Source organism: Macrosteles quadrilineatus, unplaced genomic scaffold (assembly GCF_028750875.1).
Source record: "Macrosteles quadrilineatus isolate MER2022 unplaced genomic scaffold, UCM_ALF_1.0 Scaffold_2__2_contigs__length_208266976, whole genome shotgun sequence".
NCBI classification, from domain to species: Eukaryota; Metazoa; Arthropoda; class Insecta; order Hemiptera; family Cicadellidae; genus Macrosteles; species Macrosteles quadrilineatus.
In genome coordinates, this window is record NW_026542595.1 from 63,058,963 (window position 1) to 63,131,051 (window position 72,089).

Genomic DNA, 72,089 nt, shown 5'->3' on the forward strand with positions numbered 1-72,089 from the left:
ACGAGAAGAATTTGTTAAGAATTGGAGGATGGGTTGCACCCCATGAAGACACAATCACCCCTGATTCTGCAGGGAACTTTGATTTCTACATACCATTGAAATTATTTCTAGGCTTTGCTGAAGATTACAGAAGAGTAATAATAAATGTGAAACAGGAATTAGTATTATTAAGATCATCAAATGATAAGGATACTATTTGTGCAGCAGCTGGAACCACTGATGCAAATTTAGACTGGAATTTAACTTTGGACAAAATCGTTTGGAGAGTACCACATGTGCGATTAAATGATGAACATAGAATAACACTGTTGAGACAACTGAAACCAGATAGAGATATTGTAATACCATTCAGAAGTTGGGAATTTCATGAATATCCAGTTTTACCTAAAACACAAAGACATACATGGACTGTAAAAACATCTACTCATTTGGAAAAAGCAAGATATGTAATATTTGCACTACAAACAAAAAAAAGGAATAATATACTAGCTAATGCCAGTCATTTCGATCATTGCAAACTAACAAATTGTAAAGTGTTTCTTAATTCACAGTTTTTCCCTTACGACAACTTTAATATTTCTTTCACTAAGAAGAGGTACACTGTTTTGTATGATATGTACGCTAGATTCCAAAGTTCATACTACGGGAAAACAAACACCCCGATACTGTCTCCCGAGCAGTACGAATCAAAAGCTCCAATAATTGTAATAGATTGTTCAAAACAAAACGAATCTGTAAAGTCATCAAGTGTGGATATAAAAATAGAAATGGAGTTTGAAGAGAACGTTCCTGATGCAACATCTGCATATTGTTTAATTTTGCATGATAAAATTGTAACGTACACACCATTGACGGGATTAGTCAAAACAGTGTTGTAAATGAGTTTCACCACAACCACCAGTCGGCTATAAAAGGAGGAGCTTCGCACACCACCAATCAGTCTTTGCTCGTTCGTTGAATGGGTAACATCCTACACTACATCATGAGTAAAATGAGTTCTCCATCAGTCGTACAAAAGGATGCAGAGGAAGCAGCATTATTGGATCAAGAAAACCATCAAGAAATCGTCAATGAAATAGAAAAGTTTTTAAAGTTTCGAAAACAAGAAGACAAAGAAAACAAGGAGGACAAGGAAGAAAAAGAAGAAAAAACTAAAAAAATGGCACTAAAAGGAAGCGGAAAGATAAAGATACAATCCCAATTAATATTTTGAAAGAAGTTTTCCTACGCATTTACTATCCTATCTCACTATGTTTGGGTAAAAGTGTAACAGCTGGACTAATGAAATCTTCGGAATATACACCTACAGTAATCTTGCAGCATGGTACAAAAATGGTTATATTTTCTGAAACGGCATGGGAATCTTTTCTAAAACATTTAAATCTAATTGAATGTTACTTAAATACTAATGTTTGCGGAAGGAAAACTAATATTCGACTTTTGGATTCTGACAATGAAATTGACATAGTAAAGAATCGTGGAACACTACAAGTACGATTTAGAGATTTAACTCAACATGAAAGTAAAATTTTACTCTCACGTGAAGAATTCTACATTTTAATGCATGCAACGTCTCCTATCTCTAGATATATGAAACAACTTGTATTCTCAAGTTCAATCATCAAGGAGTATTTAATTGATACACTGGAAAAACAACCGGAAAGCACCATATTATACGGACACGTGGATACATCTATTTTTAATAGATTGCCTCATGAAGTTGGTATGTGGAGACAGTTAAGGAACTTCGAATCAATTGATGAAGAAGCGATAGAAGCTGTTGAAGAATATGAAACTATAAACCAAGAAGAACCAGCAACCCAAGAAGTGTAATTAAAGAAAAACAGTATAAAAGAGTGACCAAGGCGCGGTGTGAATTCAGTTGAACACTATACGTGGTGGTGTGTAGATAGGGTTAAACATTATGGATATAAAACCCTGTGTAATAGAATTTCAAGCATTTCGTGATAACAAAGATGAATTTGTGATAAAAGAATTAGTGATTTTAGATTTGATTACACATGTCGTATACCCGTTTATATTTGAAGCTCCATTTTCAGTAAACCAATTGAATGACAAAGCAAGAAGAACAAACAAATGGATAACCAAACATTTTCACCATATTCAGTGGAACGAAGGATTGATAAGCTATAAGCACTTGAACAATATCATGTATCATTTTTCTAACAAGTTTTCCCATATTTATACAAGAGGATCGGAAAAAAGACAATGGATACAACAATACACATATCACGATGTTTTCGACATAAGAATGGACAAGGATCATCAAATTAATTATGGACCTATTTGTACTTTAACAGATCACTCTTATCGCACAGTAACACAATGTGCACTAAAAAACGCATACCGATTAGCTAATTTTCTAGTTCTTCACTATTGGGACAAAAATAAATTCAAACAGCAACAGTGGAAGTATTACGAAGGAAATAGCAGTGGAGGGGGGAACGTGTGCTATAAATACAGTGGACAGTCTCAGGATCCTCATCAGTATTACTCCAGACATCGCAGAGGCAACATCTCACAGGGTAGTCCTAATCAAGAAAATGGCTTCACAACAGTTTCTCCAGTCTTTGGTGGATCAGTTCAACACCCAGTCCAAATCCAGCATTCTAAGTACTAAGAAATGTCACGAATTGAAGGAACACAAACACTACATCGTTCACGAGCTGAAGAAGACAGAAACTTCACATGGAGACGCAATTTTAGCATCACTGAGCGAGGCACCGTTTTCACCAGGTGATGAACCGAAATTTCAAGTTTATCTTCCAAGACGATTTGTGCAGCAACTACAAAACGAAGACCTGCGAGGTATTCAACCAGGATCCCTCTATTTGGTATCACACGGAGTTTGCGGAAACAATTCCACTGAACTATCTCTACACATCACCCATCAATGTTAGTTTTAAGTTTTTTTCTGTAAATAACCATCTATGTACATATGTTTGTTACATGTTTTTGTCATTAAAAAAAATAAATAAAAAAATTAAAAGAGGAAACAACATATCAGCATATAATTGATTCTATATGCTGATATGTTGTTTCTTTTTTTAAAATTCAAACAAATGACCTTGAACTTTTTACTATAAATAACAGGTCTTACACGCAGTTGCTCTCAGTCTTGTTTCAACAATTCACCGAGCATCATGTCACAGCGTAAATACAATTTACCTTTTGTTTACAAATCCAAATACGATTTGGATAACTATTGTTGTAATTTAAAATGTTTTAGAAAGCCTGAAAGTAAAGTTGATGGAAAAGCTTGTAAAAAATGTGAGTCTGTTGGCTATTGCAAATGTAGGTGTAAAACATATCAAGACAAGCATCAAAATTACATACACGATCTAACACAAATGGTTAACCTACTATGGAAAAATGTAGACTAACTTGTGGCAGATGCATGAGAGCTGCTGACTCTTGCACTATAAATAGCAGCTCACAACACATTGCTTTTCATTCTTGTTTTAGAATTCAGTCGAGCAACATGTCACAGTGTAATTCCAATTCATCTTTTGATCACAAATCGGAATACGATTTAAAATACTATTGTTGTAATTTTAAGTGTTTCAAAACACCTGAATGTCAAGTAGATGGAATGGCTTGTAAAAAATGTGAATCTTTCTCCTATTGTCAATGTAATTGTAAAACCTATCAAGAAAAACTGAAACATCACTCACAAGACAAGGGACGTAGAATCAAAATACTTTTAAAACGGAAGGAATGATGCCCTCATGATGCTCTCCCCCACCTCTACTACTTTCCCCCACCCCTACTGCTTTAGCTCCGCCCACTTCGTCAGGGACCTGCACTTCTTTACACGCAACAGTCACTTCGCATCCAGCTCTTCACCAGTCAACTCAACCTTTCTCGTTTACTTTGCACAAGATGGCCAACCTACAACAACAACAACAGTGGACAAGCGATATTGAAGACTCTGACCTACACCAAGCATGCATCGAAGCAGAAGAGCAAGAGCGAAAACGAAAGGAAGAAAAACTACTTCAACTGCTAGAGGAGGAGAAAGAGATTCGCCGCAAATTTGATCGTGTTTGGTGCGCTCAGCCTCGAGACAACATCGAATGGGCCGAGCACAATGCAGACATGGCAAGATGGAAAGAGCTCCATAATACAATAGAGGAGTTGAAGAAGTAAACTTCCAAGTACACAAGCGTCGCCGAACTACACAAAACGGCCTTTATAAAGGCCACCAATAAACTCATTCGTTTTACACTTTAGCAGACGCTCACTCTAGATACGTACGTTCGCACATGTTTTCCTTATTAATTGTAATAGTATGTAAGTTATTGTCATCCCTCATGTTTTATACAAATAAACAATAAACAAAACAAGGAAGCTATCCTACACTACAAGTGTAGAATAGCTTCCTTTTTTTAAAACACAAACCTATGACCTTGAAAACCATATGATCGCCCTCATACACCCCCCCCCCCAATTACACATCACCTATGACGTCACAAAGTGACGTAGCACCGGAAGCAACCATTTCCGCCTGATGGGCTTTAAACTCAATTAATTCACCCCATCTGCCCTGACAGGTGGTGTGATAGGAGTGACCTTAGGCTACTACTCTCTAAACGTTGTTAATAAACAACACTGATAGTAGTATAATGGTAGTGTTGTAATATAATTAATGTCTTTATCAATTGTGCAGTTTTTAGTATGAAATTTGCAACAGTTAATTAAATATGAAATTCAATGTTTTTCTTCATTATAATGTTATTATTTTTCCACAAATGGGAAACATTTCTTTTGTGAAGTCTTGTCATTAAGCGGACTATAATTGTTTGTAAAATGTTCGTATTTCTTCTAGAAAACCCTATCGTTAAGGGAATTCTCAAAAGTTTAACTTGTTAGAAAGACTATGTTTTGACATTTCAATGGGTTAGCGTTCTTTGTATTGATACACATGTCTTAAAAATATAATCTTTAATCCGGTGTAAACACGTCTTTAGAACTAATTGCCCTAGTTCAGTACAAAATATTATATTATTTTATGTGATTAAATTACTGTCAATAATTATGAAGGTAAGGCTATTATTTACTGAACCTTTTTACTTTGAAATGTCAAAGCCAATCTAAAAATTGATAATTTCCTCAATCTTATCGTTGAGACAAAAATAAATTTACTTATGGAAACCCAATTTACTTAATATTATAATTAAAGGCATAAAAACACAGTCCTAGGTTAATATCGCAACTTCTATAACATAGATATACAGTGTTTTACATTTCAAGCTTAGCTTGTGTAACAGTGTTTATGTGTTTAACGAGCAGGATTAGACGCCATTACATTTTTTATGCTATAGAAAAGTTATAGAACTGAAAATGGTAACAAATTGGTATACTTACTTAGCAAAAATGGAACCAACAACCATGAAGAGTGGCTCCAATAAATGTATTTCTGGCAGCGTTTATCAAGCCTTGCTCGAAATCAGTCATGATGGAGTTAATGTGCCAGGTTATCAAATTTTGACGGACGTACTGAAGCACTCTCGTATATACATCTTCAGTCTGGGATACCATCAAGAAGTAAACAACGGGGAATACCTAAAAACAAGTACATAAAAGAAATATGATAATATTACATCATTTACAAAATACTAACTATTTGTCGTGACAAATATAACTTTTGTTCATATAAAAAATATCATACTTCTTAACACTTTTACAATTTACAAAATCCAACTATTTATTGTTGTTTTGGTAATGGATGTATGAGTCTCAACGTGTATTAGCTATTGGCAAACGTGTTGACAATATTAACACATATTCCCTTATATTTTACATTTTTTTATAAACAATTTCTTGAACTTACTGCTTTCCCCCCGAGGTTTAAACGATTCGATTTATATTCAGAGGAGGTAGTTACATATTAATATCAAATACTGGTTTTACCTAAAAATACTGCCGCGGCAGCAAATCTGCTGACTGAGCGAACTTTCGTTTTACTTTTTGATTTTTACTTAAATATGCCTATATAACCATAGGTTTACGAGTAGTTAGGGTTGCTTCGCTACAGGGAGGGCTATACGTAAGTTTTTTTAGTAATAGCTTAATAGCTTATAAAATAAACGGTATCAGCAATCTGACAAATACTTTCTCCCATAAGCTTGTCAACAACCTTCATCAGGTGTAAGCGGTGAGAGTAAATATGATATTTTATAGTTATAAATCACAAAAATAGTAATAACTTTTGAACCACAATTGTTACAGCAATGGGGTGTTGTACTATGTTTTTAGAATTATAAGGACCATAACATATTAATTTTGACGAAAACCAGCATTTCTCCAAAAATTAAATTTTATGGTAATTTTATGGTTGCTTATGGGAAAGTTATATAAGTTAAAAATTTTTAATCAACAATATTTTTAACCCCTTTAACAGGGTAGGGGATGGGGGTGATTAATTTTTCTAATAACAAACCCTATTGAGTGACCCCTCATTTTTAAAGGGTTTGTCAAAAGAAATACATTGACGCAAACCCGAGGTAGATATTTCATCCATAGCCTAAATGGCTGGTATTTTTTGATGTATGTGAAAAACCACCCATTTTGGAATACCCACCATTTTGGCTAGGGGTGAGATATTCACCTTGAGTTTGCGTTATTGTGTTTCTTTTGACAAACCCTTTAAAATGAGGCGTCACTCAATAGGGGTTGCTATTTGAAAAAAAATAAGTTACCCCCTACCACATATCCTGTTAGGGGGTTTATACACTTTTTGTAAAAATAGCGGAACCTTTGTTAAGAATCAATGCTACAAACAGAATATTTCTATCTATTTCGGTTTTAAAAATACAGATTTGTTTCAAGACTTAATTCACACACTGTATAAGCAAATTACAACAGTTTACTTACTGTTATAATTTGATTTTTTTATTCTCTTCGTAAAAAAACTTTAAAATAATTAATATTCTTATTAGGGTCTTCAATCTGGTTTAGAAATAATGGAAAATTTCATTGTTTGTGGGCAAAAAAAGAAAAAATTAATATATTTTTATTTAATCTTTAATTCTGTATTAGTTCAATGCCTTCATGATTTTTTTGAACTCAGCCTGAAAATGTATTTTGAATATACAAATGCAATACGAGTACCTTATTATGAGCGGGTTTTATTATAAAAGATGTTATATTTATTATTTATTTTTCAAAAATTAAAATATTATCAATTTTATTTTAATTAACTCCAGCAGGTCAATGTAAAATGGTTATTAAAATGTAAAATAAAATGTAAAATTTCGATTAATAAAGCTATTTGTTTGGGGGCCATTGCAAAAAAGACAGACTAAATAGTTGATTTCTTTAATTGGTATTTGTATCAGCAAGTGATCTTTACTTACAACATTCATGTACAAGATGTGAATGCTGAAAAATTGCCGAAGGCCGTTTGGTCCCATTCATATACAAGTCCGTTGCTTCCTTAGGGTGGTTTTGAATTTCTTGTAATATTACCGGCTTCCGAAGCCGGTTGCCACAACCTCCCCATTTTCTTCAATCTCTGGGAGGAAAATACTTCCTCTTCCGTCTTCAATTCTTTGGAGATTTAAAAACGTGGGTCACGCAGGCTTTCGCCCAATTCTTGTAGAGTTTGGGGAATTGGTGGCTCGGATTTCAGTTTTTCCCGTGCCATTGCTCTTACAGCATTCAGCCTTGATACTGATGCTGCAGTATCAGGATCCCTTCCGTCTTCAGTTCTTTGGGGATTTAAAAAACGTGGGTCACGCAGGCTTTCGCCCAATTCTTGTAGAGTTTGGGGAATTGGTGGCTCGGATTTCCGTGTTTCCCGTGCCATTGCTCTTACAGCATTCAGCCTTGATACTGATGCTGCAGTATCAGGATCCCTTCCGTCTTCAGTTCTTTGGAGATTTAAAAAACGTAGGTCACGCAGGCTTTCGCCCAATTCTTGTGGAGTTTGGGGAATTGGTGGCTCGGATTTCCGTTTTTCCCGTGCCATTGCTCTTACAGCATTCAGCCTTGATACTGATGCTGCAGTATCAGGATCCCTTCCGTCTTCAGTTCTTTGGAGATTTAAAAAACGTGGGTCACGCAGGCTTTCGCCCAATTCTTGTAGAGTTTGGGGAATTGGTGTCTCGGATTTCCGTTTTTCCCGTGCCATTGCTCTTACAGCATTCAGCCTTGATACTGATGCTGCAGTATCAGGATCTCTTCCGTCTTCAGTTCTTTGGAGATTTAAAAAACGTGGGTCACGCAGGCTTTCGCCCAATTCTTGTGGAGTTTGGGAAATTGGTGGCTCGGATTTCCGTTTTTCCCGTGCCATTGCTCTTACAGCATTCAGCCTTGATACTGATGCTGCAGTATCAGGATCCCTTCCGTCTTCAGTTCTTTGGAGATTGAAAAAACATGGGTCACGCAGGCTTTCGCCCAATTCTTGTAGAGTTTGGGGAATTGGTGGCTCGGATTTCCGTTTTCCCGTGCCATTGCTCTTACAGCATTCAGCCTTGATACTGATGCTGCAGTATCAGGATCCCTGTAAAAAGTATTTCTTTAAATAGATATAAAAGTGAATAAATAGATATTTAAGTGTAACTTTCACATGTTACACATTTATTTTTCAACTTCATTACAGATTCGTGTGATGGTTGGTGATAATACATTACATACAAGGTATCCACAAGGTTTACTTAATCACCTCGTTACAACAAAGTTGTATTTTTGTACAAAAAACACTCTGAAACTGCTTAAAAGGTATATGTTTTACATTATAGTGAAAAATGCATTTTGAGGTTTGGAAGTTTTTCAGGCACGGCCTTCTTGATCTACTGATCTGACGCTGATGTCATAACTTAATGTTGGTTTATTGGCAGTTTTACGTCCATCTTTTTGAAAATCCATTTTGTTTGTCCTTTAACTTGTGAACAGTAAGCAAGCACATTCATGCACTTTTATTCATGTGATATCATGTTGCTATTCTCTAGAAAACCATGTTAATTAAGCTAGTCTACACTAGAGCAGCTTTTGTAAAAATGTGGTCGCTGACTGCAGGTAAAGAGAATGTTTTACGCCCTTATGATTTATTCAGGCCTAGTGCAAACTAAATAAATGGACTCTGGGACATGTTAGTCTTAATTAGGCCAGGTCACCATGGTCATTCTCCCGAAGTAATGGGACTGCGCCGTACTACTGCCTGTGCACCACCAGCTGATGGCGATGCCTACACAGCTAGGCCTATGTGTACTCCGGCCTAATACGGTGCTGCAGTGTCTGGGTAGCGGCCACCATGCCCTCGGCCCAACTTCTACCTCCTGCTACCTGGACGTCAGCAAGGTTTTTACAGTCAGGTCAGTCCAGTCCATTTGGAGAGTCTCGTCCATTGTGAAGAAATGTTACTCAACATCAACGTTTTCATTTAACTTATATAAAAAAAACCCTGTAATCTTTTTACCTGCAATTTAATTAATTAGGCTTTCATCTCTAAATTTAACTTTAATATTTTATTCTAATTTTAATTCCATTTTTTTTAAATGTTTTATATTTTTTCCACTTTCAATTTATTTTATTTCTTTAATTCTGCTTCACACCCTTTGATTGAGGGTAAAAACATGTTTTCCCTTGACGGTTATTTTACCGCATGGTATATATTTTATAGGCTTTGCGAGGCGACCACATTTGTTAACATTTGTAAATGTAATTCATGTTTGTAAATGTAATTTAAATTTGTTTGAAATAGTCCATTAAATGTTTTTACTAAATGGCAAACTTAGGCCTACCTTGAATGCGAATTTATATTTTTAAATTGAATTTTTTTTTAGATATTTTTAATACTTTAAAAGCTTGGGTTATTATCTTGGCTAGGGCAATGTGTTATTTATTATTGTTGCTTATATATATATGTACACACACACACAATATATTGAATGAATAAATTTATATTTGTGCCCAGCCAGCTCTTGTGTTGTTATTGTTGGTCCTCCACCTCAGCAATATTGTGCCGGAATCCCACCATTGATTTTGCGCTTCCAAGGGCTTCACGATTTTGATCAATGGAGTTGGGAGTTCGGTTACAGTACAACATCCAGTAAACTGGTTTAGTAACCTAGAAAAAGTAGAAAACCCTAAAAAAAAACTCTTAGGTTGTGTCTAGATCTACAGGAACTAAACAAGGCTCCAGAACACACCCAGAACTTTTTTTAATCCCTACTTTAGAGGAGATTAAATTAAAACCAAGCGGGAAAAGCTACTTTTCCGTGCTCGATCTAAAAGACGGATTTTGGCATGTCAAACTAGACCAGGAGTGTAGGTTGTGACAGCATAATAAAACTTGTTGTGTACAAATTTCACAAAAAACATAAGGGAAAACAGTTTTTTTTGTGTGCACCAAAGGTACCCTACATGATTGAAACAAATTTTTTATGTTGTTCTCCTACTTAATATCTTAGTTTTGAAGTATTAAAAAGTCAATTATATTTTTATTTCAATATTTTATGAACTTTCTCACATAGTGGACGGGAGTGACAAGTATGGACAGGCGTGACAAAAAAGTAATGCAAACTGGACGGGATTGAGGTTTCACTACTGTAATGGTGGAATTCAATACAAATAATACAATTACTGTGAAAATCTAACTTTTATTAATTGATTAAGGTTAACATAGTCTTGGGTAGACTAATAATAAGACTGGAGTCAAATGAATATTGGAAAAAACAAAGAAAATACTTATACTATTTAAAGTAAAAAAAGTATGAAAATTGGTACTTAAAATAGTTTAAAAAAGCTCATAATGAACACTACACTGATGTGATACTAATCAACATAAATTAAACACAATTGATCGATTTCTTCACTGTTTTCAACTTCAAACAGCCTCGAGGAAACTTTTATGGGCGGATTTAAGGTGCTCAAAATTCCATTTAGGGGGACACTTTGTCGAGCTTGATTGGCCAGACGAAAAAAGTTCCGGAACGTTTCATAAAGTTGATTGTCATGTCTTGGTCCGTGACTCCACAACTCCAGGGTACCAGGTGTTGTCGTAAATCACTGAAACCAGTCTCCAGGCTGGACATTTCCGCTGTGTCGGGCGCAGTAGTAGCTAAAGATGAAGTAAAGGATATTTAAAATGTAATTATGACAAGGATATCTCACGATATGAATCATAATAATAGTTGTATTAAGAAGTTATTTACTAATAATATGCAATAAACTATCTTGGTGCATTTTTAATTGTAAAAGGATACATTCCATATCATTAGTTTCCTGGAACACTGACAATAAGGTAGGAGACGCCGTCACATCATTGGTAAGGATATTGTTCGGAAGGGAAGTCTTTCCTGTATGGTCTGTTAAGGAAATATGTGAAGGCATTTTTAGTTTAAAATTGATATCAATTAATTAATTTAATTAATCAATTCAATTTTTGAATAATTGATTATTTGAAATTTATTGACTTTTAAGTTATTCAACTAAAATTTAATTTCATTTAAATTTAACTTGATGACATTTTTAATTATTTTAATTATTGATTCATTATTTAATCATTACTCGATTTTAATAAAATATGATTAAACAACTTTTTAAGTAAATAGTACAAATATACTGGTGAACTTATGCACAAAATAATCATTGAAAAGGATACGTTCAGCAATAATGCTGTTTGGCAATTCAAATTTCCCTGAGTCAATTGAGAAGTGGGAACAGATTATGTTTCCAGTACAATCTTTGCATGATAACAGCCTTACTCCAAGTGTTAAAGGATTTGTCCTAGCCCATGTAATCTGATGTATCTTCATTGTCTTTGGTATGGCTGTAAGAGATCTCGGTAAGCAGGAATAGACACAGGTGTAATTTGTACATTAGGTACCGGTATCAGCTATATAGCTTTGCTATTACCAGCATCTTTACTTTGAAGTATGCTTGTTTTACATGTGGGACGTTTCCTGTTACACGGAGTAGACTCTCTAACTACAGGAGAGAAATGTGTCAGTCTGTAATAATTTAATCTAATTTCTGTCGGAGAAATTACACTAACTGTAAGTATCCATTGGCCTAGGACTAAGATGTACCCTGTTACGCTGGACTACTCGATTTGTTCGGAACAATTTTACAATATACGAACTTGGTTTCGAGGCTACACCTGCCTGTTTCCCAGACCTTTTTGTGAACATTATACACATAGACATGATCCTACGTTTTGTGTTTCTATTATAGTAATTACAAGCTTTCTTTTGATTCTGGTTCAATTGTTTACCTATTTTGCTCCTATCATTACAATGAGGAACTTACAATTGACTTGACACAGGTATCTTACCCCTTAATCTACGACACATCAGTAACTGTAATTATAGACGTACTACGTAACTCTAGCAAGGCAGGATTTAAATCATTAAGGATAAAAATCTTTTCCATCCTCACAACCCTTAAATTTCTTGAAACTCCAAGAACTGAAAGATCCAAAAGGATTATTGTCAACAATAATCTTAGATGGTATATCATGAATTGAAAAGATTTTCTGTAACACAACTACAACATCTGTAGACGTTTTTGATCGTAACGTTACACATTCTACCCAATTAGAGTAGTAATCTACAAGTAACAGGAATATTGTATCACCATACTGTGACGGGTAGTCACCAAAAATTATTTTCTAAATTTTGGGATTATATTTTCAAAAGTAAAATACCTGGTAAGTGGATTTCACAATTCATACACCAGTGTCAGAACATTGGCATTTAGTAGACAGAATTCTTGATGACACGTAGCTTGCTCAATCGACCGACCAACAAAAACCGTAGACTTAGCAATTGTACTTTGGAGAGACAGAGGTTGGAGTTGACCGAAAGGAAGACACTTGGCCCCAGTCTGTTCACGGGGACGCTTCGCCGGTCACCGGGTTTTTTGGTAAGGTGATTCTTATATATTTAAACTTAAACTTTTTAAAGTCAGTGATTGATTTATGTTAATCGTTATCATTTTTATGATAATTGATTTCATTTATAATTTGTGTGAATAAATATAGTTACTATTAAATTCCTGTTTAAATATAATAACGTGTCAAAAAGAATTATAATTATTAGAGTTTTATATATAAATTTCATTTGCTTAGGCCTACTTATGTAAAAGGAGCCTGTAATTATTTTTATTTTATCATACATTTTTATTATTGTCTTTATTATTATCTTTATCATATTGTCCATCCACTTTATTTGAATAATGATTAAACATTCGTTTACCTCTCACTAAAGTATTCTTATTATTTAAATCGATCCCGGTTACGCCCCCGGTCACAATTCTAATCGTGGCAATACTCTGCTATGTCTATGCCTACTTTACTAAACGGAAGTTCAGGAACATCATGTGACTTCAGGCACATGCTCTTTAGCATTTGCATTCTTATCTTCTTCTTTTCTAGTTTGCTTGTAAAGTTGGCTTGGTTTAACTAACCATGTAGCCACACTACTTAATCAGTACAATACTCCCGGAGTTTTTTTATTTAATGTTAGCAGGATGCTAGTTAGGAAATTTTTTAATTGAATGTCTTGTTGAATTTTTAAAGTTTAGGTTTCATTATATTTCAAAGTTGGATTTCTGTTTCTTAAAAAAAAAGCTTCAGTAATGGTGGCCATAGTTTGCAATTCTTTTCCATTAGGAGCGTTTGGACAGTTGGTGGTGAATTTAATGTGCTGTTTTTGTTTTTGCACGAAGGCATTTTCTTATTGTAGGCTGGGCATTCTGTAAGTATGTGCTCTATTGTTTAAAACTGTCCTAGTTCACACTTGGTGCAATACGGAGATTCCCTCTTCTTCATTCGGAAAAGCCTTGTAGTCTTATATGGATGACAAAATCTTGGTTTACATATTAGAGAAGTGTCAGTACGGCATAGTTTGTAGTTACAAAACCATTGCTTTTGCGGTGTTTTAGGTTGTGTAAGGGTCATTTCATGCCAAATCAACCAATTTGACCATTATGTTAAACCTTGACCTCTCAGGTTTGCTTAATTTTTTGTATGCATGTCATACTAACCAAAACTAATAAAAATATAAATTTTTAGATTTTTATGACTTGGTTTTTGAGTTACAAAGCTTTAAAAATCCAAAAATCGACGTTTTTGAGCCGCGTTTTGAAATCTTTAAAATTGTATAACTCAAAAACAATTCCACTTACATAGTTCAAATTTGTGGCATTCTTTTTCATTTGAAATGCCCTTTATTGTGATATGTCACATGCCTATGTTTAAAAAATGTCAAAAATTTTGAAAAAAATTCAAAAACTTTTTTTTTTATTTCCAAAATGCGTCTCCTTGAATTTTTTTCATAATAAAGTATGTGATTTGTACCATATCTGACTACATGTACTGAAAATTTCAGAATGGGATACAAATGGGTTCTTATTGAAAAAAATATTTTGTCACAGTGCGCACCCTCTACACATGACAATGGGGTCATGTTATGTTATAGAGACTGGTATGGTAAATATGCACGGTTGTGTTAGTATCCTAAACAGATGAGATTCTGTACATAGTTGTTTTACATCTATTGTTTTTTTAAAGTTACTTAATTTATAAGGCTAGTTAAAATCTAATCCATCAGAATTTTTTAATAATTGATGGATCACCTTGTTACAAATGAGATCTCTTACCTTCTGGTGTTCGGTGTTGAAATTGCATCCGTTGTTAGTGTAAACCCAGTTTAAATTAGGATAGTAGTAAATTCATAAGTTAGTAAGTAGGGGTACCGTGGATCTAGGCCAAGTAGGCTACCCCCAGATCGAGGCCAAAACCACCCCTAGTGTTGTAGTTTAATCTTCAGAGGTAGTGAATACATATATGTTGAATGTTAGGGGTTGTTAGGGGTAGTTTTGTGGTATTTTTAATTGTTCTGGTTGGGGTTAGTGTGAGGTTCATGGGTTTGATCCTAACCCTGTAGGGGATGAGCTAGAGGTTTGCGGGTTTGATTCTAACCTGGTAGGGGATAAGTTAAAGGTTCATGGGTTTGATTCTAACCCAGTAGGGGTTAGTGTGAGGTTCATGGGTTTGATCTTTACCTAGTAGGGGATAGCCTGAGCTAGAGGTTTATGGTTTTGATTTTTTGTAAAAAAAAAACATTTTATTTTATTTTATTCTATATATATATGCTGTAGTGTATAATAAATGTTAAACAAATGATAATTCATGTATCCAATGTTAAAAACAGCTGAAAGAAGGGTTAAGTAGAACTTTACTGTTGAGTATAAAAAACGGCCTTTGTAAAGGCCACCAAATGTTGAATGTTAAATTTATATTTTATAGATGCCATGTGTTTTTGGGATGATGGGTAATCTGAATAATGCTTCTTTTTGTGGTTGGTTGTGTGTGGAGCTGTGTATGAGTTAGAGGTTCATGGGTTCAATCCTTTCTAATCACTAAACATTTTATTATTGGTTGGGGTGATATGTTGATTTTTGGTATGGTGTTGTATTGTAGTGGGAGTAGTGTAAGCTCTTGATCTTAGAGGTTTGTGGGTTTAATCCTTATCAATCACCAAATGTTTTATTTTTGGTTGGGGTGATATGTTGAGTTTTGGTATGGTATTGTATTGTAGTGGGAGTAGTGTGAGTCCTTGATCTCAGAGGTTTGTGGGTTCAATCCCGACCAATCACCAAATGTTTTACTTCTGGTTAGGGTGATATTTTGAGCTTTAGTATTGAAGTAGGAGTAGTTAACTTGTCTAGAATGTGGATCTATAATCCTATGGGATTGAGGGTATGATCTTTACCAACCACTGTCTGTATCATATACGGTTGGAGTGATTTTAGTGTTGTATTGTAGTTAACTGTCTGTGTATGCCTTTAGAGGTTTATGGGTTTGATCTTAACCAATCTATAAATGTTTTATTTTTAATTGGGGTGATATGTTGATTTTTGGTATGGTGTTGTATTGTAGTGGGAGTAGTGTGAGTCCTTGATCTTGGAGGTTTGAGGGTTTGATTCTTATAAATCACTAAATGTGTTATTTTTGGTTGGTATGATATGTTGATTTTTGATATGGTATTGTATTGTAGTGGGAGTAGTGTGAGTCCTCGATCTGGTTTGTGGGTTTGATCCTTATCAATCACTAAATGTTTAATTTTTGGTTGGGGTGTTTTTTTTGTTTTTATGGTATTGTATTATAGTTAACTGTTTGTATATGAATCTATGATTCCAAAGGTTTATGGGTTTGATCCTAACCAATCAGTAAATGTTTTATTTCTGATTGGGGTGTTATGTTGATTTTTGGTATGGTGTTGTATTGTAGTGGGAGTAGTGTGAGTCCTTGATCTCAGAGGTTTGAGGGTTTGATTCTTATTAGCTACTGCTTGTATTATATTTGATTGGGGTAATTTTTAATGTTGTATTGTAGTTAACTGTTTGTGTATGCCTCCAGAGGTTGTTGGTTTAATTCATATCATTCATCAATTGTTTTATTTTCTCTTACTATGGGTTTAGTATGGTATAGGGAATTAACTGTTTGAACCTAGGGTTATGGGTTCAACTCTTATCAACCACTGATTATTTCATTTTTGGTTATTATGATTTTGTATGGTGTTGTGTTCTAGTTAACTGTTTGTGTATGAGTCTAGGGTTGTGGGTTTGAATCTTATCAGTGAGAGTAATATTTTTTATGGTTGTGTAATATGTTTCTGCCAAATTAATTAGCTGTGATTTTCCCTTCTAAGATTGTATCTTTAACATAACCTTACTTGTATATGTATTCTGTATGCTTTTTTGCCAATGGTTCCTGCTAATGAATTAACCTTACTTGTGTTTGTAGGAGCTATTATTGGCTTTTCTGCCAACTTTTCCCTCCAAATAATATAACCTAACTTTATGTATTGCATATGTATCTGTAACATAACCTTATTTGTGTATGTAGGAACTGTCATCTGGTTTTCTGTTATTTGCTTTTCTGTTAACTGTTTCTGCCAAGTAACATAGCCTCACTTTATGTACTGAATATGTAGGTTTATTAAATAAATATTTTAGATATTCTGCTGAAAAAATAAGGAAAACAACTGTGAAAGCTAAAATGGTTTATTTATAATATCTATATCCTGTGGGGTGGTATTGCATCATCTGAAACAAAAATTATAATTAGTACACCACATCTGGTGTAGTAAATAGGTTATAACTTGAAAAAATTCCTGCATGCTGATTGGCTATAATAAGCTCTCTTCTGATTGGCCATAAGTAGGTGATCTGTGTAGTCATTGGTTACCCCCACCCCTCCCCTATTGTATATATATTGCTCTGTGTCACTATTGCATCACTTTGTTCTTAGTGATTGGCGAAGATGGATGTAAGTAATGTAGCTGCTCAAGTAGTTGATCCTGTAAACGTTGCAGAAGATTCTGTTGAAGTAGCTGTCCCTGTAAATATCTTAGATAAACATGAGAATTATGTAAAGAAATTTAGAATTCATGGAATTAATACTGTTTTTAAGTTTTCTAATCCTCCTGCTGAAACTAGTGAGATTGATTGGCTAAGACAAGGGTTTGGTCAAATTGTAAATGAGATGAAAGAAGTTTGTGAGGAGGGTGATCAATTGGGCTTTACTTTGCGATCTCTTAACCTAAAAAGTAAAGAGGGGTTTGTTGCTTTTCGCCCTGCAAATGAAGTTAATGAGGATGTTTTGTGGCAAATCTTTGGGGGAATTTTACAATCAAATTCTGAATCAATCAAGTCCACAGATACATTTCAAGTTGAATGTACCCGAGTTAATCTTCCTGTAGGTTTGGGTGGCCGTAAAAGATCAGGCTTGTATAACACCTTTGATGACGAATGTAAAGCTAGGACGGGGATTGTTGTAATTAATAATAAAGATAATTTGTGTCTTCCCCGTGCTATTGTAGTGGCTATAGCCAATGTAACTAAAGATCCTGAATATAGTGCAGTTAGAAAAGATAGAGCAAAAAGACAGACTGTTAGGGCTCAAGAACTTGTATGTAGAGCTAGAGTTGAGATGCCTGAGGGTGGTGCAGGTATTTATGAACTTGAAAAATTCCAGGACTTGCTTAAAGACTATAAAATCACTGTGTACAACTACAATGCTAAAGGTAGGGATGTGTACTTTGAGGGAAATGTAGAGAACCCCAAGTTTAAAATTAACTTGTTGTTTCATAACCAACACTATAATGTAATTACTAGCCTGACAGCTGCTTTTGCTTGTGTGTACTTTTGTGAAGCTTGTCATATTCCATATGATCACAAAGGTGAGCACCGTTGCTCAAACATTTGCTCACAATGTCAGACTATCTCACCCCCTTGTGTAGAGGAGTATGGGGGAATAACTTGTCTAAAATGTAACATGACTTACAAAAACCAAAGCTGTTTTATTGCACATCTAGCTGATAGATGTAAAAATGTAAAGAAATGTCTAGATTGTGGGAAACTAGTTTGGCTTAGAGAGAGGTCCAAGCCTCACAAGTGTGGGGAGGTATTTTGTAATCCCTGTAGAGCATTTAAAGATTCAAACCATAAATGTTATATGAAACCCAACAAGGGTAAACCTAAATCTAAAGATTATGTTTTTATTTTCTTTGACTTGGAAACCCGCCAGGATGAGTTCCTGCCCTCTGACCCTGAAAGTAAAGTACATAAAGTTAACCTGTGTGTCTCTCAGCAATTTTGTTACCAGTGTATTGAGGGAAAATTCTGTATAGCGTGTAAAAACCGTACACGAGTGTTTGATTCCAGCCCTATTAACCAATTTATGAACTATGTAATGTATGTGAGAAAGCAGTTTAAACATGTCTGTGTAATTGCACATAATGGGCAGGGTTTTGATTTTCAATTCTTGCTAAAGTACCTGTTGGAAGAAACAAAATTCACACCAGAACTTGTAATGAGGGGAACCAAAATTATCTTGATGAAAATTGACAATGTGAGGTTTGTGGACTCACTAAGCTACTTCCCCATGGCTCTGTCTGCTCTGCCTAAAGCCTTTGATCTACCTCCAGAGAAAAAGAAAGGCTTCTTTCCCCATCTCTTCAACACATTGGCAAACCAAAACTATGTGGGTCCTATGCCAGCTAAAGAGTACTATTGTCCTGAATCTATGTTTGAGAAATCCCATATTGACTTTGATAAATGGTACAGTGAGCAGGTTGCAAACAAGTATGAATTTAATATTAAAAAGGAGTTGCAGGAATACTGTATGTCAGATGTTGATATCTTGGCTCAAGCCTGTCTAAAGTTCCGCTCAATCTTTCTAAAAGAGTGTAATGTTGACCCGTTTCTTGAGACTGTTACCATTGCAAGTGCCTGCAATCTAGCCTTCAGACAAAACTTCTTAAAACCCAACACTATTGGCATCATCCCTAAGAACGGCTATCGATTAGTAGATAATCAATCAGCAATTGCACTCCAATGGCTTTCTTGGGTCGAGGAAACCAACGGGATTAGAATTGATCATGCCGGACGAGGCAAAGAAGTCAAAGTTAATGGGATGAAGGTAGATGGGTTTGATGGTAGAAACATCTATGAGTTCCACGGGTGTTACTGGCATGGATGCCCTAAATGTTTTAATTATAACCGACACACCCCGTTGAAGGAGGATCCCTCTGATTTATTTCATCTCCGTTATGAGAGAACCATGGCTAAAAATGCCAAGTTTACAGAACATGTGTTGGTAGAGATGTGGGAATGTGAATTCCGTAAGCTTAAAAAGGATCAAAAACTTAATCATCTAGACAGTCTGCCTATCTTGAACAATCTCCCACTAGACCCACGACAGTCTTTTTTTGGAGGTAGGACAGGCAATGTGAAATCCTATCATAAATGTGTTGAGGGGGAAACTATTCAATATGTTGATGTTTGCTCTCTCTATCCGTATGTTTGTAAGTATGGGAAGTATCCTGTAGGCCACCCAACTATTTATGTAGGGGATAGGGAGTGTCGTGAGAGAGGTATGGAAGTAGAGGGTTTGTTAAAATGTAAAGTTTTGCCACCTCATGATCTATATCACCCTGTACTCCCTATAAAAATGATCGATAAATTGATGTTTGTGTTGTGTAGGACTTGTGGGGAGATGATGAATCAGGGAGAGTGTAACCATGATACCGATAATAGGGCACTAGTAGGGACTTGGACTATGGATGAGATTAGGAAAGCTGTAGAGAAAGGGTATATTGTATTGGACATGTATGAGTTATGGGAGTACCAGGTAGCGACTTATGAAAATGGGGGTTTGTTCACCGACTTTATTAATAAATTTCTTAAGATGAAACAGGAAGCTTCGGGCTATCCAGAGTGGTGTAAGACTGAGGAAGACAAAAACAAGTATATTGCAGACTATTTGGGACATGAGGGAATTAAGCTGGAAAAAGAAAAGATTGTTAAGAATGGGGGGTTAAGATCATTGGCAAAATTGATGTTAAACAGTTTCTGGGGAAAATTTGGACAGAGGGAGAATCAGACTAAAGCTACAATTGTTAGGGACTCCAAAACACTTTTCCAAATGCTCTCATCCTCTGAAATTAAAGTTAATAGGCTCCAAACCGTCAATGAGGAGGTTGTAGTTGTTTCTTGGGAGTATTTAGAAGAGGTAGGAGAGCCTCTAAGCAACGTAAACGTTTGTATCGCGGCCTACACCACTGCACAGGCTAGACTCAAGCTCTATGAATATCTTGATGCCCTAGGAGCTCAAGTATTGTATTATGATACAGACAGTGTTTTATTCTATCACCGTCAGGGCCTGTATAGAGTCCCTACAGGAGATTACCTCGGTGAAATGACAGATGAATTAGTAGATTATGGACCCGGTTCTTATATCACTGAACTTGTCTCTGGGGGGCCTAAAACCTATGCATACCTTGTCTGGTCAACCAATCAACAGAAATTGATCCCAGTCTGTAAAATCAAGGGCCTCACCTTCAACTTTAAAACATCAAAGGTTGTAAACTTTGAAAAACTGAGAGAAATGATCCTAAGTGAAGTAAAACAGTCAATTGAAATTGAAGAAAACAGAATCAGAAGAACTAGAGATAGAGATATTGTTACCATCACTGAGAGCAAAGTGTTTAAAATCACGGGGCCTAAGAGAAGGTATGAAGGTCAGTATGACACTCTACCTTTTGGCTACAGAAAAGTCCAAAGAGACTTGTAAATAACTTTGTAACTTTTCATTGTAAATAACCTTGTAAATTTCTTTGTATATAACTCTCCTAATAAAAAAAAAACAAGTCTATAGATAAATACTTATGTATTATTGTAAGACCAAAGTGTAAATGTCTGTGTACTGTCACCAAGGCTGGGCTTAGCTGTTTTAAGACCTAGAGCAGACGCATAGGTTGGCCTAATAAGCCATAGAACACTGGTTTCCTACGATAGGCACAGACCAAAAACCTAGTGAATTGAGGAGCTCAGATTGGAAAGAACCTGTGCTACTCCTTGGAACGGTTTGGTGTATGTGTACTGTCACCTGCTTAAAGGCTGGGCTAAGCCGATGTAAGTCCTGGAGTGGATGATGGGTTGGCCTAAAACCCATAAAACGCTGGTTTCCTATGATAGGCACAGACTATGAATGTTAACCTTGGACTAACTTTGGCTGGATTACATAACTAAATCTATAGACTTGACAAAAAAAAGCTTTGTTCAAGTAAGGGAGAGGGTGTTTATAGCGACTACCAGGTAATCTGGACTGGCTATAAACGCTTAACCTGGCCTCACTTAATGAGGGGATAGTCTCAAACCCTATCCAATACAAAGCTACATCATATGTAACAGGTGTTAAGACACATAATTTCCATTATGGAAGGCATAGCGGAAGAACTATACCAAATGTTAATGTAACTCTTAGAGGATCAAACGACCTGTATAAAGATGATATAGAAGAGATGAAACCTAGTGGAAAGCTTGTAAACTACAACAAAAAGTATAATGGACAACTGAAATCGTTATTACAGATGGTTAAACCCAACAACTTTGCATCTTGATAGGGTGGTTCATTCAAAAACGTATGAGGAGAGAAGGTTAAACTCCTACTTAAATAAATCCCCATAAGAGCCTCTAGTTATGGAGGATGATTATAGCACTAATCTGTAAATAATACAAGTTTACCATATTGGTTTTACACTTGAGGTGTTAAAGACTCAAAAACAAGAAACTAGTGTTGTATTGAGTGAGAAATCAAATTATAGCCCATATTTAATACTTAATAAACATTCCAAGGTGCAAAGGTAACGTTATCACTGCTACCCGCAGTGTTATCCTGTGATAGTAAATAGTACATTTATTAGTGACAACACCCTACCTGTGATTTATGAGTGTAAGTGTCCGTGTGTGTGTATAAAGCCCTCTGATTGGCCCTCAAATGACTGACTTCTGTTCTGACCCTTTCTTCTTTTTAGGTGGTAAGTTAAAAGCTTTTGGTAAGGTAGATGAAGACAAAGCTAAGTAGCTAAGGGAGTCAATAAATCTAACGTTAGCAACCTCCATCAAAATAATTTTAGTTCCTCTTGGAACGATGTTTGGTGTGAATTCAGTCTCTTCGAGGATATACCTAAGTATAAACTGAAAGTCAAACCCTTGTCCGTTGTGTGCAATTACAGAGACATTTTTTGAAATGTTTGCAGGTTTCCATTACATAGTTCATGAACTGCTGAACGGGATTGCTATCAAATATTTTATAACGTTCTGAACAAGATTCATATTCACTCCTATTGATGCATTTAAAACAGAACCATTGTGAAACACATAAATTTACTTTATGTAACTTAGTCTCAGGATCTGAGGGTATGGAACCATCCTGGCGTGTTTCCAGATCAAAGAAAATAAATAGGTAGTCACGGTCTTTAGGGGTTTTCTTGTCCATCTAAATGTAGCATTTATGATTAGGATCTTTAAATGTACCACAAGGGTGACAATATACCTCTCCACACACATGAGTTGATTTACGTTTAGTTGGGAATATCATTTTTTTCACACCCTCGGCAGAACTTAATTGTTTTACAAATTTGTCTTTGATGGGCAATAAAGCACCGTTCATTTTTTAAAAAAAGCGGTTACAATAGCGACAAGATATGCCACCATTTTCCTCTACACAAGGAGGAGAGAAGGTGTGACAAGATGGACAGATGTTTGAACATCTGTGGGCTCCTTTGTGATCATATGGGACATGGCAAGCATCACAAAAGTACACATGCAAAAGCGGCGGCTAAGTTGGTAATAACATTATAGTGGTTATCATGGTAAAATAAGTTAATTTTAAATTTTGCATCACTATTCCCACCAAAGAAATATACATCCCGACCCTTGCTATCGTAATTATACACGGTTGTTCTATATTTGTTTAAGTGTGCCTGGAACTTTTCAAGTTCAGAGAAACCTGATCCTTCTTCAGGCATTCCTACACATGCTTTAGCTATAAGTTTCTTTACCCTAATTATTTGTCTCATGCTCTTGTCTTCATAAATACCTCGAATTTGTGGATCCATTTTTTGCATAGGCTTTACCTACCACTATTGCTCTAGCTAGACATAAGTTGTCAGTGTTGTTTATAACAACTATTCCCTGTCTTGTTTTGCATTCGTCGTTGAATGAATTGTACATTCCTCGGTCATTAGAGTATACGTTGAATATCGATGGGTTTTGTGTTTTAAAAGAGGTTTTTTATTTATTCAGAGTACGGTAGAACCTCGAAAACAGTAAAAGGGGCATTACTTAGAACTTCAAGTGTATCTATGTTATGTCAATCTAAGAGACATCTCCATTAAAACTATTGCTTAACATTAAATATTTTTCAAAACAGTGACAACTTAAAAGAGGTATAGACAATAGGTGTCGCATTACATTCATAGCTGAGAGTCATATGGAACATTCGGGTACAAATGCAATAAGATAATGTGTTTACAATAGTCTTCAAAACACCGATGATAAATAGGACGAAAGTAATAGAAACCCCTCTATTAATCAATAAACATGGATTACATTACCAGCCGTAGCTTAGAAAAGGTACATAAATAAATAGACTTGGGTATTTAATTTTTCAGGTTCATAAGGGGTTCTTGGCCAAAACAAGCATATTTTTACCAATACTAACTCATATATTATTATCCACATATAAGGTTCCATAGCCTGTGATTACAGGATTTTTAGGATATCTACAAGGTTTAGCTATCATAGGGGGCTCTTGATGTTCATGTCTTGATGGTGTATTTGTGTCTTGGAGGAACAATTGCTACCAAAACATGTATAAACATTTCCTAGAGTTTCCTATAAAGTTTTTACATACTCCCACACCTTTCTCAGTCTAGCTATCGTAAACATGTAGTCTAACAACAGGTTTTATTTAATATTTTCTCAGAATTAAAATATACTTGCCTTTTAGTGGTTGTTAATATTTGTATCGCTGTTGTGGCTTGCCTATGATAATGGGTTAATTTGCCTTTCCCCGGTCCGAATTAGCTGTTATTTACTACAACCAAGGTTTCAAAGTCTGTTACATCAATATGTACCATTGTCAAGAATATTTGTTTTTCAACAGAAGTCAGTCATTTGAGGGCCAATCAGAGGGCTTTATACACACACACGGACACGTTACACTCATAAATCACAGGTAGGGTGTTGTCACGAATAAATGTACTATTTACTATCACAGGATAACACTGCGGGTAGCAGTGATAACGTTACCTTTGCACCTTGGAATGTTTATTAAGTATTAAATATGGGCTATAATTTGATTTCTCACTCAATACGACACTAGTTTCTTGTTTTTGAGTCTTTAACACCTCAAGTGTAAAACCAATATGGTAAACTTGTATTATTTACAGATTAGTGCTATAATCATCCTCCATAACTAGAGGCTCTTATGGGGATTTATTTAAGTAGGAGTTTAACCTTCTCTCCTCATACGTTTTTGAATGAACCACCCTATCAAGATGCAAAGTTGTTGGGTTTAACCATCTGTAATAACGATTTCAGTTGTCCATTATACTTTTTGTTGTAGTTTACAAGCTTTCCACTAGGTTTCATCTCTTCTATATCATCTTTATACAGGTCGTTTGATCCTCTAAGAGTTACATTAACATTTGGTATAGTTCTTCCGCTATGCCTTCCATAATGGAAATTATGTGTCTTAACACCTGTTACATATGATGTAGCTTTGTATTGGATAGGGTTTGAGACTATCCCCTCATTAAGTGAGGCCAGGTTAAGCGTTTATAGCCAGTCCAGATTACCTGGTAGTCGCTATAAACACCCTCTCCCTTACTTGAACAAAGCTTTTTTTTTTGTCAAGTCTATAGATTTAGTTATGTAATCCAGCCAAAGTTAGTTCAAGGTTAACATTCATAGTCTGTGCCTATCATAGGAAACCAGCGTTTTATGGTTTTTAGGCCAACCCATCATCCACTCCAGGACTTACATCGGCTTAGCCCAGCCTTTAAGCAGGTGACAGTACACATACACCAAACCGTTCCAAGGAGTAGCACAGGTTCTTTCCAATCTGAGCTCCTCAATTCACTAGGTTTTTGGTCTGTGCCTATCGTAGGAAACCAGTGTTCTATGGCTTATTAGGCCAACCTATGCGTCTGCTCTAGGTCTTACAACAGCTAAGCCCAGCCTTGGTGACAGTACACAGACATTTACACTTTGGTCTTACAATAATACATAAGTATTTATCTATAGACTTGTTTTTTTTTATTAGGAGAGTTATATACAAAGAAATTTACAAGGTTATTTACAATGAAAAGTTACAAAGTTATTTACAAGTCTCTTTGGACTTTTCTGTAGCCAAAAGGTAGAGTGTCATACTGACCTTCATACCTTCTCTTAGGCCCCGTGATTTTAAACACTTTGCTCTCAGTGATGGTAACAATATCTCTATCTCTAGTTCTTCTGATTCTGTTTTCTTCAATTTCAATTGACTGTTTTACTTCACTTAGGATCATTTCTCTCAGTTTTTCAAAGTTTACAACCTTTGATGTTTTAAAGTTGAAGGTGAGGCCCTTGATTTTACAGACTGGGATCAATTTCTGTTGATTGGTTGACCAGACAAGGTATGCATAGGTTTTAGGCCCCCCAGAGACAAGTTCAGTGATATAAGAACCGGGTCCATAATCTACTAATTCATCTGTCATTTCACCGAGGTAATCTCCTGTAGGGACTCTATACAGGCCCTGACGGTGATAGAATAAAACACTGTCTGTATCATAATACAATACTTGAGCTCCTAGGGCATCAAGATATTCATAGAGCTTGAGTCTAGCCTGTGCAGTGGTGTAGGCCGCGATACAAACGTTTACGTTGCTTAGAGGCTCTCCTACCTCTTCTAAATACTCCCAAGAAACAACTACAACCTCCTCATTGACGGTTTGGAGCCTATTAACTTTAATTTCAGAGGATGAGAGCATTTGGAAAAGTGTTTTGGAGTCCCTAACAATTGTAGCTTTAGTCTGATTCTCCCTCTGTCCAAATTTTCCCCAGAAACTGTTTAACATCAATTTTGCCAATGATCTTAACCCCCCATTCTTAACAATCTTTTCTTTTTCCAGCTTAATTCCCTCATGTCCCAAATAGTCTGCAATATACTTGTTTTTGTCTTCCTCAGTCTTACACCACTCTGGATAGCCCGAAGCTTCCTGTTTCATCTTAAGAAATTTATTAATAAAGTCGGTGAACAAACCCCCATTTTCATAAGTCGCTACCTGGTACTCCCATAACTCATACATGTCCAATACAATATACCCTTTCTCTACAGCTTTCCTAATCTCATCCATAGTCCAAGTCCCTACTAGTGCCCTATTATCGGTATCATGGTTACACTCTCCCTGATTCATCATCTCCCCACAAGTCCTACACAACACAAACATCAATTTATCGATCATTTTTATAGGGAGTACAGGGTGATATAGATCATGAGGTGGCAAAACTTTACATTTTAACAAACCCTCTACTTCCATACCTCTCTCACGACACTCCCTATCCCCTACATAAATAGTTGGGTGGCCTACAGGATACTTCCCATACTTACAAACATACGGATAGAGAGAGCAAACATCAACATATTGAATAGTTTCCCCCTCAACACATTTATGATAGGATTTCACATTGCCTGTCCTACCTCCAAAAAAAGACTGTCGTGGGTCTAGTGGGAGATTGTTCAAGATAGGCAGACTGTCTAGATGATTAAGTTTTTGATCCTTTTTAAGCTTACGGAATTCACATTCCCACATCTCTACCAACACATGTTCTGTAAACTTGGCATTTTTAGCCATGGTTCTCTCATAACGGAGATGAAATAAATCAGAGGGATCCTCCTTCAACGGGGTGTGTCGGTTATAATTAAAACATTTAGGGCATCCATGCCAGTAACACCCGTGGAACTCATAGATGTTTCTACCATCAAACCCATCTACCTTCATCCCATTAACTTTGACTTCTTTGCCTCGTCCGGCATGATCAATTCTAATCCCGTTGGTTTCCTCGACCCAAGAAAGCCATTGGAGTGCAATTGCTGATTGATTATCTACTAATCGATAGCCGTTCTTAGGGATGATGCCAATAGTGTTGGGTTTTAAGAAGTTTCGTCTGAAGGCTAGATTGCAGGCACTTGCAATGGTAACAGTCTCAAGAAACGGGTCAACATTACACTCTTTTAGAAAGATTGAGCGGAACTTTAGACAGGCTTGAGCCAAGATATCAACATCTGACATACAGTATTCCTGCAACTCCTTTTTAAAATTAAATTCATACTTGTTTGCAACCTGCTCACTGTACCATTTATCAAAGTCAATATGGGATTTCTCAAACATAGATTCAGGACAATAGTACTCTTTAGCTGGCATAGGACCCACATAGTTTTGGTTTGCCAATGTGTTGAAGAGATGGGGAAAGAAGCCTTTCTTTTTCTCTGGAGGTAGATCAAAGGCTTTAGGCAGAGCAGACAGAGCCATGGGGAAGTAGCTTAGTGAGTCCACAAACCTCACATTGTCAATTTTCATCAAGATAATTTTGGTTCCCCTCATTACAAGTTCTGGTGTGAATTTTGTTTCTTCCAACAGGTACTTTAGCAAGAATTGAAAATCAAAACCCTGCCCATTATGTGCAATTACACAGACATGTTTAAACTGCTTTCTCACATACATTACATAGTTCATAAATTGGTTAATAGGGCTGGAATCAAACACTCGTGTACGGTTTTTACACGCTATACAGAATTTTCCCTCAATACACTGGTAACAAAATTGCTGAGAGACACACAGGTTAACTTTATGTACTTTACTTTCAGGGTCAGAGGGCAGGAACTCATCCTGGCGGGTTTCCAAGTCAAAGAAAATAAAAACATAATCTTTAGATTTAGGTTTACCCTTGTTGGGTTTCATATAACATTTATGGTTTGAATCTTTAAATGCTCTACAGGGATTACAAAATACCTCCCCACACTTGTGAGGCTTGGACCTCTCTCTAAGCCAAACTAGTTTCCCACAATCTAGACATTTCTTTACATTTTTACATCTATCAGCTAGATGTGCAATAAAACAGCTTTGGTTTTTGTAAGTCATGTTACATTTTAGACAAGTTATTCCCCCATACTCCTCTACACAAGGGGGTGAGATAGTCTGACATTGTGAGCAAATGTTTGAGCAACGGTGCTCACCTTTGTGATCATATGGAATATGACAAGCTTCACAAAAGTACACACAAGCAAAAGCAGCTGTCAGGCTAGTAATTACATTATAGTGTCGGTTATGAAACAACAAGTTAATTTTAAACTTGGGGTTCTCTACATTTCCCTCAAAGTACACATCCCTACCTTTAGCATTGTAGTTGTACACAGTGATTTTATAGTCTTTAAGCAAGTCCTGGAATTTTTCAAGTTCATAAATACCTGCACCACCCTCAGGCATCTCAACTCTAGCTCTACATACAAGTTCTTGAGCCCTAACAGTCTGTCTTTTTGCTCTATCTTTTCTAACTGCACTATATTCAGGATCTTTAGTTACATTGGCTATAGCCACTACAATAGCACGGGGAAGACACAAATTATCTTTATTATTAATTACAACAATCCCCGTCCTAGCTTTACATTCGTCATCAAAGGTGTTATACAAGCCTGATCTTTTACGGCCAACCAAACCTACAGGAAGATTAACTCGGGTACATTCAACTTGAAATGTATCTGTGGACTTGATTGATTCAGAATTTGATTGTAAAATTCCCCCAAAGATTTGCCACAAAACATCCTCATTAACTTCATTTGCAGGGCGAAAAGCAACAAACCCCTCTTTACTTTTTAGGTTAAGAGATCGCAAAGTAAAGCCCAATTGATCACCCTCCTCACAAACTTCTTTCATCTCATTTACAATTTGACCAAACCCTTGTCTTAGCCAATCAATCTCACTAGTTTCAGCAGGAGGATTAGAAAACTTAAAAACAGTATTAATTCCATGAATTCTAAATTTCTTTACATAATTCTCATGTTTATCTAAGATATTTACAGGGACAGCTACTTCAACAGAATCTTCTACAACGTTTACAGGATCAACTACTTGAGCAGCTACATTACTTACATCCATCTTCGCCAATCACTAAGAACAAAGTGATGCAATAGTGACACAGAGCAATATATATACAATAGGGGAGGGGTGGGGGTAACCAATGACTACACAGATCACCTACTTATGGCCAATCAGAAGAGAGCTTATTATAGCCAATCAGCATGCAGGAATTTTTTCAAGTTATAACCTATTTACTACACCAGATGTGGTGTACTAATTATAATTTTTGTTTCAGATGATGCAATACCACCCCACAGGATATAGATATTATAAATAAACCATTTTAGCTTTCACAGTTGTTTTCCTTATTTTTTCAGCAGAATATCTAAAATATTTATTTAATAAACCTACATATTCAGTACATAAAGTGAGGCTATGTTACTTGGCAGAAACAGTTAACAGAAAAGCAAATAACAGAAAACCAGATGACAGTTCCTACATACACAAATAAGGTTATGTTACAGATACATATGCAATACATAAAGTTAGGTTATATTATTTGGAGGGAAAAGTTGGCAGAAAAGCCAATAATAGCTCCTACAAACACAAGTAAGGTTAATTCATTAGCAGGAACCATTGGCAAAAAAGCATACAGAATACATATACAAGTAAGGTTATGTTAAAGATACAATCTTAGAAGGGAAAATCACAGCTAATTAATTTGGCAGAAACATATTACACAACCATAAAAAATATTACTCTCACTGATAAGATTCAAACCCACAACCCTAGACTCATACACAAACAGTTAACTAGAACACAACACCATACAAAATCATAATAACCAAAAATGAAATAATCAGTGGTTGATAAGAGTTGAACCCATAACCCTAGGTTCAAACAGTTAATTCCCTATACCATACTAAACCCATAGTAAGAGAAAATAAAACAATTGATGAATGATATGAATTAAACCAACAACCTCTGGAGGCATACACAAACAGTTAACTACAATACAACATTAAAAATTACCCCAATCAAATATAATACAAGCAGTAGCTAATAAGAATCAAACCCTCAAACCTCTGAGATCAAGGACTCACACTACTCCCACTACAATACAACACCATACCAAAAATCAACATAACACCCCAATCAGAAATAAAACATTTACTGATTGGTTAGGATCAAACCCATAAACCTTTGGAATCATAGATTCATATACAAACAGTTAACTATAATACAATACCATAAAAACAAAAAAAACACCCCAACCAAAAATTAAACATTTAGTGATTGATAAGGATCAAACCCACAAACCAGATCGAGGACTCACACTACTCCCACTACAATACAATACCATATCAAAAATCAACATATCATACCAACCAAAAATAACACATTTAGTGATTTATAAGAATCAAACCCTCAAACCTCCAAGATCAAGGACTCACACTACTCCCACTACAATACAACACCATACCAAAAATCAACATATCACCCCAATTAAAAATAAAACATTTATAGATTGGTTAAGATCAAACCCATAAACCTCTAAAGGCATACACAGACAGTTAACTACAATACAACACTAAAATCACTCCAACCGTATATGATACAGACAGTGGTTGGTAAAGATCATACCCTCAATCCCATAGGATTATAGATCCACATTCTAGACAAGTTAACTACTCCTACTTCAATACTAAAGCTCAAAATATCACCCTAACCAGAAGTAAAACATTTGGTGATTGGTCGGGATTGAACCCACAAACCTCTGAGATCAAGGACTCACACTACTCCCACTACAATACAATACCATACCAAAACTCAACATATCACCCCAACCAAAAATAAAACATTTGGTGATTGATAAGGATTAAACCCACAAACCTCTAAGATCAAGAGCTTACACTACTCCCACTACAATACAACACCATACCAAAAATCAACATATCACCCCAACCAATAATAAAATGTTTAGTGATTAGAAAGGATTGAACCCATGAACCTCTAACTCATACACAGCTCCACACACAACCAACCACAAAAAGAAGCATTATTCAGATTACCCATCATCCCAAAAACACATGGCATCTATAAAATATAAATTTAACATTCAACATTTGGTGGCCTTTACAAAGGCCGTTTTTTATACTCAACAGTAAAGTTCTACTTAACCCTTCTTTCAGCTGTTTTTAACATTGGATACATGAATTATCATTTGTTTAACATTTATTATACACTACAGCATATATATATAGAATAAAATAAAATAAAATGTTTTTTTTTTACAAAAAATCAAAACCATAAACCTCTAGCTCAGGCTATCCCCTACTAGGTAAAGATCAAACCCATGAACCTCACACTAACCCCTACTGGGTTAGAATCAAACCCATGACCCTTTAACTTATCCCCTACCAGGTTAGAATCAAACCCGCAAACCTCTAGCTCATCCCCTACAGGGTTAGGATCAAACCCATGAACCTCACACTAACCCCAACCAGAACAATTAAAAATACCACAAAACTACCCCTAACAACCCCTAACATTCAACATATATGTATTCACTACCTCTGAAGATTAAACTACAACACTAGGGGTGGTTTTGGCCTCGATCTGGGGGTAGCCTACTTGGCCTAGATCCACGGTACCCCTACTTTGGTATGTTTTATTAGTTTATTTCTGTTTTTATTAGTTTAGTCATTGAACAGTAGAAGTAACTGCCTAAATATTCATTTCAATCTTCTTATATATTTCTCCAAAGCGAGAGAGGACAGTTTCATTTCTTCAGCACTTAAGGCATATGTTCGTCCTGTTTCTGTCGTTGGATCGACTTTTTGAAGTAGGGCATCTCCAACACATCCCTTGGTACAAGGGCTACGTGCTGTCCTTTGGGGTGTAAAAAGTTGATTCTGTATATATCAGGCTGGCTCTAGCTGCTAAGAGCTTAACAGTTCCACCAAGACCATCGCAGGCACTCTTACCATGAGATGTGGCAAAGAACTGCTACTCGGCATCGATTCCAAAATCTTGTTTGTGCAAACACAAATTGCAAAAAAAATTCTGTTTTTATATTGTGCAGCACTACCATCGGAAAAGTAAGTGATCTTTTTCAAATCAAAAGGTAATGTTTGTTTCAAGATTTCAACTAGTTTATTTTCGAAAACATAAAATGCAGCAGTGTTATGTTCCAAACAATCTGAAATAAAGACATACTGAAGATTTTTTAACTTTCCGTCCCATTTGTAATAAATAATAAATGGGTGAATTGTCGCTTGGTTGGTGGTCCAGTGAAACGATTGAATTTCATCCTGTACTACAAAAGAATAATTTTCAGCAAAATCACAGTTAGCTACAACATGGCCTTCAGTTAGGGTCTCCTTAATTTCATTGTAGTATTCTTTTTGCTGATTTGCTAAAAATGGATGAGTTTTAAGTTTTAACAAAGTTTCCAAAAAATCATCTGTGTGTTTTACAGTTTCCATCAAGCATCTATCAACAGTAACCCACCTCTTGTATGTCACTTGGTCAATCATCTCCTCATTAAATTTAGCAGTCAGCTTGTCTTTAAGTGGTGTAGCACCTGGGCAGTCTTTACAGTTATTCATATAACAGTGCTGAAAAGGTGGGTTGCACATACAGGTGTTAGCCAGGCAACATAAGACTTCAAAGAGGAGTCATCATCAAAGACAAGCATATTCATTTTTGTTCCATTCATCATTAACTTCGTGTTTTGATGCAATGTACATACACAAACAGTGTGTGTTCCACTTTTACCAGCTAATATACAGTTTTTGGGCCGAAGCTCACAACATTTTGAAAAACTAATTTGACTTGTAGGGAACTTTTCTTTAAACAACTGAAATATTTCTTTTAAATTAGCTAAAACCAATCGTTTTTGAACATGGTTAGAGTTTCCTTAATCATCTTTCATGGAGACACAGTCTTTTTTTCCAGGCATCATTCTACTAACATCATCCGAATTGTAAAAGTCTTTCACTTGGCTGACAATATTATCATTTAATGTTCTTCGAGGTTTGAACTATTTGAACTCTCTAAGTGGAATAGTTTTTGAGTTATACAATTTTAACGATTTCAAAACGCTGCTCAAAAACGTCGATTTTTGGATTTTTAAAGCTTTGTAACTCAAAAACAAAAAGCCATAAAAATCTAAAAATTCATATTTTTATTAGTCTTGGTTAGTAGAACCTGCATACAAAAAATCAAGGAAATCTAAGAGGTCAAGGTCCAGACCATTGGTTGATTTGGCATGGAATGACCCGTAATTTTGTACCATCGTTTTTTGTTACTATTATCCAATTCATGTATAGCACTTTTATAGGTACCTATACAAAGAAGTGCATCAAAAAATGATTACTCATCAACCTAATATATGTAATAATGTGTAATCTCATATAAAAAAATTATGTGCTTCAGCTGAACTTTTGCTGCCATTTGAACGCCAAATAAGATACAATGAATATTTCTGTTTGTGTCATAAATTGCAAATTATAATAAATTTGAGAATCTCCGCCTGAGGTGATGTTTAGAATTGCCTCTAGGTCAAACGTAATAGCCCCTTTTGCGATTTCTGTTTCAGCATCTTTTTTGGCTTCCTCTTTCATTGCCATCACGTCTTGTTTTTCATGAGTTTGTTGTTTCCATTCATTTTCAATATCTGCTTTTCCCTAGGGTTGTAAAACTTAATAGATTTTGAATACTGATCTTTTTTACTTGAAAAATGACAATTTAACTACAGTTTTCATATTTATTGAATATACTTCTATACACTCCAATTGAAACAGGTTTTAAAATGTTTTGTTCAAGGCAATATTTTTCTTTATAGAGCTTTTACATTTTAGTTAATATTAAATCACTTGACAGATATCACCTTTTTGATTCATTGCGACAATGTGACTCCATAGTAGTATAGGGAAACTATCTATATGGTGCTTAACATGCTCCTAGCAACCGGAGTTAAATTTGGTGCTGATTTCGCGTTCCTGCAATCTTGCCCCATCCAGGCACTAAACTAGTATTTTTACAATCTATATAAATAAAATTAGAGTTTTGTCTGTACTATGCTCAGAATTATATACTTTTAGATTATTTTTACGTTTTATACATTAAAGAAGCAGAAACGAGTCTTATCTCTATTTCTGTCTGTCTGTCTGTCTGTCTGTCTTTCCCTTTGTCTGTAACACTCAAGATGGCATTTTACGCAATCTTCTCCGTGAAAACCAGAGTACCTATCAAGATCCAAGTCATTTTAATGTATTCACTGGATTGGCGAGAGTGTCTTTAGTGATTTAAATATAGCCTCACTACTTTGTAAATAAAATTACGGACGTTCAAAAATGCAGTTTTGTGCGATTTTTGTTAAATTTTCGTTCAATTTTTATCACATAATCGTATATGAAATAACGAACAGCTGTTCGGATCAAGATTATTTTTTCTAGCTGTCAATGATATGTTTACAAATGTGGTTTACAAATACCGCAACCATTTCGAATCACGTTTTGAAAGCAAATCCCAACCAAGTGAGAATAAAAAAGTTTTTCTTACATAACGGATTTAATTAATCGCAAGTGCAATAATATAGTCTAATAGTGTAACCGTAAATGAAATTAAATAACTAGACATCGTCCAAATCGGAACTAAAAATTCTCTGAGTATAAAATGTTTCTTGAGTTTTGACAACCAGAAAGAAGACCTTGAATCAGTGTTGTATAGGGCTGGACACTGAAATGATCGTCGCCAATAGCTTACAAAAAAGGTTTCCACTCATTGACGGCGCTTCAATGGCGGTTTTGTAAAGTGTAAAGTAAAAAATCACAACTGCAGTGGGTGATTGTAACAGAGGTTTAACAGAGGAAGTGCTGAACTCGCTTTTCCAATGTGTCACTTTCTGTTTCTACTCACCGTGTGATGCAATCGCTGGACCATACAGCCAATAGGCCCATAGCTCATATCTTGGGTACGTAAGCCTACATATTTATTCATAACAACCTTTTTGACGACGATCCTTGATACCGGTACTTTTCCATAGAATACATGGCCTACCTACTTAAGAAATATAATTACAAATGACCAAAACCCCAACATTGTGTGATTTTCGTCACATTTCCTTCTAATGTTAATAGATATACTAATCATTGTTTAGAGAATGCGTAATCTATTAAATAACAAAAAGTTGTTTGGGTAAGGTTGTTTTTTTTTTCAAACTGACACCGATAAGTTTACGCTATAACTTTTTACGAGAAAATCCAAAAGCAAGAGATCAATAACCTCGGGACTAGATATTAATGTATTTAATTGGTCGGATGTACTCATGTACTGTAGTTCTTAGGTAGGTTCTTACGTAGGTACTGGTTCTTTTCCTTAGAACCGTTGGTAGCTGCTAGAATCATTTTTACGGAGGTACCAAAACACATCACTGTAGTTTACAAATTAGTTATCGTTGGTGTTGCACCTTATTTATTAGAGCCGTCCGTATTCAATTTAAGTGATGTCTTAACTCTGTATAAGTTTTGCATTTTCTGTCTGGATTCCAAATCTTAGCTTACCCGGTATGCTAAGAATATGATAACCTATTTTTTGAGTAAAACATTTGTTGGGCAAACCATCATGAATTGTTTACGCCTTTATATTGTTTATGTATCAATAGTTCGTGGCCTTTTTTGGATTGTTGTGTGTATGTCTGTTGGTAACGCATTAATGTCCTTATTTCTCAGTGTTTCACGGAAAGGACAAGAGCACCTTTGATACTGAAAATGTCAACCGGAATAAAGTGTTAAATGGTGAGGTTGTGGTAGTACTTTAAATACGTTTAAGTTAACCGATGTGGAAAGTAACTTTCAATTATAGGCCTACTTTAGGGCTACGCTTCATGGATCTATAAAACATTTTTTAGTTTAATCATTTGACATATGGACCATAACGATCCGGGTGACATTTAATTGCGAAGCGTTTATTTTGGCTTGTACTGTATTTGCGAAGGTTTATATATAATAGTTTTGCCAGCATATCTGCAAATATGCAAACTAACTGCTGTTCTTAATCTTAATATAAGAAGGTTTCAACTGACTACTATAAGATACCCGTGCGTAGAACGGGCACACAGCTAGTAGAGATTAATATCAATTACTCTAAATCATAAGCTGAGTGCTGAACAGAAGAACTTGTAACAGCCTTAACCGCTAAACTTTTGAAAGGACAACAGATTTAATTTAATGTTGGAACACATTTAATTTGAATTTAAATAATACATTTATTAGGCTATTATGATCTAAATAGACAAAATTAAATAACTGGACATACAACATGTGAAATAAAATACAAATTGATGAACCTAGATTGCTATAAATTATGTTTAGTACTTTTCAAGCAAATTGAAATTTCACAGTAAACACACTTAACTTAAAACATGTGTGCATTAGATAACAAACACTTCATTTGTGAACTAAACGGCTAGACCGGACATACAACATTCAAAATAAGTTTTTAGAGAGCTTAATGAATTTCTTTGACATACTACGTTTGTGCAGAACGAAAGAGTATCACCCAAGGATTCAGGAAATACCAAAACCCCAAAATAAAAATTACAAAAATACTTACATTATGTGTGAACTAAACCATCGATATGTGGTAAACGTTTCAAGGCTTTATCTCGTTTAGTTCTTGAGAAAAGTGTGCAAACCCCCCCAAAAATGGGAACTTTCTGGAAATCGCGATATAAGTGAGGCTGGTAAAGATTTAATAATGCTAGATAATCCTACCTTAAAACAGTCCAGCATCATAACCTGGGTCATCAGGGGCTTCCTAATCTTCAAGCTCCTTTTTCTTTGTTCTGGCTTGGCGTACTTGCTTAGTGGCCGCTTGTACTTTTTTTTTCAGAGCCTTGTCGGCTCTTTTCATTGCCTGGACCATCACCATGTGGAATCCAACCTTCACTTGTAATTGTTTGATAATTTGACTATATAACCGTCATTAAAAGAAGCAATTGCTTCATTGACACCAATGTGGAGAGTCTTTAAACCTACAAACACTGTTTTAGGAGTTGGGCCCAAATTACGTTGTTTACACTCTCATTTGTGTTTTCGGTCTTTTCAACAGTTTTGCAGCTGACAGATCCTCATTAACTGGCTTTATGACCTGCATTACAGCCTGAGGCACTGCTTTCTTATGGGAATAAGATGTTCCCTCAACAAGCGATTTGTACGTGTACCATGAGTGCTTCCCTTTCGGACAGAGTCCGTGTTTGGAACACTGCGTATGCCAGTATAAAACCCATATGGCCTCTTTAATTTTTTAACATTATTTTAGCTACGCCTAATGGCAAGGCCATAATGTGTTTGCATTTTGTCAACAATGTCATCTGTCAACAGGGTTTTGCCTACGAGCGATTTACCGTCAGACAGCTTTTCTCCTTTCATATTAATTAATATTGCTTTTTAATATTGCGTGTCAGGGTTCTCAATCGGGTCCCCATACGCTTCTGAACATGCCCAATGCACTCAAGCTTGCTTATCGTTGCATCATCATAGATGTGGAGGGCCTCAACAGCATAGAATCCCTTAGAATCCCCATCACCGAGGTATTGTGTATATCTAACATTCCTGTCAAGAGACCGTCGAAATATTTGAAACGCCCCGTCAACCTCCATACTACCGCTAGACCTCTTATAGTTAGCTGTACAATTGGTGGAATAACGAGATTTGTTAGAGCATCTAAAAAACTTAGAAAACTCAGCAACTTTAATGATTGCACCTGTGTCAAAACTTGTAGCGGTGATTACGCCTTTCAAAGAGGTTTGGCCTCGTCTTTGCCATGTGCCGTCAATTGCGACCGCTAAATCTTGACTGCCTTCATTGGCTGCTACAGCCTCTTCCACTGCTCTATCCATTAATGCAAAACAAACATCTTCAACTACAGTACCAAGAAGCTTAGCGTATCTTTAAAATTTTATCGGTGGAGGTGGAAAATCCATTATACCGTAGACAATTTTTGCGGCTCTCCGGCCTTTGCCTATCGCCCTCAGCCAATAAACTAGCCTAAGATTGATGTCATGGTGGTCCTTGTGTTCACTTAGGCCTACTTGTGGTGTTGTGTTGAAACTGTGACTGAAGCTACAAGTGCATTGTACACTTGACGGCAAAACTTAGTGCACTGGACAAGATTTGCATATTTACAACTATATTTACATTTTCCTCTTATTATTAAAATTTTTTTTACTAATTAACTTCAGCAACCATAGATTAAAAACATAAGGGCTTGTCGTTTGAACAAACATTACAGATGAGTTGTCATCTTGCTTTGCTTAAGAAATAAGATGCACCACGAATTTTTCAGAAGTTAGAACTGTAATGTAGATATTATTATGAATAACTTGGTCTGTGTGCTGACATTAACACAATAACAAGTTTTGTAAAATTCTAAAATTTTCTGCTTAAAATAAACCTTACCATTTGTATAGTTTTTAAATGTTATTGATGATTTGTCATATTCAACAAAAAGTATGAATGGCCTAAATAATAACTAAACCTTATAGTATGAAAGTTAGTCTGCTTCCAAAACTTTTGTTTTGTGGTAAAACAAAAAATAACTTTTAAGAATGTTGTAGAAAAAAAATAATGTCAGACTTATTGTTTACTTCTTTTTCCATCTTGCTTAATTTAGCCAGAATTTCAGGCTGAACAGAGTCCACGAATTTTTCAGAAGTTAAAACCGTAATGTAGATATTAATATGAATAACTTGGTCTGTGTGCTGACATTAACACAATAAGTTTTGTAAAATTTTAAAATTTTCCGCTTAAAATAAACCTTACCATTTGTATAGTTTTTAAATGTTATTGATGATTTGTCATATTCAACAAAAAATATGAATAGCCTAAATAATAAATAAACCTTATAGTATGAAAGTTAGTCGGCTACTAAAACTTTTTTTTGGTGGCCAAACAAAAAATAACTTTTAAGAATGTTGTAGAAAAAAATAATGTCAGACTTATGGTTTGCTTCTTTTTCCATCTTGCTTAATTTAGCCAGAATTTCAGGCTGAACAGAGTGGCAAGACCATTAAACAAGTCTAAACTAAATGTTTGTACTTGATTCATTTGGTAAATCCCAGTGTACATCCCCGAAAACACACACTGACCAATTAATTCTATTCTGTACTTTACTACAGAAGTGAGATTGACCATCCGTCAACCCTATAGTTGGTTAAATACAAATACATGGCATATTGGCTCTGATTGTTTGTTGTTGTTGTTTGTTTGTTGGCTGATTGTGAATAAAATTTCTAGTTCAAGTCCAAAAAAATTTCGGGTATTCCCTATTGATTTGGTTAGGCTTGCCTATTACACATTATTAAGATGAGCAAAATTCTAAGCTGGTACGTCCAAGAGATAGGATTGAGCTAAGCTAAACCGGTACGGTCTAGTTATGGGCCGATACAACACCAGAGTGTCCCGGCCATGGTCGGTCTTCACCGCCAACGAAATAAACAAATCGACGACTCACAAAGTACTCTAACAAAACCCAGTTACCATACTAACAGTGTAACAGAAAACTGTCAAAGCTGTATCAAGGTTTCAACTGATTAATTATTTTAATTTAATCCAAGGTTCAGAGCCTTAGAAGCGCTCAAAAGATCCCATAGACGCCCAATGAGGAGCTACCCAGATAGCAAAAAAAAAGGTTGCAGCAGATTTTTGAAAAGTTGCCATGTTAAATTTTAAGTTTTGCAACAAAGTTTTCATGGCAACAATGCTCAAAGTTGTCAAGACAACAATGCAACAAAGTTATCATGGGGCAATTTTGCAACAAAGTTGTTATGGTTAATTTTGTGGCAACTTTTCCAAACTGAGTTTCGAAATAGATGTAAATAATTAATTCTATATTAAGTTTGTGACGAAATAATACTGAGTAAAACACGGTCTATAAAATGTTTTTATGAGCCAGAGAAAGACATTTTCTAATGTGACCGTAAACTACTTATGATATGTGAATGAAAACCCTAAGTGAATAAATAGTCAGGTCAGTTATCAAACACATTTACTATATCAACACCATTTTTAGTTTTTACAAAAATTACTAATGAATTATTAAACCTCACTACGCAGTTTAGTAACATTAATATAATTGTATACAATATAAGGATTCAAGACTGCAAGATCTTTAATACTTTGAGGTACTTTATTCAATTCACTATGCAATACAGAAACAGAAAATATGCGGTTTTTCTTATATATGAGTAGAAAACAAACTTGTCAATTGAGTCCTAAAACATGTCATCTTCTTGTTGGACAGCTTCAGTGGGGCTTCCTTATTTTTCAGCAGATTTCTCCTTTCTGCCCTAAAATAAAGAATAATATTAAATAAAGATAACATCCTCTTAACGTTTTCCAAAGACAAATATTTATTAATTATTGTCTATTGATTTTATACCTTATTAAGTACTAAGGCCATATTTTTGTGGTTAATTTAACCTGATTATATTATAAGTTTGGAGAGTGCGAGTGAGCTTGAATTTATGAATCATATACTCACTATTCCTTGCTTCTCAATTGGCAGAGAATGTAAAAGTGAACTATGTTTCTTTAAATCTGTCATATATGTATAAACCCAAAATTATTGATTTTTTTATATAAAACTTTTACAAAAATGTACTTTAAGTTTGTGCTTAGAGCCTTTTAATTGTATATAGTATATTATACTTACATAAAGCTTAAGGATAACAAACTTTTGTGAAAACTGTATGCTAAAAAACCGCATGCTTGAAACCCGCATTGAATGGAAGCCTAGATATGAAACGCCTATGGTTTGTTTAATTTTTCCCTGAGTTAATCTTTTGCTTCTCATTATAGATGTTAAGATTACGATAAAATTATTAGTTTTGATTCTAACACACAGTTTAGTACAAATGTACAAAAGCTTTTGTTAAATAAGTAATACGTATGATTTGAGATTTTCCTGTATAATTTTTATGGGGGTATATCAAAACGTACAACTACGTTACATAAATAAAGGTTGCATCAATACATCATTCACAAGGGTTTTCCTCTTGGTGGTGAGCATTGGTGTTGACTTCAGGGTTTTCAACCTGATTTTTCCTTTCTGCCCTAAAATAAATAAGAATTAAGATTTAAATCTCTTAATGTTTTCTGAAGACAAGTATTTTTAATTTATTTTTATTGACTTTATACCTTATTAAAGACCAAGACCATATTGTTGTGGTTGATTTAACCCGAATATGCATGGAGAGTAAGTTAGCTTGAATTTGGCCAACTAGTCACTCACTATTCCTGTGATTCTAAATTAGCAGAGAACGTGATGAAACAGATAAAAGCTGTTTCTTTAAATGTGCTGTATGTGTATATATTTATTTTAAAAACAAAACTTTTACCAAGGTACTTTTATAAGTTTCTAAGTTTTTGTTTTGAGCTGTTAAACTAGTTCAATTAAAATGACATGCGTGTTTAACTGATTCGAATATTATTGCACTTATTATAAAAATAGTTACCTTCGTGTTGATCGGGTCTTGGCTTGGTCCAGCCACATTGTTGAATGTTTTTTTTTTTTTTAGAATAGCGTCGCAAAAACCATCCTTGGAAACCCTTCTAGTAGCAACTGGAATTATAGAAAGTTAAAGTTTTGTTTGACTTGGTAATCGGATCAGTTGTAGGCATCGCGAGACATTTGCATATATAAGACTTTGCTGAGAGTGTTTAGAGGTTGAAAGTGAATTGTGAGTGTTTGTTTATTATTTATTACTTTGGGGTAGCTGTGTTACTGTGTGGTTAGGGTTGGGAGACAACCCAACACATGGTTAATCAACTGAGGGCTAACAATTGATAGGTCAACAATATGATAGATTTAATGCTGAAATAGATTTATGTTGTGAAAGGAGTATCGAGTCTGTCTTCGGTTTATTTTATTAAAGAAGAAATAACTTCTACTAGTGAGGATGGTACAATTAAAGGGAGTGCAGAACCATTGCTAGATAGGCTGTTTAATTTGTTGGGGTGTGTGGAGCATGATAGCATAATTAATTATTGATATAACTGCCTTATTTGTTAGTAAAGAATTTTCATTTTATTGTTTTAGCGTTTGGAGCTATTAAATGTATCTTAGAGGCAAATAGAGCAAGTAAAACAACACAGTGTCTAGCTAAAGTAGAGAGAATTTAACATTTGTTATAATAGAAGACTAAATACAAATTTGATTAACATACTCTTCACACCCAATACATCTCTAAGGGCAAAATTTCCATTAACTTTTGTTTTCATAGCCTAAGCTACTGACTCTGAATGAGATTATATAGTTCGGTAGTAGCGAAGGCCATCTTCTTCTCTTCTTTGTACCTTTTTTTCCATTGAAGGAGAACAACTGCCCCAGGTTGTCGGTTAATGCTCTTCTCATGACACTAATTGAAAATGTTTTAATGTCTGCTCCTCCAACTGACATAAATAGCTTGATCTGTAGAAAAATTATCGAAATCAAAGACTTTTAATAACAATTAATTTTAAATACAACACATTATCCCATCATTGTATAGTTTGTAAAATATGACCGCTGCAGCTGACCTGCTAAGTGAATTTCAATTTGTCTGGAACAAGACGTATTTATTCCCCATGTAAATAACATTTTAGATTTAACGTTTTAGTTAGTATTAAAGTTTTAATGTGTGCTGCAATGGGGGAAGTAAAAAGTCTTTATTTTACCAAATGTTATTAGTAGAGGATGAATAAAACAAATTTGCTAAATTATATCAAAATTTATATATATTATTATATCAAACATAAACAAGATTAACTGCAACCGTTTTCTTTTTCTTCATAAGAATAAAACAGGAATTTTAAATGTACAAATTTTTAAATTGTCTCAATAAACATCGGCTACATTGAAAAATTGGTCGCTATCATGTTTTAAGGGTGGAAATTTGAAATAAAAACAATTTTCAAAATTTTAAAATCCCATAACACTCCCTTCCCACAACCTGATCTTACTGTTTTGCAAACTACTTCTAGTTTAACTCGCCCAAAACCTTCAAGCCAAACTTAATCAAATTCGGGTCAAAATTACTTGAGTTATAGCTTTAATGGACTTGTATACAGGGTGTTCCGGAACACTCTCCTAATATTTTAGGACATTGCTCCTGGGTAGGAAACATACCTAAATATCATATTTAAATTGCCCGGAAGTCCTTAGTTACTCACACAGCCGCCATTTTTTTTAGTTATTATTTTATCTAAAGAATAGTTAAATATACGAAAATTTGCAAAAACATTTATGACAACTAGACAAAGCTACCAAAAAATTATGACGATTTTTCAAATTCATAAAACAAAATGGCGGCCGTTTAAATTTTTGTTTCTTAACACATTGAGTGCTACGGTATAATTTAAATATTCACCCAAAATCTGAAATTTTTTTATATAATAAAAACTTACATTTTTATGGTAGAAATACATAATAATAGTTATAAATTTGATTACAACATTTACCTTGAAATTATGGCTTCAAAGTTAGGTATCCATATGGTACCCATCGCCACCAGGTAGTGATGCCTGCCGCGTGCGCTGTAGTGTTGCCGGCCGCGCGCGCTGTATTGATGCCGGCCGCGCGTGTTTTTTCGGGTCGACGAGCTGTCATCTTATTTCCACATACATATCTGATTGTCCCACAAAAATTTACTAAAGTCTCCATTGAAAAAGACTAATAAAAAATATATAACTACGAGTGATTTGTCCCTCACATGAATTCACTAAAGTCTATAACACATGTAACAGTAAAGTTTTTCTTAGTTCTAAACACAAAAGCTAAGGTTATAAAATGTATTTACAACTTATCCTCTTCTTCTTATTTTCTTCTCCTTACTTGTGAAACTCATCAAAGCATTTACCCATGCATAGTCCAGGTTTGTCTGGGCAGGTCTTGCAATAATAGTGTGTCAAACGTTGGGTCTTGTTCTTGTGGCACACCCTGCATTTCTTTCTTCCCCTCCTTCCCGGGCCCTCTTTTTCAATTTTGGCAATGACATGAACATTTTCCCTAAGCCTTTTCTGAGCGGGACTTTCAACTGGAGCGTCAACAAGTTGAGGCAATAGTGCACTAATGACTTTCAATCGAAAATCGTAGAACGACATCTTCCGCATATATTTATTGTGGAGATTGTGGGAATTCAGCAGTAGCATCTGCAGAACATGAATAAAAATCTTCTTGTACCAGAAGAGAGTCTTACGATCACATGGATAATATGATAGTAGCTGATCTGCCCGATCAACTCCACTCATATAAGAGTTATATTGAACAATCAGCAATGGCTTTTTCTTTATGGTCCTCCTTTTCGTCAAGAAATCTACCATTTCATTTTCATACTGAGAACTTATATATGTAACCACCCTCTTGTCTTTCCACTTCCCTATCATTATACCCTCGCCATATCTCGCTATTGTTTCCCCTTTCTTCAAAACTGTTGATTTTACATCCTCGGGTACGTGTTTTCTATTCAACCGCAACGTACCAGTTGAGTAAGTCATTTTAGACAGGAGTTTGGCCGAGAGAGAATAACTATTATAAAAATTGTCCATGAACAAAGAATGTCCGTTTCCTAATTTTTCCTTCATGAGATACATCACCACTTTTTCTGTGTGGTTTTTGCCTCCTACCAAAGGATCTGAAGATCCGACATAAACATGAAATTTTAAAATTAGACCGGAATGTTCACAGAGAGAATAGAGTTTCACGCCATATTTGTGACGTTTCCCCTTTATATATTGGCGGAAATACAATCGCCCCCGCCAGAGCACCATCGCCTCATCTAATGACAATGTTCTTTCAGGATAGTAAATGTGAAACATTTTGTCATTGAAGTAATTTACTACCGATGTAAGTTTATCCATGCTAGATTTTTCTTGACTGTTAGTGCTTTGAAAATACAGACAGCGCAAAACATTTTGAAATCTATCTCTAGACATAACATTTCTGAAAGCAAAAAGTCTGAAGAGTTTGTCCGTTTTCCAGTAATCTGCAAGCCTATTCAGCCGAATAGTGCCTGTATGCAATAAGAGGCCAAGAAATGTCAAAAGCTCAGGCACAGTCAAGTCCTTCCACGCATTGATTCGAGAATGAGGATTTAGATCAGGCTTTGTAAAAAATATGTCGCGAGCTTTTTCATTGGTTCTCTTTACAATGTCCTCAAGAAAAACATAATCTACAAGAAATCGAAAAAAATTTAATGGATTTCCATCTCCAGGAATTGGTACAAGCAAAATTTCTTCTTTTACAAAAGTAATTGGTCCCAAACCTGCAGTAGATATTGACCACTGAGGGGCTTCGGTACCGATGTCTGGATCGTCCTCACTAAGGTAGGAGACATCAGAGTCATCAGAATCGTCATCAACAACGCGTTGAAAATGGTCGCGTGCTTCAGGGTCGTCTTCGTCTGTGTCATAATTTACAGCGACGTTAGGGGCCGTGGAAGGTCCAGGTCGACTTGGATCCATTGTACACAAATAGCTATTTTCACTATAATAATAAAATATTCACTACGACAGTAAAGCCCCCCATACACGGGCGAGCATGCTCGTGACGGTGTTGGCGACGAACATGCTCGCCCGTGTGTGGGATCCGTCACGGCGAGCATGTTGGGCTCGGCGCCCGGCTCGTCGGACCCGGCGAGCCTGAACACGAACATGCTCGCGAACATGCTCGCCCGTCTGTGGGGACGACCAATATGTTCGAGAGCATGTTCGTCGCTCCAACTAGGGTAGAGATATGATAAATGATTCCATCGATGTAGCCGCTACTATGATTCCAGTTACACTCGTGGACAAGTAACCGTTCCGATTCCAAACGATTACTTCGTTACCGCCATTACAAAGTAGCCGCAATAGACAGATTGCACTTGTAATCATCATGGTGTTGATACTCTGATGTATTCCAGTTACAGTAATACATTTAGAATAAATGTTTACAGAAGCCAAATAAATATTTATTTGTGTCAATAACACAATAAATACAAATTTAAATGATTTTCCAAAATAGTGGCACAGAAAATGTACTACTAAACCGTAATAGTACTATATTTTCTGTGATAGACGGTTCATAAAATAAAATTTGTATATTATTACACAAATGTGTAGGCCTACAATCAATTCTGTAGTAATTTGTCACAATTAAATAATTCTAAGAAAGGCTAGAATAAGCAAAACTATGAGATATGTTTTTGCACAGCGATGGAATTTTTACCAACATTATTTTCAAACCATAGCGGATGAATTTAATCCGATAACTTAAGGCCTGGCACACACGGTCGATTTTTAGATCGGCCAATTACAAAATCGACAAAAACAATATCGGCCCGGATTTATGTCTATAAAATAATTCGTATGTTGCAAAAAAACTAAATGCTGTAATTGCAGCAAAAAAGCAGGCACACACGTGGTCATTTTTTAGTCGAAAAACAATTTTTTTAGTGTGCTATGGAGCTATCTTAAAAAGTACTTTGTCGAATTAAATGTTGGAATGGGGTTATCTCTCTTGTCAATGTCAAGCTGCGAAGCTGGACTAATTTACGCAATCAAAACGGCGTGGAATCATCTTCTCTAAACGATTCCAGGAACATTTTGCTACTATAACGAAGTAATCGGAATCGGTACTCTGATGCTTGAGTAACGATTCAAGATTCAAATAGTCTTTATTCAATATATAACATATATAAAAACGATCACTTTAGCACCAACCATGTAATGGTTACAAAGTAAAATTCCAGTGGCCCATTTCATAATAAAGTACAAACTAATATTATTAGTAAATCAGCTGATCGCCCAATGCAAATCTAATGGAAATTACAAGTTACAAGTTGTAACTTGCAACTTGTAGTTTATTATGAGATGGGCCCCAGTACTTTGCTATCACCTGTAACGGTGGGTATTTTTATCTTGTGCTGCTAATAAGTGGGGGTTTTTAAGATTTGGGTTGGCAATACTGCTCAGATTTTGATTGTTGTTGTTGAAAACTAGTGCGCACATGTTTCTTGTTGTTGGTAAACAAAAGTAAAATGTCGTCAAGCGATAACAAACCGTTCTGGACAGAATTTATAGAACTTTATCGGGAACAACGGTGTTTGTGGGACGTGAAAAGTCGAAACTATTCGAATAAACATCTAAGAAAGGAAAGTTTTGACCTGTTGATAACAAAATGTAAGGAAATCTTTCCAAATGCTGATGAGAAGTTTGTCAAAGCAAAAATTGACAGTATGCGTGCATCTTTTCGAAGAGAATTGAAAAAAAAAATACTTCCTCGAAAAGCACGGGAAAGGGACATGACGAAGTGTACGAACCAACGCTGTGGTATTTCGATTTGCTCAGGTTTACCACAGACCAAGAAACAGCCAGGAAAGGGGCCTCTTCGCTGCAAAACTTTAACCTCCCCGATGAACCAGAAGATAACACAGACTACGACAATGTAAGTTGTGATTTTATCTACAGATTATAACGTTTTTTTCACGCATTCTATGTAAAGTACTGATTAGAACTGTGCATACTTATTTAGTAATACCCTTTACAAGTAATTGAATCAAATTCATAAAACTTGCTTATTGCTAACCAACTGTTTAGTCTTAAGGGGTTATTGAAGAAGCATGTTGCATGAATAATTCGTTGTTAAACGGGTTTATAGCTTATCTAAAAAACGTAGGAATTGTTAGACAACAACTACATTAAACTATCAAGTGATAAAATCAAATAGGGAATAATAAAACGTAAAAACGCAAATGATTTCTAAACGTATCACTCAAATGTTACCTGTCTCGTCGTACATGTATTTTATTGTACATGTAAAAATGTACATTTTATTGTACAACATGTTAAAAGTAGGCTACTTGTTCAGAAAAGGTAAAATGTATGAAAAAGCGCAAAATGACGGAACACTTTCAAAAGGCTTGTATTTTAAGGTATTTATTATAACAATATAAAATTTGTTTTCGTATCTTGCTTTATCAATTCTAGTTTAGCAAGGATTAACTACGTAAGTAAGCCTATTTTATATTGTCATAAGTTAATCCTGGAGGCCATGCTGAATAAAGTAGTTATTGCATTTTTTTTTTAAAACAAAACTATAATATTTCACAATATAAAAACTATTGAAACAATTTGAACAAAATGAAAATAACAAAAATACAAATTTTCTTTTGTATTAGCCTACTTAGGCCTACAACATAAAAGTTCGAAACATGTTAAAGTTTTTTCAATGTGAGTTTATAATAGAGTCTATACTTCGCTAAGTCGATGAAGTACTCTTCTGGCACAAGATCGCTGAATTTATTATAATAAAAGACAATTAAATTAAAAATTAACATGGTTAAGTGGATGATAATGTCAAAATTAAAAGAGCTGAGGGCAACATGTTAAGGTAATTATTGTACAATACAGTAAACAAATACAAATATGGTTACAGAATCGGCTTAATATCGTCTACAAAACACATTAGGGCCTACTGTATACATTGCTGGGGATTGCCGGTACTCATAAGCTTAGCGGCGATTTATCATGCGCTCTTGGAACTCTACTTTCCCCTCTCCATTATAGAAGTCCCGGTAGTACACTCGAATTTTTTCAGCTAGAGAAATTTCTTCCCCTGACCGATTGCATGGCTTCATGCCTACTAACTGGCGCACACTCTGCCTCCATTCACCTTCAGTGAGATGTCCCGTTGCCGTGTCTTCCCAGTCAACAGAACTAGACGTCAAATAGGTGGAACTTTTCCTTCGTAAATAATTGTGCAGTACGCAGCAGGCAAGAACAATTATTTCTGTGGTTTCCAATCTTGTCTTAATTTCTGTTTGCAAAACTTGGAACTTATTTGCAAGAATGCCAAAAGCATTTTCAACTATTCTTCTTGCTCGGCAAATACGGTAGTTAAAAATCTTTTCGTCGTGGGTGATTCCATTGTTAGGGTAAGGTTTCATTAGGTTTTCTTTTAAGGGGAAAGCTTCATCTCCTACAAAAACAAAAGGTAGACATACATCTCTCTGGTCCGCAAAGCTCGTTGGCGATGGTAAATTCAACTGGCCATTTTCCAACTTTTGTCCGAAATCTGTTTCAAAGAGAACTCCCCCGTCAGACACTCGTCCATTAACTCCACAATTCACATATATAAACTCGTAGTTCGCGTTAACCACAGCGAGCAATACTATGCTGAAAAAGTTCTTGTAGTTATAGAAGTAAGATCCACTACCAGGGGGTTGAAGTGTGGCTATATGCTTGCCATCAACAGCTCCCACGCAGTTTTCTACGTTCCAGTACTTCTTAAAATCTGAAGCAATATTCATCCAGTCGCTTTCATTATCAGGAAACTGGAAAAGAAAAAAATATATATATTCCTAAATTTATATTGGATTTTTTATTTTGTGGGCCATACACATATCATAGGTGACGCATGTCAGGTAGTTTTTACCAGCTTTATCTCCTATACAGTACGGTATAACGTATTCTATTTACCCTTGCGAAACACGGCTACTGCCCGTTAGTAATATGTTTTATCAACGAAATGCGTTTTTTATTATTCTCATTGTTCTTACACAGGTTCCCGAGGACTTTACCACTATCCTGGACGGTAGCAGCATAACCAGTCCAAGTGAAAGATCATCTGCGACTGCCACGCCTACTAGTGAACTGGGAAGGTCGCTCTTACAAACATCAGATCCATCATCTGACACCTCGAGTACAGGCCCACGACGTCAGCGAAAAAGAAAAGTCTCAGAGTTAGAACAAAAGAAAGAAGCTTTTTTGGAAACTGCTACCAATGCTTTGAATCACCTAAATGAAACTAAAGCATTTGGTAGCAGCGTTGCCTTCCAGTTAGAAGACATGGAGAGACGCCAAAAGATATTCGCACAAAAACTTATTTCAGACATTCTTTTCCATGGTAAATTAGGTAAATTAAATGAGCATTCAGTCTTCCAGTTAAACAGCAACCCCCCTGTTTTTACTCCAAGTTTCTATCATGGGGGATCTAGTGTACATCCTACAACTCATCAGTTTCCTGGAAACAATTACGGGAATTTTAACTCTACTTGTTACCAACCGTACATCCCACTTCAGTCCACACAAACTAACGCTCAAAATAATACAACTGTTTTAAACGAATCTACGGCATCCAATCACTCTCAAACTGGCACTACAGGAAACTTAAATACCAATGGTACTACTGTTGAACTTGACGATAACGAGAATATCGGGCAGTATTTGATTTTCAACCGAATAGATTAAACTATAAAGTTCCCACCGTAACAATACAATCTTGGAATTCACTGATAAAGGAGGTTTTTATTTTATTCTATAGTTTAGTTAGAAAATTTGTTTCAATTGTTAATTTTTTTAAATAAATGAGCTAAATACAATTTATTTTCAGTTATTATTATTGCATTCAATCTACCTTTTATAAGTTAGTGTACGGTAAGTAAGACGTAATAAAAACAAACAACATTAAACATGCTAAAATAACAACACAAATGTTGTACTTACTTTAAGGTATTCCTCTCTAAGAGCATTATAAATTGCGGCACAGGTTTCTGGTATGATTTTTCCAAGCGACTGAGGCGATATGGCACAGCTAAACTTTAGGTTTTCGTAGCTTCTTCCACTCGCCAAAAACTGAAGTGTTGCAGCAAGGCGCTCTTGAAGGCGAATTTCACACAAATTTTACACAATTTGACACACATTATAAAAATTTGTGTCAAATTGTGTAAAATTTGTGTGAAATTTATAAAAATTGTGTGAAATGTGTGTGACGAAATACACGTAAATTCACATCACAGTCACATTCACAATTCATGTAACATTTGTGAAAATAGTGAGAAATTTGTGTGATGAAGTAAACAAGTACACAACAATTCACATCACAGTCACAGGCCGCAGTCAATTGTTGTGTTTGATGACATGAATAGTCCAAATATTACACCATTTTTGTCAAAAGGTCGACATAAAAATATTGACTGCTTTTACTTGTGTTAATCTTGCAGCAAAGTACACAAGCATTTACGTGATAGTGTAAATTTCCTAATATTATCCAGACAAGACGATTTAAGTTTTAAAACATGTGTATAACAATCATGTTGGCAATGACGTTTCATTTAACCAATTTAGTGATCTCTTCCTCTAAAGTTGGAATAAAACTAAATATGGTTTTTTCATAATAGAAATGGAAAGGCTAAATAAGAATGACAAATATAGATTTATGTTTGATCTATTTTATAATGACTAAGAGCAAGAGTACTGATGTCATCTTCCAGAATAAGCCTCTTGTTATCATCAAAAGATAGTACTTTCTTATTCATTGTTTTTTTAACATTTTTGCACACCTAAAATTGTTTAAGTCCATAATATAGTTTTAAAATGCTTGTATCTTAAAAACTGCTTGAGATACGACAAAACTGTTGAAATTCTGGCACACATAGTGGGTGTCAACTTTTGATTATAAACAATAATACAACATAAAAAAATCTAAAATTCCAAAAATATTTTAACATTATTTTATATGGGTACAAATAAAAGTTACTATGAAAAATCTTCAAAGTCTAGACTTTTTGGCATTTTTGCACACCTCGAAATTTTCTAAGTCCGTAAAACTGTTAAAACGCTTATATCTCGAAAACGGCTTGAGATACGGCAAAATGGTTGAAATTCTGGCACACATAGTGGGTGTCAACTTTTTATTTTAAACAATATTACAACATAAAAATATCAAAAAATCCTAAAAAATTTAGCATTATTTTATATGGGCGCAATTACAGTTATCACGAAAATTTTCAAAGTCAAGACTCTTGACATTTTAAACACCTCAAAATGTTCTAAGTACATAATATTATTTTAAATACTTATATCTTGAAAACTATTTGAGATATGGCAAAATGGTTAAAAGTCCAGCATTAAATATATCTTAACTTTAATAGATACATTTTCTAAAAATGCTTATGCTGCTCCACGAAAGAATAAGACAGGGTTAGTAGTTACAGAAGCCATTAAAACCATTCTACCAAAGGGGGTTAGAAACATTCAATCTGACAATGGAAAATAATGTTTTAATTAATATTTCAGCAAACTAAATATGTATCATTACCACACTTTTTTCTACAACTAAGACTGCAATTGTAGAGAGGTTTCAGAGAACTTTAAAGAATTGGTTATATAGGGAATTTAGTGCTCAGGGAAGTTATAAATGGTTGGATTTACTTCCAAAGTTAATTCGAAAATATAATAATAAGGTGCATAGATCTATAGGTATGAAGCCTAACCAAGTGAATATTAAGAATAGTAAATATGTGCATGAGAGGTTGACTTCTAAAGTAGTGCAAGTTAAAAAGCCAAGATATAAGGTAGGTGATAGCGTAAGGATTTCCAAGTATAAACATGTTTTTAGTAAAGGTTATACTCCGAATTGGACAGGGGAACTATTTACAATAGCAGAAGTTAAAAATACAAAGCCTGTGACTTATATCTTGAAAGATGAAAATGGCAATATAATCAGAGGAGGCTTCTATACAGAGGAGTTGTTAAAGACCAAGTATAAAGACATGTATTTAGTAGAAAAGGTAATTAGGAGAAAGGGTGATTTATTGTATGTCAAATGGCTTGGGTTCCCAAGTAGCCAGAACTCATGGATTTCCGCAAAGGATGTCCAAGGGAGCGCGCGGTGAGCCGGGAGCGCGCCTGTGTTCGCGTACAAACCTCGCTCGATTTTGAGAATATACATGTGAATAGGTGCGGATTTAAAATAGTAATGAAGTTGTACAACGGTATTGAACATTTATATAGGGGTGTACAGGCAAAGATCAGGATTTTTGAAAAAGTGGCTAAAAAATGATCCCCATGTTATTCTTATGGGGGAAAACGCCCCAAGTGACGACTCTTTGCTAGTTCACCACTACTCTTCTCAAATGCAATTCTGAATGCCGGGCAAATGCGGACACGGAATATTGGGGACACATCATTAAAGAGGGCATAAGCGGACACTAGAGATTACTGCTACCTGACAAGGGGTTGACAAGTCTCTGCAAATATTTCAAGGGTGGAACATTGCGGACACAATATCTACGACGGGGAAAAGGTGCGAGGGAGGGAGGGTATTAGGCAGTTTAAATCTTTCATCTTTCTATTTATAGCTAGACTATCCCTACACTATTATACGCGTTACGTTTGTGCTTACAATGTTGTTAAAAATTGCTCCAACGATTTCCAAAACTGTGACTAATAGCCTTCAACAAATGTTGTTATTTATTATGAATATTTTGTAGAGCTTTGATAGTTAATTGTTAGCTTTGATTTTAAAGCTGTTGATATTTATATTTTTTATAAATATCAACATAGAAAGAGCAATAGATATTATATTTTTATTAGAGATCGCTTTACAGATTGACAATGTTTGTTAAATAAATAAAGAATAAAGATGGGGAACCGCTAAGAGATATTGGTTTCCTTACTTTATTAGTCCGGACATGCTGGTTCCCGATCTCCTTTGAAAAAAACGTATATTTTTAAACGTTTGTTTCAAATGTTGCCAAAATCGTATTTTTCTTATTTGAGTTATAGTGCTAATGGACGCATGTACAAATATCTCTATATTGCACATACATATTTGAACGAACTGTTTTTGGCCTCTGGGGAGCTTAAAACAAAAAAATAAAATCTACTTCGGTTCCGGGTCTAGCCTGGTCTGGTTAGTAGGTCTTGCCATGAGACCTATGTTTAGCGAATTTCCATTTGTGCTATTGGATATATTATGCCTATCCTGTTGTGCCGCATCACGGTAATAGATAATTCCCTATATAAACAATTTGATTTAACAGATTATAAAAAGCGATTTCCATCATACTTTACACACGAACTGCAGTCCACAGGCTGTGGACTGTCAAAATGATAGTAACATTTCGTAATATCATTTTGGCGTGTTTAAAATCAGCTTACTTAGGCTTCGTCAAGTTTTTTTTAGGTATAACTACTACAGTATATACTTATATACATCAATAGTTTCTACAATAACCCTCTATTATATTAAATTTTCTTGAATATATACATAGTCAGCTTATTAAGGCTTCGTCATAAACATTTTATACATATTTACATCAGTAACAACCAAAGTGTTGTGTCACAATTGCAGTTTCAATTGCTTTGTCAATTCTTTCCTCAAGTTTCATATATTGTTTCTTCCTCTTCTTGCCTTCCAGATTCATCTCAACTAGTGGAACCCCGTCGAAATCGACGGTTAATCTTGAGGTTTTATGTAAATTCGGCTAACTGCGATAGATAGAGTGAAGTCATTAAAATCTTAGTTAAATGAAGGGAGGATAAGCATAATAAGTATGACGATTGTGTTCCCTAAAAAACGTGATTGTTGAATTCGTTTAACACAATAATTCCTACCTTTTTATCGGCTTTAGGTTGCCCAAAAGGTTAGAGTCTTTATAATTGTTTGTTCATGAGTTTGTTTCATGTCAAAGCCACTTTCACTATATGGGAGAATGAGTTCATATAATTAGTCTATCATGTTACGGAAAGAGTCAATATTTATTACTAACAACTAATTCCATCTGCTTTAGAAAAATCATTCAGATTGTATCCAGATTTATAAGTAAATCTTCATATTTGGTCGAAAAAATACAGAATTTTATCAGCATTTAAATAAGTTTTTTTTTGTATTTGATAAAAATATCTGATTCTCCAGATAGCAGTAACATTCTTACTTCGATCTAAGCAATTTTAATTCCTTCTCTTGCCACATCGACCCATGTATTTAATCATCCTGTTCTTACTTGATAATTCATTAACTTATGGGGTAGTTTTAAGCCTGGCCATATCGACCACATAAAGCTGTGCATGTTTTTTGTGGATGGAATGAACCATAATTGTAGGAAATTTGATCACAAATCTTGAACATTTGCGGAACCAAATCCATAACCTAGTCCAGCCTTGATAACAAATCATGCAAATGCGATGAGATGTGATGACACTGTTGTGCTTCCGAATGTTTTGTATGTAGTGAGGTTTAGATGCATTGTTCGACCTAGCTACATGTGTACATCAAAGTAAAAACCCTGTAGGCCTACACTTTTTTTTAAATACCTGAATTGACATTAGTTCTCACCTACTTCACCAAAACCATAGATAAAACATACTCCGTAGTTAGTCTATTCCAAAACTTAAACACAGCTCTCATCCTCAACGTAAGTTACTCATCTATGACACAATTTTCAACCCGATTATAGAAAACTTTCATACCAATAAATGAATTTCTGGTGTTCTTTCTTGAATTTCAACCTTACAATATATATAAGATAACCCAATAAGGAATAATTATATGTTCCTTTGAAAATGATATGTCACACTTATTTCATAATTTAAAATTTTCTAAGAGCAATAAAGCATAGATTTTTGAACAAAACATTTAAAACTAATCATAAATTCATCATTTTGTAGAAACTATATAAAACTTGCCATGCAGTGGAGAATCAATTAATTTAAAATCATAAATAATAATGTAAACATTTAATTTTGACAGTTTCAGTAGACCTTTGAATACAATTTTAATATTAACAGCTGGTTCATTAATAGCTGGTAGTGAAAAATTATCCATATGGTCATAATGTAAATACAATTGCTGAGTGAACTTTAAAGGCCTCTGGGGCAGAGCCCCAAGGAAATTTACCTCGTTTCTCTTTTGAGGGCTCACCTACAGACCAATACCTTTCTTTAGACACCCCTACCAAGTTTCTACACCCAGCCGTTCTCTCAAATTAGCTGTGACAAAAACCCCGTTTTCCTCCATAAGAATAACATGGGATGGGACTTTAAAGGCCACTGGGGCAGAGCCCCGAGGGAATTTACCACGTTTCTCTTTTGATGGCTCATCTACAGACCAAGACCTTTCTTTAGACACCCCTACCGAGTTTCTACGACCAGCCGTTCTCTCAAAATAGCTATGACAAAGAAAAACAGTTTCAAATTAATATATAGATTTTCATACACATGTAGTTGGTGTGTTCCGCTTCTTTGTTTAAACAGTTGACCAACAAGCTCAATCGTGGCTGAGGGTTGCCGATGATGGTGTTGATTTTATTATGCCATCCTTCGACAGCATTTGTAGTCCTGTGCCGTTTTCCAATACAATTCCACATCTCGATGGGGATTTGTTGATCCAGCCACGTCTCCACAAAATAGTCCAAAAAGTCCTTCAACTTAGGGTACTGAAGGGCAGGAGCCGATAGACACGTCGTACAGTTTTGACAGGCCTACAGGAATAGTATATTATACTACTAGCCCGGTAAGTGGTGTTTTAACGTGCAAGCACGACAGTTCGCGGATTTTCACATGATTTTCGTGTGAGCACAGTGAAGCTTACCGGGCGAGTAACGTACGGTACCTGACATCATACTACACAGAAAAATTAGTACATTTTAAACTCATGAAACAATTTGTTTGGATATTACATAAATAATTATAATATTTTTATATTCAGAAAATAAAATAGGCCGTTGCATTTTGCTGTTTATTTCATCAGCTGATTAAGTGCACGGTAAAAAACTTTTACGCCACATTACACTGGTTTTACGAACTTCCCACACAAGGATTTGTCCAGATAACAGCTGTTTGCTAATAAAGTAAGAAAACCAATATCTCTTAGTGATGCCCCGTCTTTATTCATTATTTAATTAACAAACATTGTCAATCTGGCAACCGATCTCTAATGAAAATTTAATTATTAACAGTAGACTCCACAAAATATTCATAATAAATAACAAAATTTGTTGAAGGCTATTAGTTCCAGTTTTTGAAATCATTGGAGCAATTTTTAAAAACATTGTAAGCACAAACGTAACGTGTATAATATAGGGATAGTCTAGCTATACTATCAGAATAGAAAGAATTACTTGAATAGAAAGATAAAAGATTTAAACTGCCTAATACCCGTGGCCTCGCACCTTTTTCCCTGTCGTAGATACATGTGTCCGCAATGTTCCACCCTTGAAATATTTGCAGAGACCTGTCAACCCCTTGTCAGGTAGCAGTAATCTCTAGTGTCCGCTTATGCCCTCTTTAATGATGTGTCCCCAATATTCCGTGTCCGCATTTGCCCGGACACCTGCAATTCTTTTTCATTTCGCAAACTTGCTTTTTCCTCCTCGCTTGTTGTTGGTTCACTCAACTTAATATGAATCATATCACATGTTTTGCAAGTATCCGATTTAGGTAATTTGAACCCTATATTGTATTGTTCGTTGAAAATACGCCTGTACTTGTCTTCCGATACTGGGGTCACATTTTGTTCTGTACAATAATTAAGATAATGATCTCTGTACAAAGATGTAATATTAAAGTCACAATCAAAATACCTTCTGTTAGGATTTTATTTTCGGCTGTAATGAGTTTGGTATGTAGGTATTGACTTTATATGGCTGTGCACAGAGGCAACGCTTTCTTCAGGGACTCGGTTAGGTCGATTAGAGTGCTTTCCTCTCTTGTCATTTGTTGGCGTAGACGATGATTTAATTTGTTTCAAAAGATTGTTCAACCGACCTCTATTGTTTTGGAGGCCATGCACAGCCATGAAAGTCTTTCGGCATACTTTAACCAGATTACTGTTTACATTCAACTTAAAATAATAAGATTTTTGCCGCCTTGATTCCTCAGGTGCCGTCCCTCCGTACCTTTTCTTTACATCATAAGCCTCTATTAAGCCAAACAAATAAGCGTTTTGTTTGTCGAAATTTGCTAGATTCCAAAAACCATCAAATATTTGATTTTTTATTGGCTCTGGTAGTTTATCTTGGCACTTAAGAGGGCAATTACAAAGTTCACCAACAGAATGGGCAGCGACAGGACGCCCGTTTCTATTTATATAAGGCCTACTAGTCCAGGTAAAATAAGAAAAATATATACCTAACCTGGGAAAAATTGCTTTAAAGCCAATCAAAGCAGAATTCTTGTCATTACATATTAGGGGAGGTCTCTACCAAAATCCGACAAAATCCGGCCATGGGAAAACCTCCAAAATCACGATTTAAAATGGCGGCTTTTCCCAATATTGGAATATTTTCAAAAAAAGACACCCCACTGCATTTTTAATCCACATTTTTCGAGATATTGACTTGGGACCACCGCATATATTTTTTGGGTGATTGGTACTTTATTTTGACAGCGTAATCGTTTTTGGCCGCCATCTTGGATCCGCCATATTGGATATAAATATAATTTCTTAAATGTAAAGATAGTGTTGTGACACATCATAATAAAGTAGATTTTCACGTAGATCACAATGCCGAAATCCGTTTTTTAATATCTTTATTCGTTCTAAAGATATACTAAAATAAAAATTCTACCCTATACATTTCTTATGGACGTTTCGTATTTTGAACATTTTTTAAGATTATTTTTCTTATATCTCCAGTTCTAAATGAGGCTTCCAGTTCGTTCTGGTCTCAAAATGTTCAGTGATGTAACGGCTTTTATTTGAGCTATTGGTCATAAATTTACATGGAAATTGCTTTCCCTCACTCTTGTCCCTTTGGTGTCAATAAAATGTGTTAATAGAAAAGAATAATGCACAAACACTCAAATTATATAGTGATAATGTTTATTACTTAATGTACATAGATATCAAAGAAAAAAAATACAAAGAAGATTAGTTATAAATTAATGTTAAGGCATTACATCACTCTAGGTCTGAGTTGTTGTCAACGTCTTTATCCTTCTCAATGTCCATTTCATTCTCACAGCCGGCCTGCTGGCAGTGTCCACAAGCTATTACTATATTGTCTCCATAGTGTTCAAGTAGTTGACGCTTCATGTATCTTCTGTCATACGCATTAAGTTCTGTTCCCTGCAGAAACCCCTCCATTAATGACACGAGATCTCCAACTGTCACCTGTTCATCATTATGTGATTCTAAGTGAGCACATATTTGTAGGAATGCATCTTTTTGAAGTTCATTTTCTGGTCGACCACTCCTTCATTTTTTTACGGATGGATTTTCATTACATGCATATAGCTTAGGGATGAGATTGCCAGTGCGAAAATTAACACTACACGAATTATGGTACACACATTCTGCAGCTTGCAGGTCAAGTCCAAGATATTCCAGTCGTCCTCTGACGATATGTGACCATTCATCTTGTCGTTGCTTACAACATGCCATAATCGAGTGTGCAAAGGTGTCTGTTTGTACTCGGATGCCTACGCCATTTCGCCCGTACTTATCATTGAAGTGTACAAAAGTACCACATAATAAACAGTCTAGGTTGCTCCTGAATGAAACATCAGTTGACCGAATGCTTCTTTTTTTAACTGGGGAATCGTTTCTTTGCTTCTGGAGGATAGAAATATCTTTTTTGTCCGTGTACCGTTTTCGGCACGTTGAGTGTACTTTAAACCCATCTGCTACAATTATAACATATTGGCGTAGTTTACTTGCATTGTTAATTCCTTCAGCACCTTTTGGGCTTAAAACTATGAGGGTATCATTGGTATCAGACTTCTTACATATAGCACACTGACCTGATAAGACTTCCATGGTGATATTTTCTTTAGGTTATGAAACATACAACGATATTTGGCAGTTTTGCCAATGAAATAGTATAATTCATTGGTACAAACCATTACAAATGACACAATTGTGGTAATTTTAATTTATTACTATACTAAAACTAAACAAATGTCCACAACATAACGTTAAAAATACTTATTATTCGTATATCAAAAAAGTAAAGCACTTTTTATATCAACAACATTGAAATACGTAATATTTGTAAACACACTAAATATGTTATTGTTAAACAATAACAATCAGCTGTTAAATACAGTGGGTGTTAATCAGCTGTGTAATTTCCACTGCTTTATATGCACAAGTACATGACTAGGGAGGGAAAGGAAAATGTGAGAGAGGCGGAGATAAAATAGACAAATTTGAGCAACTTGCAATTTATATATATATATATACATATATATTTATATATAAAAATTTGGAGGAATATTATTATTAGCATATAAAGGGATCTAAAAAAATCTGCCAACCATTTTACTGCCTACTTACAAGAAATAAATAGCTGCTTTACAATATGTGGGGAATACGCTACTGTATTTGTCTATTGTAAAATATTGCATTTTGTTATGTTACAAAACCCCAAATTTCTCAGTGTTACCATGCTCGGATTTTGTCGGATTTTTGTTTATATATTGTCCTGTATGTATAATTTGAAAATATGGCTTAAATTTGCTTAAAGCAATTTTGCCCACCTCATAGTGTATTTTACCCGGACTATACCTTCATTTTTCCTTTTCTTATTTCTCTCTTTTTTAGACATGTTCACTTTCCTTTTTCGACCTCGAACAGGCTTCTCAGGTGTAGGATGGGGAGAACGGGCCCGTATTTCGTTTCCTGCCAAGTCTGCTGGAGCATCCTCCTGAAATAATAAAAATAATTAGTTTATCTTTTTATAAATGTCTTATAGTACTATCTATCAAAGATTTAAAATCATATGTTTTTGTAGTGCTAACCCATAAATATCAGTTAGCGAACCATTCCTTGAGGCAACACAATGCTAACCCTCAAGTGCGTAGTTACAATGAAAGTTTGATTTCAAATACTAGCTACTAGTGATGGAAATACCAAACAAATTTTGCTTTACAAGTATAAAGTGTTTTAGCATATTACAGAACAATAAAGCTGTAAAAATAATAAAATATACGCTTATTAAAAAATAAAATGCTATCACAAAACTTTTCAGGTTAACCTAGAGTAATATAGTGCTAACCTGTACTTACATTATTTTCATCTTCTGATGACGAATTCGGTATAAAGTCAGGATCAGCATCACTGTCGTCAACAGATACGTCACTTTCTTCATGTTCATCAATAAAAAGTTGCCTTCTGACCTGTTCGTTGTCCATATGATCACCCATCATATTTTGCACAAATGGCTTAGCACTGTGTTGACACCAATATGCCTGACAAAGAACAGGGAGGCGACGTAATGCACATCGATACTAGAGCTACCTACCGGACATATCAGCAACTCCATGCAGGCAACTAATAGTTCATATAAAACCCCGCTAGAATGTGCTGTTAGCCTGATTTGGGCAAAAAGTAGGGTTAGCACTTTGTTCCGCCGACCCCTTCAATTTAAATATGATATTTAGGTATGTTTATTACCCAGGAGCAATGCCCTAAAATATTGGTAGAGAGTTCCGGGACACCCTATATATAAATTTGAACTATATTGTTTTTGGCCTCTGGGGACGTAAAAATATAAAAGTAAATCGATCCCGGGCCTAGGTCTTACCAAGCCATCCAAGTTTGCTAACATGTGAGAAAAGTGTATTATAATATAGATTATAGTATAATCTTACCTTAAGTTGAATGTATGTAGGAAAGGTTCTTAATTTGTTTCTTCCTAATTAGACCTAATAACCTAAATGTAATGGTTGTAGGACTAAATAGAATATCTACCTAGATTAAATAGTTTTCTACCTTTTAAACTCAAAAACAATTTTGCTTATGAATTTGTTCCTGAGAGAAGGGGTTTCTTTGAGTTTTCCCTCCAGAGTTTCAAAGTCAGTTATTGACTTGATTGGGAGGAGTCTGAGAAGTTCGGTCACTAAAAATAATAAATCAACGATTGGAAAAATGTAAAAAAAAACACTCTAGTAGCTCTTAAGCTTTCAAAAATATCTTATTAGCTCTCTGAAAACATCCTATTAGCTATCAAGCTAAACGAAATATCAAAACATCCCTAAAGCGTAAAAAGCAACACCAAACTACAGGGAGAGAGCCCTGTATAATATCCTTTTAAGTCTTTCAGTGGAGTCATGTCCCGTAGATGATAATTACATCTTAGGAGATAACAGATAATCACACTTCCATCAGACTCCACTGAAGGACTAGAGTCAAATTCGAGTTATGAAGGAATTCGACTTATTGAGGTTCGAGTTATCGAGAGTCGACCTTATGAAGTCAGACGGGTTGAAGCCCGTGGGTAATAGCTAGTATTCATTAGTTTGCTTTTAAAACAGCTTCCTGAATACAATAAATGTACAGTCTTTACAACACAAACTCAACAAACTTCAGCAAACTTGATGAAGAAGTTGAGTTCCTATAATTTGCTTGATGATGTCTTGTTTTATCTTTAGCCACTAACTTTCTCATCCATCATTTTTTGATCTACTGGAAGTGTAAGCACTTTAATTGTTTTATCCTTTAAAATTGAAATTAATGTGTCAAAGTCTCGTATGTCATTCCGGTACTTCAGTATTAAACGGAGGCCACATTTTGTCAGCGCGCTGCGGTGGTTATGTTAGGTTGGGTTATCGTAAATATTATGTGTGTAGGACTTTCCTAGCTTCGTTATGAATCGAACGATACTTTCTATTATGATAACCCAACCTAACATAACCGCCGCAGCGCGCTGACAAAATGTGGCCTCCGTTTAATACTGAAGTACCGTCATGCCCTTCTGAAACTACCTGATCTACTGTTCGTTTATGGACTGTGTCCGACATCAGAATAGTTCCAGTATATATTTTTTATTTGGGGAAATAGCTGAGGCAATCTGGTGGTTAAAAGAAAAAAATATAGTTTTATTTCTATATTGGGTAAACATAGTTTTATTTCTATATTGGTTACTTGGGATCTGATAAGTGAAATTTTTTACTTGTATATGAAGTCGGAAGTAGTGTTCCAAATGAGGTTTTAAATGTGCAATTATGGCTTCTGCATCATGTTTCAGTGAGGAAGACAGCGCAAAACCCTTCTTTAACATCTATCTTCCATTTCTTCATACTTCCTAACTAAGTCACCCAATTTGCATATAATTAGCATTTTTGATAGAAGTTTTACCTCTTTCTTAGAACCTGATTTCACATTCTAGACGATTGCCTTTTTTGCATCCGCTTCTTATAGCCCGCAACATTCTCATAATCAAAGCCTCAATGCAAAACATTATTATGAGCACTTTTTTAACGTTTTCTAGTGAAACACTCGTCTGCTTGTTCAGAACAAACTAGTACTCAAATAACTTCAATACACGTGTTTTCTCTAATAATCCCGAGCCGGTTAAGTAGGTGGAATACTCTTCATCTTCCCAAAACTTAAAGATTATATATCTTATATGATTTTTGGTGTTGAATGTTTGCCTTTCGTAAGAAAAAGTTTGCTAAAAATTAAGGTACATACCTTCACGTCCACAGTTCAAATATGTATGGTTAAACCCACTACATGTTTCGCCTATACATAGGCATTGTCAAGTGGTCCTTCAAGAACGTTTCGTCCATTGTAGACTCGTCAAAAACATTTAAATAAATACACAAAACACGATACGAAACATTTAACACTTAGTAGGCCTACTATTTACCGGTCGCGGTACGGAGGCAGACTGGCTGGAATTATGTAACCCCGACCCCTTCTCCGTTATCAGTCGTACTGCAAAGGTCAAACTGTTCCTGTCTATTGTTATGAGCTATTATGGCGTTAAAAATTGAATGAGATTTGAAGTTTAGCTGGTCATTTAAAATATGGTTCTTATTGTGGGTGTCTTGGAAACTTTTATAGATTTCAAATTGTTCCAGAGAGTCTAATTTGTTACCTTTGTTACAAATGTGAAGGATTTCCAGGCTATTGTCAATTACATCTACGGTGTGATTGTTATCCAATAAATGTTGGGCAAAAGTGGATTTTTGTTTGTCTGCTCTGGGGTCGGGGCGATGTTCTTTGTGCCGTTGGGTGAAGGTCCTGCCAGTTTGTCCAATATAAAAATCAGGACAATCCATGCATTTTAGTTTGTAGACCCCAGACTTTTCAAGCTTATTTTCATCAGTAATTTTATTGGACAGAGCTTTCATAGTCTTATTTGTGGTCCTGAAGTTTAATTGAAGCCCATGTTTCTTTAAAACCTTGTTGAGCCCATTGTGAGCTATGTGGCTGTATTCTATACAAATGTATTTATTCTCGGGTTCATCTGATACGGGTTCATTTGGTTTGTTCTTTAATTTCGATACTATTTTATCTACGATGCTCGGTTTGTATCCATTGGAGATAGCAATATGTTTAATTATGTTCAGTTCTTTATTGTAGTTGTCAGGTGAAAGCGGAAATTTGAGTAACCTGTAGACTAAGCTATTGTAGGCGGCAAGTTTTTGAGAAATAGGATGGTATGACGTGGCGTGTATTGTTTGGCTTGAAGTCGTGGGTTTCCTGTAAATACTGAAATTTAGTTTACTATTATCCTTCTCAATAGTCATATCTAGAAAATTGATCTTATTATTGACTTCTGTTTCTATCGTAAACTGTAGTTTGGGTGCGATGTTGTTTAGGTAGTTTAATAATAAGTTCAGTTGTCGAGTATTGCCATTAAACAACATAATGGTGTCATCAACATAACGGTTGTAAAGGGTGATCCTGAATGGCAATAACCATTCTCATTTACACAAAGAGGAGTTTAAAATTTTAAAGAACATTAAACAAAAGCTGGTTACCAATGACACCATTTTATGCAAGGCAGATAAGGGTAACACCACCGTGATAATGCATAAAAATGATTATTCAAACAAAGTCCATGAGTTTTTCAATAAAAATAATATTGTACATTTAAACAAAGACCCCACTAAAACCTATCAGAGGAGGATTAAGAAAATAATTAACGAGTCCAAAACAATTTTTTCTCAGGATGAAATAAAATATCTTAAGGTGATGAACCCCTCAGCTCCAGTTTTTAGGGGCCTTCCTAAAGTACATAAGGAAGGCACACCTATCAGACCATTAGTTGATTTTACTCCAGCACCAACATATAAAGCAGCAAAAAAACTAGAAAAACTACTACGAGATAACATAACTTTAACCAACAACTACAGCCTGAAAAACTCGTATGTGTTCATAAATAAAAACAAAGACATAACCATTCAAATGCACCACACGCTCGCATCGTTCGATGTTGTGAACTTATATACTAATGTTCCCATTGATAAAGTACTGGAGATAGTAAAACTACATCTAACCAATAGCCCAACAATGTTATCGGAATCTACTGATGAAATAATGGCGCTGCTAACGGAGATCTTAAGACAAAACTATTTTACTTTCAATGGCAATTTTTACTCCCAGCCTGATGGTCTTGCGATGGGTTCCCCGTTATCTGGAATACTATCTGATATTTATCTTAATCATATAGAAAACAACTTCATTTTCTCTGAATCAAATAAATACAGAAACAGGATCACCCTTTACAACCGTTATGTTGATGACACCATTATGTTGTTTAATGGCAATACTCGACAACTGAACTTATTATTAAACTACCTAAACAACATCGCACCCAAACTACAGTTTACGATAGAAACAGAAGTCAATAATAAGATCAATTTTCTAGATATGACTATTGAGAAGGATAATAGTAAACTAAATTTCAGTATTTACAGGAAACCCACGACTTCAAGCCAAACAATACACGCCACGTCATACCATCCTATTTCTCAAAAACTTGCCGCCTACAATAGCTTAGTCTACAGGTTACTCAAATTTCCGCTTTCACCTGACAACTACAATAAAGAACTGAACATAATTAAACATATTGCTATCTCCAATGGATACAAACCGAGCATCGTAGATAAAATAGTATCGAAATTAAAGAACAAACCAAATGAACCCGTATCAGATGAACCCGAGAATAAATACATTTGTATAGAATACAGCCACATAGCTCACAATGGGCTCAACAAGGTTTTAAAGAAACATGGGCTTCAATTAAACTTCAGGACCACAAATAAGACTATGAAAGCTCTGTCCAATAAAATTACTGATGAAAATAAGCTTGAAAAGTCTGGGGTCTACAAACTAAAATGCATGGATTGTCCTGATTTTTATATTGGACAAACTGGCAGGACCTTCACCCAACGGCACAAAGAACATCGCCCCGACCCCAGAGCAGACAAACAAAAATCCACTTTTGCCCAACATTTATTGGATAACAATCACACCGTAGATGTAATTGACAATAGCCTGGAAATCCTTCACATTTGTAACAAAGGTAACAAATTAGACTCTCTGGAACAATTTGAAATCTATAAAAGTTTCCAAGACACCCACAATAAGAACCATATTTTAAATGACCAGCTAAACTTCAAATCTCATTCAATTTTTAACGCCATAATAGCTCATAACAATAGACAGGAACAGTTTGACCTTTGCAGTACGACTGATAACGGAGAAGGGGTCGGGGTTACATAATTCCAGCCAGTCTGCCTCCGTACCGCGACCGGTAAATAGTAGGCCTACTAAGTGTTAAATGTTTCGTATCGTGTTTTGTGTATTTATTTAAATGTTTTTGACGAGTCTACAATGGACGAAACGTTCTTGAAGGACCACTTGACAATGCCTATGTATAGGCGAAACATGTAGTGGGTTTAACCATACATATTTGAACTGTGGACGTGAAGGTATGTAGGTACCTTAATTTTTAGTCTATTCAACAGTTCAGGGGCTACACAATGAATTTTAATTAAAAAAGTTTGCAAACATTCTTTTGTTTCACCAAGAACTCTGTTTTTCTTAACTACTCTGCCTTGAAGAACTTTTGTGAAAATTTGTTTCTCTTTTTGAGTTTTTCTTAAATAATACCTTCAGCTCTTCAGTGATGGCTTCAGCATATAAAATGTGTTTCCTAACCTGATTAGGTTCCTTAATACTTCCTAGCATCTTTTTACTTTTTATTTAGGTGTGGGCTGTTAGTCTTTTTCTTATCTTTAAGTAGTCTTTGGTATCTCTTATTATACAGTATCTTTTATTTATTTTTTTGTAACTGGTAGTTTGTAGCTTTTAGTTTATTAATTTTCCTACAAGCCGCGGTCTTAGCTCGTTTTACATGTTTTCGTCCACGTTTCTTTTGGCTGCTTTCTTGCCTGACAATTAAAGGTATGTTTAATGGTGAGTGACTACTGTCTACATCACTATCTGGCGGCAGCGTGAGATTTTCACATGCTCTTTCATTCTCTGCTTAAAACTTACAAACGCTGTCGCCTTATTTGAGTATTAACTTTCCACCGTTTCCTAGCTTGCCGCTTCTTCCATTTCACTAACCAATTTTACTTTTCTGTCTCATTGGATTTTAAGTCGATTTCATGTTTTAATTTAAACACCGCTAGTTAGCTATTAGCATTCATTTAAGCACCGCTAGTTAGAGGCAGTTAGGATGTATCGCAACAGTACAATTATCTTTCCCGGACGTACGGCTGAACGGCTTATAAAGGAAGCATGACCGTGGTACCAGCCTTGAGGTTTGATAACGGCCACCTGCTACACAACAACATATTTTAGAGATTTATACTTAAAATACTTTGCAGTCAGGTCAAAAGGGGTTAGGTAATTTTTTTACATTTCGAGTTTTTTATCGCTTCTGCTTCAAAAAATGCACCCTTTTCAATGGTACCAACTGTTTAAGTAAGACAAATTTGCTTTTAGAGATATTCCACTAGATATTAAGGAGCTAAGTACGATTGTCATGATAAAAAAAGGAATAAGTCAGCTTAGCCCCTATTTACCAAACATTGATTGTGATCTAAAAGTGTTTAGAGCCATAGCTCTTTAGAGTCAAACAAAAATAAGGTACAACAGATTTCAGTCTGCCTTAAATCCTTTTGATCAAACCTATTTTTGTTAAATTATTTTGTACATAGTGCTTACTAAGATTAAACATAAAATTTCAATACCAGAACACAGGTTAGCTAGGCTTCTTTATTTTTACTCCTTGTAAAGTAACAGCTGTTAAGATAAATTAAAACTCTGTGTTCACTATTTGAGTCTGTGTTCTTTGGTATTTGCCTAACCTAATGATGTGTGAAAAGTGTGATCCAGTTTATTAGGTTATACTCAGGGCTTGGCCTAAACGTTATCTCTTTTTACTTATCAATGCTTCTACCAATTATTCTGTTTTGAAATGTCAAGGGGAAGGTATTTGGCTGAATTGGGGAAAGCGACGTATGAAGGTAAGAATCAATGGTCATAGTACTGCCTTCTTGAAATAATAATACTTTAGGCCAAGCCTTAGTTTGGCTTAGCTAAGTTTAGATTAGTTCCAACTTTTAGTTTAACAAGCTATTATTGTTTCAAACATATTTATCTGCACAATAAAGATGGTGAAATTGAAATGTAATATGAATTTTACGTTATTTTTTACATTTCTTACAACAGTTCAACTTATCACAGTTCAAACTGCTCGCTGTAAGAAAATTTCATCCTTATTAAAATCAAGTTAAAGTCAGTTGTTTTTTAATGTTGCTTAGGATACAATCATTTATTTGTGTTTCATTTTCAATGAAATCAATGGCCTAAGACAACCCGCCCTAATTACAGACACCTACCTAATACCGGTCATTGATATTTAATTATTATTTTCCCATAAAACAAAACTGTTATCAACTGAGTAAATTTGATTTTATATAAGAGTTTTTGACTAAGCACTGTTAATATAACCCTCATTTGTTATCAGGTAAGGATGAAGAATAGGAGATCGACGTCCGGTATTAGGTAGGTGAATGTAATTTGGGCGGTTTATCTTATAGATTTTTACTTTTATGTATGTGATAAAATAATATTTTCTTTTGTTGTTTTTTTTAGATGCAGCTCCGATTGATGTTTAGAGCCTGCCAGTTTTGATAATGGAAGAAAACATTGATATCCAGCATTTGTCTGATATTGGTGTATTGGTAGATAACGATGTTCCTGAGAACAAACAAATGGTTGCAATTGGTGACAGGCCTAATCCTAACAATATAGATAACGATGTTTCTGAGAACCAACAAATGGTTGCAATTGGTGATAGGCCTAATCCTAACAATATAGATAACGATGTTCCTGAGAACCAACAAATGATTGCAATTGGTGATAGGCCTAATCCTAACAATATAGATAACGATGTTCCTGAGAACCAACAAATGGTTGCAATTGGTGACAGGCCTAATCCTAACAATATAGATAACGATGCTCCTGAGAACCAACAAATGGTTGAAATTGGTGATAGGCCTAATCCTAACAATATAGATAACGATGTTCCTGAGAACCAACAAATGGTTGCAATTGGTGACAGGCCTAATCCTAACATTATAGATAACGATGCTCCTGAGAACCAACAAATGGTTGCAATTGGTGACAGGCCTAATCCTAACAATATAGATAACGATGTTCCTGAGAACCAACAAATGGTTGCAATTGGTGACAGGCCTAATCCTAACAATATAGATAACGATGTTCCTGAGAACCAACAAATGGTTGCAATTGGTGACAGGCCTAATCCTAACATTATAGATAACGATGCTCCTGAGAACCAACAAATGGTTGCAATTGGTGACAGGCCTAATCCTAACAATATAGATAACGATGTTCCTGAGAACCAACAAATGGTTGCAATTGGTGACAGGCCTAATCCTAACAATATAGATAACGATGCTCCTGAGAACCAACAAATGGTTGCAATTGGTGATAGGCCTAATCCTAACAATATAGATAACGATGTTCCTGAGAACCAACAAATGGTTGCAATTGGTGACAGGCCTAATCCTAACAATATAGATAACGATGTTCCTGAGAACCAACAAATGGTTGCAATTGGTGATAGGCCTAATCCTAATAATAATATATTTCCCGAAAGCCTGAAATTGAGTTCTGTCGTACCAATTTTAAAAGATAAAAATTCTACAAAATTAGACAATATAAGACCAATTAGTTTACTTTCAGTTTTTTCTAAATTATTTGAGAAGTTAATGATGTTAAGGTTGAATAAGTATTTGATGAAAATTAACTTTCTTAGCAGTAATCAATTTGGTTTTGTAAGGGGTAAATCAACTGAAGATGCTTTATTAAATGTCACAGAACAAATATTCAATAGTCTAAACTCAAATTGTAAAACATCAGGACTTTTTATTGATTTCAAAAAAGCGTTTGATTTAGTTGATCATGATATTCTCATAGATAAATTGGAAGCGTTGGGTATTAGGGGAACTGCGTTGTGTTGGTTCAGAAGTTTCTTAGTAGGAAGGAAACAAAAAGTAAAATGTTTAAATCATTACAGCTCTGCGAAAACAGTTGAGTCAGGTGTTCCGAAAGGGTCAGTAACCTCTGGTATTTTATTTCTAATATTTATAAATGATTTATTGGAACTTAATTTTAAGGGGAATGTCAGTGCTTTTGCGGACGACATAGCAATATTTTACTGCAATAAAGATTCTGTAATACTTGGTGAGTCAATCAATCACGATCTCTTGTTGTTAAGACAATGGTGCCTCCAAAACAGAATGCAAATAAATGCAAATAAAACAAAATATGTCAATTTTGATCTTTCAGGTTTTGAAATACCTTTTCCTCTCACTTATCATTCTGCTTCATGTAATTTAGTAGTCTGCGACTGCCAACCTTTAGAAAGAGTAAACAAATTTAAATATCTAGGAATTATTTTGGACGAAAAAATGAGTTTTGATCAACATATACTTAGTTTGCATGCAAAATTAAGGTCTTCAATTAGAACTTTTTATTTTTTAAGGAATATTTGTAGTATTGATTTGTTACGATCACTGTATTTTGCATTAATAAACTCTAGATTACAATATGGATTAATATGTTGGGGCGGAACTTATAAATATTTGATAGATAAACTGAGAACCACCCAAAACTATTTTTTACGTATAATTTTAAACAAATTCAAAACAGAATCTTCTTTCCCTCTTTATAAGCATTTAAATATTAAACCTATTCAACATCTTTTTGTTTTCAAGGTCCAGAGATTATTTTTTATAAGGAGTGGAAATGTGGTTAGTGACAATGTGTATTACAATACTAGGTATGTACGTCAAAACAATTTCAGACTACCCAAAGTCAATAAATCAATTTTTCGCCACTCCTTTGAGTATTTAGGACCGAAGTATTTTAATCAAGTTCCTTCAAACATTAAAAATCTCACAAATCTAAAATCATTCTCCAAACAATTGAATCTCTGGCTTACTGCACAACAAAACATCGATTATTTAAGCAATGTTATCTCATAGATATGGTACCAAAGGCCAATAGTTGCATGTAAGAATGAAATGACCTTCTCTACCTTTCGTTAAGTTTCCAGAATTATTGTTGTTTTGTTATTTATTACCTATAATTATTGTTGTTTTGTTATTTATTACCTATAATTATTGTTATTTATTATTTACAATTAGTGTTATTTAATTGTGCTTGAATAATTTGCAACACTCACATTGTTATTTATTTACATTTTAATTTTAGCAGATACTGATTTTGGTATCTCTTATTATTATGTGTAAATTTTTTACTTTTAACCTTTTTTTAATTGTTCAGATGAACAAGCTAATAGATTAGTGTTATTTAAATTTTGATAGTTTAGATTTTGGTATTACTTATAATTATGTGTAAATTTTTTACTTTTAACCTTTTTTTAATCGACCAGATGAACAAGCTAGAATGCTCACAAATAATGCATCGAAACGTTTGCCAGAACCTGCCTCATTACAACCCTCTGAGTGAGGATAATTTAAACGGCAACAGTTCGTGTAACTTTTCTGTACACTAAATAAAAAGTCAACGGTTCAGTAACACAAAATTAATCAATTT

At 35.1% G+C, this 72,089-nt stretch overlaps 3 protein-coding genes across 3 annotated transcripts in view; 2 read left to right on the forward strand and 1 right to left on the reverse strand.

The window, feature by feature from the left end:
- The first annotated feature begins 9,277 nt into the window (after window positions 1–9,277).
- Window positions 9,278–21,109, forward strand: LOC128984320 (uncharacterized). The gene is made up of 3 exons (XM_054403626.1): window positions 9,278–9,338; window positions 17,893–17,984; window positions 18,809–21,109. The coding sequence occupies exons 1-3, from the start codon at window positions 9,278–9,280 to the stop codon at window positions 21,107–21,109; spliced, it is 2,454 nt and encodes an 817-aa protein (XP_054259601.1).
- A 4,597-nt stretch (window positions 21,110–25,706) lies between these two features.
- Window positions 25,707–45,949, reverse strand: LOC128984321 (uncharacterized). Its single transcript, XM_054403627.1, has 6 exons — window positions 45,751–45,949; window positions 44,878–45,120; window positions 41,965–42,071; window positions 31,815–31,934; window positions 28,832–28,918; window positions 25,707–28,007 (listed from the first exon to the last, which is right to left on the reverse strand). Exons 1-6 carry the CDS (start codon window positions 45,947–45,949, stop codon window positions 25,707–25,709), a joined length of 3,057 nt encoding a protein of 1,018 aa, XP_054259602.1.
- A 23,187-nt stretch (window positions 45,950–69,136) lies between these two features.
- The window catches only part of LOC128984322 (putative uncharacterized protein DDB_G0286901), a 5,402-nt gene continuing 2,449 nt past the window's right edge, over window positions 69,137–72,089 (forward strand). The window contains exon 1 of the mRNA XM_054403629.1: window positions 69,137–70,085. Within this exon, the coding sequence (XP_054259604.1) occupies window positions 69,137–70,085 (949 nt within the window). The remainder of the gene's footprint in view (window positions 70,086–72,089) is intronic.

Coding starts and splice junctions, on each gene's coding strand:
- LOC128984320 (XM_054403626.1), top strand. CDS start 9,278: ATGCCCTCGGCCCAACTTCTACCTCCTGCTACCTGGACGTCAGCAAGG. Junction 9,339..17,892: donor AGCAAGGTTTTTACAGTCAG/GTCAGTCCAGTC, acceptor TCCTGAATATAG/TGCAGTTAGAAAAGATAGAG. Junction 17,985..18,808: donor GATGCCTGAGGGTGGTGCAG/GTATTTATGAAC, acceptor TTCTTGCTAAAG/TACCTGTTGGAAGAAACAAA.
- LOC128984321 (XM_054403627.1), bottom strand. CDS start 45,949: ATGGATCCAAGTCGACCTGGACCTTCCACGGCCCCTAACGTCGCTGTA. Junction 45,121..45,750: donor GTGGTCAATATCTACTGCAG/GTTTGGGACCAA, acceptor TCGGATCTTCAG/ATCCTTTGGTAGGAGGCAAA. Junction 42,072..44,877: donor AATAGCGAGATATGGCGAGG/GTATAATGATAG, acceptor CTATAATTCCAG/TTGCTACTAGAAGGGTTTCC.